This window comes from Pseudorasbora parva, chromosome 14 (genome assembly GCF_024679245.1).
Source record: "Pseudorasbora parva isolate DD20220531a chromosome 14, ASM2467924v1, whole genome shotgun sequence".
In the NCBI taxonomy this organism is placed as follows: domain Eukaryota; kingdom Metazoa; phylum Chordata; class Actinopteri; order Cypriniformes; family Gobionidae; genus Pseudorasbora; species Pseudorasbora parva.
Genome location: NC_090185.1, coordinates 42,923,197 through 42,995,285, shown reverse-complemented (window position 1 = coordinate 42,995,285; position 72,089 = coordinate 42,923,197). Strand labels below are relative to the sequence as shown.

Genomic DNA, 72,089 nt, shown 5'->3' with positions numbered 1-72,089 from the left:
GACGAAAGATGAGCTGAAAGACGAGCTGAAAGACGAAAGACGAGCTGAAAGACGAAAGACGAGCTGAAAGACGAAAGACAAGTTGAAAGATGAAAGACGAGCTGAAAGACGAAAGACGAGCTGAAAGACGAGCTGAAAAACGAGCTGAAAGACAGGCTGAAAGATGAAAGACGAGCTGAAAGATGAAAGGCGAGCTGAAAGTTGAAAGATGAGCTGAAAGATGAAAGACGAGCTGAAAGATGAAAGGCGAGCTGAAAGTTGAAAGATGAGCTGAAAGATGAAATATGAGCTGAAAGATGAATGATGAGCTGAAAGAGGAAAGACGAGCTGAAAGATGAAAGATGAGCTGAAAGACGAAAGACGAGCTAAAAGACAAAATATGAGCTGAAAGACGAAAGATGAGCTGAAAGACGAGCTGAAAGATGAGCTGAAAGACGAAAGACGAGCTGAAAGACGAAAGACGAGCTGAAAGACAAAAGACAAGCTGAAAGATGAAAGTCGAGCTGAAAGACGAAAGACAAGTTGAAAGATGAAAGACGAGCTGAAAGACGAAAGACGAGCTGAAAGACGAGCTGAAAGACGAGCTGAAAGACAAGTTGAAAGATAAAAGACGAGCTGAAAGACGAAAGACGAGCTGAAAGACGAGCTGAAAGACGAGCTGAAAGACGAGCTGAAAGATGAAAGACGAGCTGAAAGAGGAAAGACGAGCTGAAAGACGAAAGACGAGCTGAAAGACAAAAGACAAGCTGAAAGATGAAAGTCGAGCTGAAAGACGAAAGACGAGCTGAAAGACGAAAGACGAGCTGAAAGACGAAAGATGAGCTGAAAGACGAAAGACGAGCTGAAAGACGAAAGACGAGCTGAAAGACGAAAGACGAGCTGAAAGACAAAAGACAAGCTGAAAGATGAAAGTCGAGCTGAAAGACGAAAGACAAGTTGAAAGATGAAAGACGAGCTGAAAGACGAAAGACGAGCTGAAAGACGAGCTGAAAGACGAGCTGAAAGACAAGTTGAAAGATGAAAGACGAGCTGAAAGACGAAAGACGAGCTGAAAGACGAGCTGAAAGATGAAAGACGAGTTGAAAGATGAAAGACGAGCTGAAAGACGAAAGACGAGCTGAAAGACGAGCTGAAAGACGAGCTGAAAGATGAAAGACGAGCTGAAAGATGAAAGGCGAGCTGAAAGTTGAAAGATGAGCTGAAAGATGAAAGATGAGCTGAAAGATGAATGATGAGCTGAAAGATGAAAGACGAGCTGAAAGACGAGCTGAAAGACGAGCTGAAAGACAAGTTGAAAGATGAAAGACGAGCTGAAAGACGAAAGATGAGCTGAAAGACGAGCTGAAAGACGAGCTGAAAGACGAGCTGAAAGATGAAAGACGAGCTGAAAGATAAAAGGCGAGCTGAAAGTTGAAAGATGAGCTGAAAGATGAAAGATGAGCTGAAAGATGAATGGTGAGCTGAAAGATGAAAGACGAGCTGAAAGACGAAAGACGAGCTGAAAGACGAAAAATGAGCTGAAAGACGAGCTGAAACATGAAAGATGAGCTGAAAGACGAGCTGAAAGACGAAAGATGAGCTGAAAGACGAGCTGAAAGACGAAAGATGAGCTGAAAGACGAAAGATGAGCTGAAAGACGAGCTGAAAGACGAAAGATGAGCTGAAAGACGAAAGATGAGCTGAAAGACGAGCTGAAAGACGAAAGATGAGCTAAAAGACGAAAGATGAACTGAAAGACGAAAGATGTGCTGAAAGACGAAAGATGAGCTGAAAGACGAGCTGAAAGATGAAAGACGAGCTGAAAGATGAAAGGCGAGCTGAAAGTTGAAAGATGAGCTGAAAGATGAAAGACGAGCTGAAAGATGAATGATGAGCTGAAAGATGAAAGACGAGCTGAAAGACGAAAGTTGAGCTAAAAGACGAGCTGAAAGAAGAAAGATGAGCTGAAAGACGAGCTGAAAGACGAAAGATGAGCTGAAAGACGAAAGATGAGCTGAAAGACGAGCTGAAAGACGAGCTGAAAGACGAAAGATGAGCTGAAAGACGAAAGATGAGCTGAAAGACGAGCTGAAAGACGAGCTGAAAGAAGACGAGCTGAAAGATGAAAGACGAGCTGAAAGATGAAAGACGAGCTGAAAGATGAAAGGCGAGCTGAAAAGTGAAAGATGAGCTGAAAGATGAAAGATGAGCTGAAAGACGAATGGTGAGCTGAAAGATGAAAGATGAGCTGAAAGACGAATGATGAGCTGAAAGATGAAAGACGAGCTGAAAGATGAAAGGCGAGCTGAAAGATGAATGATGAGCTGAAAGATGAAAGACGAGCTGAAAGATAAATGATGAGCTGAAAGACGAGCTGAAAGACGAGCTGAAAGATGAAAGACGAGCTGAAAGATGAAAGGCGAGCTGAAAGATGAATGATGAGCTGAAAGATGAAAGACGAGCTGAAAGATGAAAGATGAGCTGAAAGATGAGCTGAAAGACGAGCTGAAAGACGAAAGATGAGCTGAAAGACGAGCTGAAAGACGAAAGATGAGCTGAAAGACGAGCTGAAAGACGAAAGATGAGCTGAAAGACGAAAGATGAGCTGAAAGACGAGCTGAAAGATGAAAGATGAGCTGAAAGACGAGCTGAAAGACGAAAGATGAGCTGAAGGACGAAAGATGTGCTGAAAGACGAAAGATGAGCTGAAAGACGAGCTAAAAGACGAGCTGAAAGATGAAAGACGAGCTGAAAGATGAAAGGCGAGCTGAAAGTTGAAAGATGAGCTGAAAGATAAAAGATGAGCTGAAAGATGAATGATGAGCTGAAAGATGAAAGACGAGCTGAAAGACGAAAGACGAGCTGAAAGACGAAAAATGAGCTGAAAGACGAGCTGAAAGATGAAAGATGAGCTGAAAGACGAAAGATGTGCTGAAAGACGAAAGATGAGCTGAAAGACAAAAGATGAGCTGAAAGACGAGCTGAAAGACGAAAGATGAGCTGGAAGACGAGCTGAAAGACGAAAGATGAGCTGAAAGACGAAAGATGTGCTGAAAGACGAAAGATGAGCTGAAAGACGAGCTGAAAGACGAGCTGAAAGATGAAAGACGAGCTGAAAGATGAAAGGCGAGCTGAAAGTTGAAAGATGAGCTGAAAGATGAAAGACGAGCTGAAAGATGAATGATGAGCTGAAAGATGAAAGACGAGCTGAAAGACGAAAGTTGAGCTAAAAGATGAAAGATGAGCTGAAAGACGAGCTGAAAGAAGAAAGATGAGCTGAAAGACGAGCTGAAAGACGAAAGATGAGCTGAAAGACGAAAGATGAGCTGAAAGACGAAAGATGAGCTGAAAGACGAAAGATGAGCTGGAAGACGAGCTGAAAGACGAAAGATGAGCTGAAAGACGAATGGTGAGCTGAAAGATGAAAGATGAGCTGAAAGACGAATGATGAGCTGAAAGATGAAAGACAAGCTGAAAGATGAAAGGCGAGCTGAAAGATGAATGATGAGCTGAAAGATGAAAGACGAGCTGAAAGATGAATGATGAGCTGAAAGACGAGCTGAAAGACGAGCTGAAAGACGAGCTGAAAGACGAGCTGAAAGATGAAAGACGAGCTGAAAGATGAAAGGCGAGCTGAAAGATGAATGATGAGCTGAAAGACGAAAGATGTGCTGAAAGACGAAAGATGAGCTGAAAGACGAAAGATGAGCTGAAAGACGAGCTGAAAGACGAGCTGAAAGAAGACGAGCTGAAAGATGAAAGACGAGCTGAAAGATGAAAGACGAGCTGAAAGATGAAAGGCGAGCTGAAAAGTGAAAGATGAGCTGAAAGATGAAAGATGAGCTGAAAGACGAATGGTGAGCTGAAAGATGAAAGATGAGCTGAAAGACGAATGATGAGCTGAAAGATGAAAGACGAGCTGAAAGATGAAAGGCGAGCTGAAAGATGAATGATGAGCTGAAAGATGAAAGACGAGCTGAAAGATAAATGATGAGCTGAAAGACGAGCTGAAAGACGAGCTGAAAGATGAAAGACGAGCTGAAAGATGAAAGGCGAGCTGAAAGATGAATGATGAGCTGAAAGATGAAAGACGAGCTGAAAGATGAAAGATGAGCTGAAAGATGAGCTGAAACACGAGCTGAAAGACGAAAGATGAGCTGAAAGACGAGCTGAAAGACGAAAGATGAGCTGAAAGACGAGCTGAAAGACGAAAGATGAGCTGAAAGACGAAAGATGAGCTGAAAGACGAGCTGAAAGATGAAAGATGAGCTGAAAGACGAGCTGAAAGACGAAAGATGAGCTGAAGGACGAAAGATGTGCTGAAAGACGAAAGATGAGCTGAAAGACGAGCTAAAAGACGAGCTGAAAGATGAAAGACGAGCTGAAAGATGAAAGGCGAGCTGAAAGTTGAAAGATGAGCTGAAAGATAAAAGATGAGCTGAAAGATGAATGATGAGCTGAAAGATGAAAGACGAGCTGAAAGACGAAAGACGAGCTGAAAGACGAAAAATGAGCTGAAAGACGAGCTGAAAGATGAAAGATGAGCTGAAAGACGAGCTGAAAGACGAAAGATGAGCTGAAAGACAAAAGATGAGCTGAAAGACGAGCTGAAAGACGAAAGATGAGCTGGAAGACGAGCTGAAAGACGAAAGATGAGCTGAAAGACGAAAGATGTGCTGAAAGACGAAAGATGAGCTGAAAGACGAGCTGAAAGACGAGCTGAAAGATGAAAGACGAGCTGAAAGATGAAAGGCGAGCTGAAAGTTGAAAGATGAGCTGAAAGATGAAAGACGAGCTGAAAGATGAATGATGAGCTGAAAGATGAAAGACGAGCTGAAAGACGAAAGTTGAGCTAAAAGATGAAAGATGAGCTGAAAGACGAGCTGAAAGAAGAAAGATGAGCTGAAAGACGAGCTGAAAGACGAAAGATGAGCTGAAAGACGAAAGATGAGCTGAAAGACGAAAGATGAGCTGAAAGACGAAAGATGAGCTGGAAGACGAGCTGAAAGACGAAAGATGAGCTGAAAGACGAATGGTGAGCTGAAAGATGAAAGATGAGCTGAAAGACGAATGATGAGCTGAAAGATGAAAGACAAGCTGAAAGATGAAAGGCGAGCTGAAAGATGAATGATGAGCTGAAAGATGAAAGACGAGCTGAAAGATGAATGATGAGCTGAAAGACGAGCTGAAAGACGAGCTGAAAGACGAGCTGAAAGACGAGCTGAAAGATGAAAGACGAGCTGAAAGATGAAAGGCGAGCTGAAAGATGAATGATGAGCTGAAAGATGAAAGACGAGCTGAAAGATGAAAGATGAGCTGAAAGATGAGCTGAAAGACGAGCTGAAAGACGAAAGATGAGCTGAAAGACGGGCTGAAAGACGAAAGATGAGCTGAAAGATTAGCTGAAAGACGAGCTGAAAGACGAGCTGAAAGACGAAAGATGAGCTGAAAGACGAAAGACAAGCTGAAAGACGAAAGATGAGCTGAAAGACGAAAGACGAGCTGAAAGATGAAAGATGAGCTGAAAGACGAAAGACGAGCTGAAAGACGAATGATGAGCTGAAAGACGAAAGACAAGCTGAAAGACGAAAGATGAGCTGAAAGACGAGCTGAAAGACGAAAGATGAGCTGAAAGACGAGCTGAAAGACGAAAGATGAGCTGAAAGACGAGCTGAAAGACGAAAGATGAGCTGAAAGACGAGCTGAAAGACGAAAGATGAGCTGAAAGACGAGCTGAAAGACGAAAGATGAGCTGAAAGACGAAAGATGACCTGAAAGACGAAAGATGACCTGAAAGACGAAAGATGATGTGAAAGATGACGTGAAAGATGAGCTGAAAGACGAGCTGAAAGATGAGCTGAAAGACGAAAGACGAGCTGAAAGACGAAAGACGAGCTGAAAGGTGAAAGATGAGCTGAAAGTTGAAAGATGAGCTGAAAGATGAATGATGAGCTGAAAGATGAAAGACGAGCTGAAAGACGAAAGACGAGCTGAAAGACGAAAGACGAGCTGAAAGACGAAAGACGAGCTGAAAGATGAAAGACGAGCTGAAAGACGAAAGACAAGTTGAAAGATGAAAGACGAGCTGAAAGACGAGCTGAAAGACAAAAGACGAGCTGAAAGACAAGCTGAAAGATGAGAGACAAGCTGAAAGATGAATGATGAGCTGAAAGACGAGCTGAAAGATGAAAGACGAGCTGAAAGATGAAAGACGAGCTGAAAGATGAAAGGCGAGCTGAAAGATGAATGATGAGCTGAAAGATGAAAGACGAGCTGAAAGACGAAAGTTGAGCTAAAAGATGAAAGATGAGCTGAAAGACGAGCTGAAAGAAGAAAGATGAGCTGAAAGACGAGCTGAAAGACGAAAGATGAGCTGAAAGACGAAAGATGAGCTGAAAGACGAGCTGAAAGATGAAAGACGAGCTGAAAGATGAAAGGCGACCTGAAAGATGAATGATGAGCTGAAAGATGAAAGACGAGCTGAAAGATGAAAGTTGAGCTAAAAGATGAAAGATGAGCTGAAAGACGAGCTGAAAGAAGAAAGATGAGCTGAAAGACGAGCTGAAAGACGAAAGATGAGCTGAAAGACGAAAGATGAGCTGAAAGACGAAAGATGAGCTGAAAGACGAAAGATGAGCTGAAAGACGAGCTGAAAGATGAAAGACGAGCTGAAAGATGAAAGGCGAGCTGAAAAATGAAAGATGAGCTGAAAGATGAAAGATGAGCTGAAAGACGAATGGTGAGCTGAAAGATGAAAGATGAGCTGAAAGACGAATGATGAGCTGAAAGACGAAAGACGAGCTGAAAGACGAAAGACGAGCTGAAAGATGAAAGATGAGCTGAAAGACGAGCTGAAAGACGAAAGATGAGCTGAAAGACGAAAGATGTGCTGAAAGACGAAAGATGAGCTGAAAGACGAGCTAAAAGACGAGCTGAAAGATGAAAGACGAGCTGAAAGATGAAAGGCGAGCTGAAAGTTGAAAGATGAGCTGAAAGATGAAAGACGAGCTGAAAGATGAATGATGAGCTGAAAGATGAAAGGCGAGCTGAAAAGTGAAAGATGAGCTGAAAGATGAAAGATGAGCTGAAAGACGAATGGTGAGCTGAAAGATGAAAGATGAGCTGAAAGACGAATGATGAGCTGAAAGATGAAAGACGAGCTGAAAGATGAAAGGCGAGCTGAAAGATGAATGTTGAGCTCAAAGATGAAAGACGAGCTGAAAGATGAATGATGAGCTGAAAGACGAGCTGAAAGACGAGCTGAAAGACGAGCTGAAAGATGAAAGACGAGCTGAAAGATGAAAGACGAGCTGAAAGACATAAGATGAGCTGAAAGACGAAAGATGAGCTGAAAGACAAAAGATGAGCTGAAAGACAAAAGATGAGCTGAAAGACAAAAGATGAGCTGAAAGACGAGCTGAAAGATGAAAGACGAGCTGAAAGACGAAAGACGAGCTGAAAGATGAAAGACGAGCTAAAAGACGAAAGACAAGTTGAAAGATGAAAGACGAGCTGAAAGACGAAAGACGAGCTGAAAGACGAGCTGAAAGATGAAAGACGAGCTGAAAGATGAAAGGCGAGCTGAAAGTTGAAAGATGAGCTGAAAGATGAAAGATGAGCTGAAAGATGAATGATGAGCTTAAAGAGGAAAGATGAGCTGAAAGACGAGCTGAAAGACAAGCTGAAAGACGAGCTGAAAGATGAAAGACGAGCTGAAAGATGAAAGGCGAGCTGAAAGTTGAAAGATGAGCTGAAAGATGAAAGATGAGCTGAAAGATGAATGATGAGCTGAAAGATGAAAGACGAGCTGAAAGACGAAAGACGAGCTGAAAGACGAAAAATGAGCTGAAAGACGAGCTGAAAGACGAAAGATGAGCTGAAAGACGAGCTGAAAGACGAAAAATTAGCTGAAAGACGAGCTGAAAGACGAAAGATGAGCTGAAAGACGAGCTGAAAGACGAAAGATGAGCTGAAAGACGAAAGATGAGCTGAAAGACGAAAGATGAGCTGAAAGACGAGCTGAAAGATGAAAGATGAGCTGAAAGACGAGCTGAAAGACGAAAGATGAGCTGAAAGACGAAAGATGTGCTGAAAGACGAAAGATGAGCTGAAAGACGAGCTAAAAGACGAGCTGAAAGATGAAAGACGAGCTGAAAGATGAAAGGCGAGCTGAAAGTTGAAAGATGAGCTGAAAGATGAAAGACGAGCTGAAAGATGAATGATGAGCTGAAAGATGAAAGGCGAGCTGAAAAGTGAAAGATGAGCTGAAAGATGAAAGATGAGCTGAAAGACGAATGGTGAGCTGAAAGATGAAAGATGAGCTGAAAGACGAATGATGAGCTGAAAGATGAAAGACGAGCTGAAAGATGAAAGGCGAGCTGAAAGATGAATGATGAGCTCAAAGATGAAAGACGAGCTGAAAGATGAATGATGAGCTGAAAGACGAGCTGAAAGACGAGCTGAAAGACGAGCTGAAAGATGAAAGACGAGCTGAAAGATGAAAGGCGAGCTGAAAGATGAATGATGAGCTGAAAGATGAAAGATGAGCTGAAAGATGAAAGATGAGCTGAAAGATGAGCTGAAAGACGAGCTGAAAGACGAAAGATGAGCTGAAAGACGAGCTGAAAGACGAAAGATGAGCTGAAAGACGAGCTGAAAGACGAAAGATGAGCTGAAAGACGAAAGATGAGCTGAAAGACGAAAGATGAGCTGAAAGACGAAAGATGAGCTGAAAGACGAGCTGAAAGATTAGCTGAAAGATGAGCTGAAAGACAAAAGATGAGCTGAAAGACAAAAGATGACCTGAAAGACGAAAGATGAGCTGAAAGACGAGCTGAAAGATGAGCTGAAAGACGAGCTGAAAGACGAGCTGAAAGACGAAAGACGAGCTGAAAGACGAAAGACGAGCTGAAAGATGAAAGGCGAGCTAAAAGGTGAAAGATGAGCTGAAAGATGAAAGATGAGCTGAAATATGAATGATGAGCTGAAAGATGAAAGACGAGCTGAAAGACGAAAGACGAGCTGAAAGACGAAAGACGAGCTAAAAGACGAAAGACGAGCTGAAAGATGAAAGACGAGCTGAAAAACGAAAGACGAGCTGAAAGACGAGCTGAAAGATGAAAGACGAGCTGAAAGAAGAAAGGCGAGCTGAAAGGTGAAGGATGAGCTGAAAGACGAATGATGAGCTGAAAGACGAATGATGAGCTGAAAGATGAAAGACGAGCTGAAAGACGAGCTGAAAGACGAGCTGAAAGACGAGCTGAAAGACGAGCTGAAAGATGAAAGACGAGCTGAAAGATGAAAGGCGAGCTGAAAGATGAATGATGAGCTAAAAGACGAGCTGAAAGACGAGCTGAAAGACGAAAGACGAGCTGAAAGATGAAAGGCGAGCTGAAAGATGAATGATGAGCTGAAAGATGAAAGACGAGCTGAAAGACGAAAGTTGAGCTAAAAGATGAAAGATGAGCTGAAAGACGAGCTGAAAGATGAAAGATGAGCTGAAAGACGAAAGATGAGCTGAAAGACGAGCTGAAAGATGAAAGACGAGCTGAAAGATGAAAGGCGAGCTGAAAAGTGAAAGATGAGCTGAAAGATGAAAGACGAGCTGAAAGACGAAAGTTGAGCTAAAAGATGAAAGATGAGCTGAAAGATGAAAGATGAGCTGAAAGACGAAAGATGAGCTGAAAGACGAAAGACGAGCTGAAAGATGAAAGACGAGCTGAAAGATGAAAGACGAGCTGAAAGATGAAAGGCGAGCTGAAAAGTGAAAGATGAGCTGAAAGATGAAAGATGAGCTGAAAGACGAAAGATGAGCTGAAAGACGAAAGATGACCTGAAAGACGAAAGATGAGCTGAAAGACGAGCTGAAAGATGAGCTGAAAGACGAGCTGAAAGATGAGCTGAAAGACAAAAGACACGCTGAAAGATGAAAGACGAGCTGAAAGACGAAAGACAAGTTGAAAGATGAAAGACGAGCTGAAAGACGAAAGACGAGCTGAAAGACGAGCTGAAAGACAAAAGACACGCTGAAAGATGAAAGACGAGCTGAAAGACGAAAGACAAGTTGAAAGATGAAAGACGAGCTGAAAGACGAAAGACGAGCTGAAAGACAAGCTGAAAGATGAGCTGAAAGACAAGTTGAAAGATGAAAGACGAGCTGAAAGACGAAAGACGAGCTGAAAGACGAGCTGAAAGATGAAAGACGAGCTGAAAGATGAAAGGCAAGCTGAAAGTTGAAAGATGAGCTGAAAGACGAGCTGAAAGATGAAAGATGAGCTGAAAGATGAAAGACGAGCTGAAAGATGAATGATGAGCTGAAAGATGAAAGATGAAAGACGAGCTGAAAGACGAAAGACGAGCTGAAAGACGAAAGACAAGCTGAAAGACGAAAGTTGAGCTAAAAGATGAAAGATGAGCTGAAAGACGAAAGATGAGCTGAAAGACGAGCTGAAAGACGAAAGATGAGCTGAAAGACGAGCTGAAAGACGAAAGATGAGCTGAAAGACGAGCTGAAAGACGAAAGATGAGCTGAAAGACGAGCTGAAAGACGAAAGATGAGCTGAAAGACGAGCTGAAAGACGAAAGATGAGCTGAAAGACGATAGATGACCTGAAAGACGAAAGATGACCTGAAAGACGAAAGATGACCTGAAAGATGAGCTGAAAGACGAGCTGAAAGATGAGCTGAAAGACGAAAGACGAGCTGAAAGACGAAAGACGAGCTGAAAGGTGAAAGATGAGCTGAAAGTTGAAAGATGAGCTGAAAGATGAAAGACGAGCTGAAAGACGAAAGACGAGCTGAAAGACGAGCTGAAAGACGAAAGACGAGCTGAAAGATGAAAGACGAGCTGAAAGACAAAAGACGAGCTGAAAGACGAGCTGAAAGACGAGCTGAAAGACGAGCTGAAAGATGAAAGAGGAGCTGAAAGATGAAAGGCGAGCTGAAAGGTGAAAGGCGAGCTGAAAGTTGAAAGATGAGCTGAAAGATGAAAGACGAGCTGAAAGATGAACGATGAGCTGAAAGACGAGCTGAAAGACGAGCTGATAGACGAGCTGAAAGATGAAAGACGAGCTGAAAGATGAAAGGCGAGCTAAAAGATGAATGATGAGCTGAAAGATGAAAGACGAGCTGAAAGACGAAAGTTGCACTAAAAGATGAAAGATGAGCTGAAAGACGAGCTGAAAGAAGAAAGATGAGCTGAAAGACGAGCTGAAAGACGAAAGATGAGCTGAAAGACGAAAGATGAGCTGAAAGACGAAAGATGAGCTGAAAGATGAAAGACGAGCTGAAAGATGAAAGGCGAGCTGAAAAGTGAAAGATGAGCTGAAAGATGAAAGATGAGCTGAAAGACGAGCTGAAAGAAGAAAGATGAGCTGAAAGACGAGCTGAAAGACGAAAGATGAGCTGAAAGACGAAAGATGAGCTGAAAGACGAAAGATGAGCTGAAAGACGAAAGACGAGCTGAAAGACGAAAGATGAGCTGAAAGACGAGCTGAAAGACGAAAGATGAGCTGAAAGACGAAAGATGAGCTGAAAGACGAGCTGAAAGACGAGCTGAAAGATGAAAGACGAGCTGAAAGATGAAAGGCGAGCTGAAAAGTGAAAGATGAGCTGAAAGATGAAAGATGAGCTGAAAGATGAATGATGAGCTGAAAAATGAAAGACGAGCTGAAAAATGAAAGACGAGCTGAAAGACGAAAGACGAGCTGAAAGATGAAAGACGAGCTGAAAGACGAAAGATGAGCTGAAAGAGGAGCTGAAAGACGAAAGATGAGCTGAAAGACGAAAGATGAGCTGAAAGACGAGCTGAAAGATTAGCTGAAAGACGAGCTGAAAGAGGAGCTGAAAGACGAAAGATGAGCTGAAAGACGAAAGATGAGCTGAAAGACGAGCTGAAAGATTAGCTGAAAGACGAGCTGAAAGATGAGCTGAAAGACAAAAGACGAGCTGAAAGACAAAAGATGACCTGAAAGACGAAATATGAGCTGAAAGACGAGCTGAAAGATGAGCTGAAAGACGAGCTGAAAGACGAGCTGAAAGACAAAAGACGAGCTGAAAGATGAAAGATGAGCTGAAAGGTGAAAGATGAGCTGAAAGATGAAAGATGAGCTGAAAGATGAATAATGAGCTGAAAGATTAGCTGAAAGACGAGCTGAAAGATGAGCTGAAAGACAAAAGACGAGCTGAAAGACAAAAGATGACCTGAAAGACGAAATATGAGCTGAAAGACGAGCTGAAAGATGAGCTGAAAGACGAGCTGAAAGACGAGCTGAAAGATGAAAGACGAGCTAAAAGATGAAAGGCGAGCTGAAAAGTGAAAGATGAGCTGAAAGATGAAAGATGAGCTGAAAGACGAATGGTGAGCTGAAAGATGAAAGATGAGCTGAAAGACGAATGATGAGCTGAAAGATGAAAGACGAGCTGAAAGATGAAAGGCGAGCTGAAAGATCAATGATGAGCTGAAAGATGAAAGACGAGCTGAAAGATGAATGATGAGCTGAAAGATGAAAGACGAGCTGAAAGATTAGCTGAAAGACGAGCTGAAAGATGAGCTGAAAGACAAAAGATGAGCTGAAAGACAAAAGATGAGCTGAAAGACAAAAGATGAGCTGAAAGACAAAAGATGACCTGAAAGACGAAATATGAGCTGAAAGACGAGCTGAAAGATGAGCTGAAAGACGTAAGACGAGCTGAAAGATGAAAGACGAGCTGAAAGGTGAAAGATGAGCTGAAAGATGAAAGATGAGCTGAAAGATGAATGATGAGCTGAAAAATGAAAGACGAGCTGAAAAATGAAAGACGAGCTGAAAGACGAAAGACGAGCTGAAAGATGAAAGACGAGCTGAAAGACGAAAGATGAGCTGAAAGAGGAGCTGAAAGACGAAAGATGAGCTGAAAGACGAAAGATGAGCTGAAAGACGAGCTGAAAGATTAGCTGAAAGACGAGCTGAAAGATGAGCTGAAAGACAAAAGACGAGCTGAAAGACAAAAGATGACCTGAAAGACGAAATATGAGCTGAAAGACGAGCTGAAAGATGAGCTGAAAGACGAGCTGAAAGACGAGCTGAAAGACAAAAGACGAGCTGAAAGATGAAAGATGAGCTGAAAGGTGAAAGATGAGCTGAAAGATGAAAGATGAGCTGAAAGATGAATAATGAGCTGAAAGATGAAAGACGAGCTGAAAGACGAAAGACGAGCTGAAAGACGAAAGACGAGCTGAAAGACGAAAGACGAGCTGAAAGATGAAAGACAAGCTGAAAGACGAAAGACAAGTTGAAAGACGAGCTGAAAGACGAGCTGAAAGATGAGCTGAAAGATGAAAGACGAGCTGAAAGATGAAAGGTGAAAGATGAGCTGAAAGAAGAAAGACGAGCTGAAAGACAAAAGATGAGCTGAAAGATGAAAGACGAGCTGAAAGACAAAAGACGAGCTGAAAGACGAGCTGAAAGACGAGCTGAAAGACGAAAGATGAGCTGAAAGACGAAAGATGAGCTGAAAGACGAGCTGAAAGACGAGCTGAAAGATGAAAGACGAGCTGAAAGATGAAAGGCGAGCTGAAAAGTGAAAGATGAGCTGAAAGATGAAAGATGAGCTGAAAGACGAATGGTGAGCTGAAAGATGAAAGATGAGCTGAAAGACGAATGATGAGCTGAAAGATGAAAGACGAGCTGAAAGATGAAAGGCGAGCTGAAAGATGAATGATGAGCTGAAAGATGAAAGACGAGCTGAAAGATGAATGATGAGCTGAAAGACGAGCTGAAAGATGAAAGACGAGCTGAAAGATTAGCTGAAAGACGAGCTGAAAGATGACCTGAAAGACAAAAGATGAGCTGAAAGACAAAAGATGACCTGAAAGACAAAAGATGAGCTGAAAGACAAAAGATGACCTGAAAGACGAAATATGAGCTGAAAGACGAGCTGAAAGATGAGCTAAAAGACGTAAGACGAGCTGAAAGATGAAAGACGAGCTGAAAGGTGAAAGATGAGCTGAAAGATGAAAGATGAGCTGAAAGATGAATGATGAGCTGAAAAATGAAAGACGAGCTGAAAAATGAAAGACGAGCTGAAAGACGAAAGACGAGCTGAAAGATGAAAGACGAGCTGAAAGACGAAAGATGAGCTAAAAGAGGAGCTGAAAGACGAAAGATGAGCTGAAAGACGAAAGATGAGCTGAAAGACGAGCTGAAAGATTAGCTGAAAGACGAGCTGAAAGATGAGCTGAAAGACAAAAGACGAGCTGAAAGACAAAAGATGACCTGAAAGACGAAATATGAGCTGAAAGACGAGCTGAAAGATGAGCTGAAAAACGAGCTGAAAGACAAAAGACGAGCTGAAAGATGAAAGATGAGCTGAAAGGTGAAAGATGAGCTGAAAGATGAAAGATGAGCTGAAAGATGAATAATGAGCTGAAAGATGAAAGACGAGCTGAAAGACGAAAGACGAGCTGAAAGACGAAAGACGAGCTGAAAGACGAAAGACGAGCTGAAAGATGAAAGACAAGCTGAAAGACGAAAGACAAGTTGAAAGACGAGCTGAAAGACGAGCTGAAAGATGAAAGGCGAGCTGAAAGGTGAAAGATGAGCTGAAAGAAGAAAGACGAGCTGAAAGACAAAAGATGAGCTGAAAGATGAAAGACGAGCTGAAAGACAAAAGACGAGCTGAAAGACAAAAGACGAGCTGAAAGACGAGCTGAAAGACGAGCTGAAAGATGAGCTGAAAGATGAAAGACGAGCTGAAAGATGAAAGGCGAGCTGAAAGGTGAAAGATGAGCTGAAAGACGAATGATGAGCTGAAAGATGAAAGACGAGCTGAAAGACGAGCTGAAAGATGAAAGACGAGCTGAAAGATGAAAGGCGAGCTGAAAGATGAATGATGAGCTGAAAGATGAAAGACGAGCTGAAAGATGAATGATGAGCTGAAAGACGAGCTGAAAGACGAGCTGAAAGACGAGCTGAAAGATGAAAGAAGAGCTGAAAGATGAAAAGCGAGCTGAAAGATGAATGATGAGCTGAAAGATGAAAGACGAGCTGAAAGACGAAAGACGAGCTGAAAGACGAAAGTTGAGCTAAAAGATGAAAGATGAGCTGAAAGACGAGCTGAAAGATGAAAGATGAGCTGAAAGATGAGCTGAAAGACGAAAGATGAGCTGAAAGACGAGCTGAAAGATGAGCTGAAAGACGAGCTGAAAGACGAAAGACGAGCTGAAAGACGAAAGACGAGCTGAAAGATGAAAGGCGAGCTAAAAGGTGAAAGATGAGCTGAAAGATGAAAGATGAGCTGAAATATGAATGATGAGCTGAAAGATGAAAGACGAGCTGAAAGACGAAAGACGAGCTGAAAGACGAAAGACGAGCTGAAAGATGAAAGACGAGCTGAAAGACGAAAGACGAGCTGAAAGACGAGCTGAAAGATGAAAGACGAGCTGAAAGAAGAAAGGCGAGCTGAAAGGTGAAGGATGAGCTGAAAGACGAATGATGAGCTGAAAGACGAATGATGAGCTGAAAGATGAAAGACGAGCTGAAAGACGAGCTGAAAGACGAGCTGAAAGACGAGCTGAAAGATGAAAGACGAGCTGAAAGATGAAAGGCGAGCTGAAAGATGAATGATGAGCTAAAAGACGAGCTGAAAGACGAGCTGAAAGATGAAAGACGAGCTGAAAGATGAAAGGCGAGCTGAAAGATGAATGATGAGCTGAAAGATGAAAGACGAGCTGAAAGACGAAAGTTGAGCTAAAAGATGAAAGATGAGCTGAAAGACGAGCTGAAAGATGAAAGATGAGCTGAAAGACGAAAGATGAGCTGAAAGACGAAAGATGAGCTGAAAGATGAAAGACGAGCTGAAAGATGAAAGGCGAGCTGAAAAGTGAAAGATGAGCTGAAAGATGAAAGACGAGCTGAAAGACGAAAGTTGAGCTAAAAGATGAAAGATGAGCTGAAAGATGAAAGATGAGCTGAAAGACGAAAGATGAGCTGAAAGACGAGCTGAAAGATAAAAGACGAGCTGAAAGATGAAAGACGAGCTGAAAGATGAAAGGCGAGCTGAAAAGTGAAAGATGAGCTGAAAGATGAAAGATGAGCTGAAAGACGAAAGATGAGCTGAAAGACGAAAGATGACCTGAAAGACGAAAGATGAGCTGAAAGACGAGCTGAAAGATGAGCTGAAAGACGAGCTGAAAGATGAGCTGAAAGACAAAAGACACGCTGAAAGATGAAAGACGAGCTGAAAGACGAAAGACAAGTTGAAAGATGAAAGACGAGCTGAAAGACGAAAGACGAGCTGAAAGACGAGCTGAAAGACAAAAGACACGCTGAAAGATGAAAGACGAGCTGAAAGACGAAAGACAAGTTGAAAGATGAAAGACGAGCTGAAAGACGAAAGACGAGCTGAAAGACAAGCTGAAAGATGAGCTGAAAGACAAGTTGAAAGATGAAAGACGAGCTGAAAGACGAAAGACGAGCTGAAAGACGAGCTGAAAGATGAAAGACGAGCTGAAAGATGAAAGGCGAGCTGAAAGTTGAAAGATGAGCTGAAAGACGAGCTGAAAGATGAAAGATGAGCTGAAAGATGAAAGACGAGCTGAAAGATGAATGATGAGCTGAAAGATGAAAGATGAAAGACGAGCTGAAAGACGAAAGACAAGCTGAAAGACGAAAGTTGAGCTAAAAGATGAAAGATGAGCTGAAAGACGAAAGATGAGCTGAAAGACGAGCTGAAAGACGAAAGATGAGCTGAAAGACGAGCTGAAAGACGAAAGATGAGCTGAAAGACGAGCTGAAAGACGAAAGATGAGCTGAAAGACGAGCTGAAAGACGAAAGATGAGCTGAAAGACGAAAGATGACCTGAAAGACGAAAGATGACCTGAAAGACGAAAGATGACCTGAAAGATGAGCTGAAAGACGAGCTGAAAGATGAGCTGAAAGACGAAAGACGAGCTGAAAGACGAAAGACGAGCTGAAAGGTGAAAGATGAGCTGAAAGTTGAAAGATGAGCTGAAAGATGAATGATGAGCTGAAAGATGAAAGACGAGCTGAAAGACGAAAGACGAGCTGAAAGACGAAAGACGAGCTGAAAGACGAAAGACGAGCTGAAAGATGAAAGACGAGCTGAAAGACGAAAGACAAGTTGAAAGATGAAAGACGAGCTGAAAGACAAAAGACGAGCTGAAAGACGAGCTGAAAGACGAGCTGAAAGACGAGCTGAAAGACGAGCTGAAAGATGAAAGAGGAGCTGAAAGATGAAAGGCGAGCTGAAAGGTGAAAGGCGAGCTGAAAGTTGAAAGATGAGCTGAAAGATGAAAGACGAGCTGAAAGATGAATGATGAGCTGAAAGACGAGCTGAAAGACGAGCTGATAGACGAGCTGAAAGATGAAAGACGAGCTGAAAGATGAAAGGCGAGCTGAAAGATGAATGATGAGCTGAAAGATGAAAGACGAGCTGAAAGACGAAAGTTGAGCTAAAAGATGAAAGATGAGCTGAAAGACGAGCTGAAAGAAGAAAGATGAGCTGAAAGACGAGCTGAAAGACGAAAGATGAGCTGAAAGACGAAAGATGAGCTGAAAGACGAAAGATGAGCTGAAAGACGAGCTGAAAGATGAAAGACGAGCTGAAAGATGAAAGGCGAGCTGAAAGATGAATGATGAGCTGAAAGATGAAAGACGAGCTGAAAGACGAAAGTTGAGCTAAAAGATGAAAGATGAGCTGAAAGACGAGCTGAAAGAAGAAAGATGAGCTGAAAGACGAGCTGAAAGACGAAAGATGAGCTGAAAGACGAAAGATGAGCTGAAAGACGAAAGATGAGCTGAAAGACGAGCTGAAAGATGAAAGATGAGCTGAAAGATGAAAGGCGAGCTGAAAGATGAATGATGAGCTGAAAGATGAAAGACGAGCTGAAAGACGAAAGTTGATCTAAAAGATGAAAGATGAGCTGAAAGACGAGCTGAAAGAAGAAAGATGAGCTGAAAGACGAGCTGAAAGACGAAAGATGAGCTGAAAGACGAAAGATGAGCTGAAAGACGAAAGATGAGCTGAAAGACGAAAGACGAGCTGAAAGACGAGCTGAAAGACGAGCTGAAAGACGAAAGATGAGCTGAAAGACGAAAGATGAGCTGAAAGACGAGCTGAAAGACGAGCTGAAAGATGAAAGACGAGCTGAAAGATGAAAGGCGAGCTGAAAAGTGAAAGATGAGCTGAAAGATGAAAGATGAGCTGAAAGACGAATGGTGAGCTGAAAGATGAAAGATGAGCTGAAAGACGAATGATGAGCTGAAAGATGAAAGACGAGCTGAAAGATGAAAGGCGAGCTGAAAGATGAATGATGAGCTGAAAGATGAAAGATGAGCTGAAAGACGAATGGTGAGCTGAAAGATGAAAGACGAGCTGAAAGATGAATGATGAGCTGAAAGACGAGCTGAAAGATGAAAGACGAGCTGAAAGATTAGCTGAAAGACGAGCTGAAAGATGAGCTGAAAGACAAAAGATGAGCTGAAAGACAAAAGATGACCTGAAAGACAAAAGATGAGCTGAAAGACAAAAGATGACCTGAAAGACGAAATATGAGCTGAAAGACGAGCTGAAAGATGAGCTGAAAGACGTAAGACGAGCTGAAAGATGAAAGACGAGCTGAAAGGTGAAAGATGAGCTGAAAGATGAAAGATGAGCTGAAAGATGAATGATGAGCTGAAAAATGAAAGACGAGCTGAAAAATGAAAGACGAGCTGAAAGACGAAAGACGAGCTGAAAGATGAAAGACGAGCTGAAAGACGAAAGATGAGCTGAAAGAGGAGCTGAAAGACGAAAGATGAGCTGAAAGACGAAAGATGAGCTGAAAGACGAGCTGAAAGATTAGCTGAAAGACGAGCTGAAAGATGAGCTGAAAGACAAAAGACGAGCTGAAAGACAAAAGATGACCTGAAAGACGAAATATGAGCTGAAAGACGAGCTGAAAGATGAGCTGAAAGACGAGCTGAAAGACGAGCTGAAAGACAAAAGACGAGCTGAAAGATGAAAGATGAGCTGAAAGGTGAAAGATGAGCTGAAAGATGAAAGATGAGCTGAAAGATGAATAATGAGCTGAAAGATGAAAGACGAGCTGAAAGACGAAAGACGAGCTGAAAGACGAAAGACGAGCTGAAAGACGAAAGACGAGCTGAAAGATGAAAGACAAGCTGAAAGACGAAAGACAAGTTGAAAGACGAGCTGAAAGACGAGCTGAAAGATGAGCTGAAAGATGAAAGACGAGCTGAAAGATGAAAGGCGAGCTGAAAGGTGAAAGATGAGCTGAAAGAAGAAAGACGAGCTGAAAGACAAAAGATGAGCTGAAAGATGAAAGACGAGCTGAAAGACAAAAGACGAGCTGAAAGACGAGCTGAAAGACGAGCTGAAAGATGAAAGACGAGCTGAAAGATGAAAGGCGAGCTGAAAGGTGAAAGATGAGCTGAAAGGCGAATGATGAGCTGAAAGATGAAAGACGAGCTGAAAGACGAGCTGAAAGATGAAAGACGAGCTGAAAGATGAATGATGAGCTGAAAGACGAGCTGAAAGACGAGCTGAAAGACGAGCTGAAAGATGAAAGAAGAGCTGAAAGAGGAAAAGCGAGCTGAAAGATGAATGACTAGCTGAAAGATGAAAGACGAGCTGAAAGACGAAAGACGAGCTGAAAGACGAAAGTTGAGCTAAAAGATGAAAGATGAGCTGAAAGACGAGCTGAAAGATGAAAGATGAGCTGAAAGATGAGCTGAAAGACGAAAGATGAGCTGAAAGACGAAAGATGAGCTGAAAGACGAAAGATGAGCTGAAAGACGAGCTGAAAGACGAGCTGAAAGATGAAAGACGAGCTGAAAGATGAAAGGCGAGCTGAAAAGTGAAAGATGAGCTGAAAGATGAAAGATGAGCTGAAAGACGAATGATGAGCTGAAAGATGAAAGACGAGCTGAAAGACGAGCTGAAAGATGAAAGACGAGCTGAAAGATGAAAGATGAGCTGAAAGACGAGCTGAAAGATGAAAGATGAGCTGAAAGATGAGCTGAAAGACGAAAGATGAGCTGAAAGACGAAAGATGAGCTGAAAGACGAAAGATGAGCTGAAAGACGAGCTGAAAGACGAGCTGAAAGATGAAAGACGAGCTGAAAGATGAAAGGCGAGCTGAAAAGTGAAAGATGAGCTGAAAGATGAAAGATGAGCTGAAAGACGAATGATGAGCTGAAAGATGAAAGACGAGCTGAAAGACGAGCTGAAAGATGAAAGACGAGCTGAAAGATGAAAGGCGAGCTGAAAGATGAATGATGAGCTGAAAGATGAAAGACGAGCTGAAAGATGAATGATGAGCTGAAAGAAGAGCTGAAAGACGAGCTGAAAGACGAGCTGAAAGACGAGCTGAAAGATGAAAGACGAGCTGAAAGATGAAAGGCGAGCTGAAAGATGAATGATGAGCTGGAAGATGAAAGACGAGCTGAAAGACGAAAGACGAGCTGAAAGACGAAAGACGAGCTGAAAGATGAAAGGTGAGCTGAAAGACGAGCTGAAAGATGAAAGATGAGCTGAAAGACGAGCTGAAAGACGAAAGATGAGCTGAAAGATGAGCTGAAAGATGAGCTGAAAGACGAAAGATGAGCTGAAAGACGAAAGACGAGCTGAAAGATGAAAGGCGAGCTGAAAGGTGAAAGATGAGCTGAAAGACAAAAGACGAGCTGAAAGACGAAAGACGAGCTGAAAGACGAAAGACGAGCTGAAAGATGAAAGACGAGCTGAAAGACGAAAGACGAGCTGAAAGACAAAAGACGAGCTGAAAGACGAGCTGAAAGACGAGCTGAAAGATGAAAGACGAGCTGAAAGATGAAAGGCGAGCTGAAAGGTGAAAGATGAGCTGAAAGATGAAAGACGAGCTGAAAGACGAGCTGAAAGATGAAAGGCGAGCTGAAAGATGAATGATGAGCTGAAAGATGAAAGACGAGCTGAAAGATGAATGATGAGCTGAAAGACGAGCTGAAAGACAAGCTTAAAGATGAAAGACGAGGTGAAAGATGAAAGGCGAGCTGAAAGATGAATGATGAGCTGAAAGATGAAAGACGAGCTGAAAGGTGAAAGATGAGCTGAAAGACGAGCTGAAAGACGAGCTGAAAGACAAAGCTGAAAGATGAAAGACGAGCTGAAAGATGAAAGGCGAGCTGAAAGATGAATGATGAGCTGAAAGATGAAAGACGAGCTGAAAGGTGAAAGATGAGCTGAAAGACGAATGATGAGCTGAAAGATGAAAGACGAGCTGAAAGACGAGCTGAAAGACGAAAGTTGAGCTAAAAGACGAGCTGAAAGATGAAAGATGAGCTGAAAGATGAAAGATGAGCTGAAAGACGAATGATGAGCTGAAAGATGAAAGACGAGCTGAAAGACGAGCTGAAAGACGAGCTGAAAGATGATATACGAGCTGAAAGACGAGCTGAAAGACGAGCTGAAAGACGAGCTGAAAGATGAAAGACAAGCTGAAAGATGAAAGGCGAGCTGAAAGATGAATGATGAGCTGAAAGATGAAAAACGAGCTGAAAGACGAGCTGAAAGACGAGCTGAAAGACGAGCTGAAAGATGAAAGACAAGCTGAAAGATGAAAGGCGAGCTGAAAGATGAATGATGAGCTGAAAGATGAAAAACGAGCTGAAAGATGAATGATGAGCTGAAAGACGAGCTGAAAGACAAGCTTAAAGATGAAAGACGAGCTGAAAGATGAAAGGCGAGCTGAAAGATGAATGATGAGCTGAAAGATGAAAGACGAGCTGAAAGATGAAAGATGAGCTGAGAGACGAATGATGAGCTGAAAGATGAAAGACGAGCTGAAAGACGAGCTGAAAGACGAAAGTTGAGCTAAAAGACGAGCTGAAAGATGAAAGATGAGCTGAAAGACGAAAGATGAGCTGAAAGACGAAAGATGAGCTGAAAGACGAAAGATGAGCTGAAAGACGAAAGATGAGCTGAAAGACGAGCTGAAAGACGAGCTGAAAGATGATATACGAGCTGAAAGACGAGCTGAAAGACAAGCTGAAAGATGAAAGACGAGCTGAAAGATGAAAGGCGAGCTGAAAGATGAATGATGAGCTGAAAGATGAAAGACGAGCTGAAAGGTGAAAGATGAGCTGAAAGACGAATGATGAGCTGAAAGATGAAAGACGAGCTGAAAGACGAGCTGAAAGACGAAAGATGAGCTAAAAGACGAGCTGAAAGACGAAAGTTGAGCTAAAAGACGAGCTGAAAGATGAAAGATGAGCTGAAAGACGAGCTGAAAGACGAAAGATGAGCTGAAAGACGAAAGATGAGCTGAAAGACGAAAGATGAGCTGAAAGACGAGCTGAAAGACGAGCTGAAAGATGAAAGACGAGCTGAAAGATGAAAGGCGAGCTGAAAAGTGAAAGATGAGCTGAAAGATGAGCTGAAAGATTGAAGATGAGCTGAAAGACGAGCTGAAAGACGAAAGATGAGCTGAAAGACGAAAGACGAGCTGAAAGATGAAAGACGAGCTGAAAGATGAATGATGAGCTGAAAGACGAGCTGAAAGACGAGCTGAAAGACGAGCTGAAAGACGAGCTGAAAGATGAAAGACGAGCTGAAAGATGAAAGGCGAGCTGAAAGATGAATGATGAGCTGAAAGATGAAAGACGAGCTGAAAGACGAAAGTTGAGCTAAAAGATGAAAGATGAGCTGAAAGACGAGCTGAAAGAAGAAAGATGAGCTGAAAGACGAGCTGAAAGACGAAAGATGAGCTGAAAGACGAGCTGAAAGACGAAAGATGAGCTGAAAGACGAAAGATGAGCTGAAAGACGAGCTGAAAGACGAGCTGAAAGACGAGCTGAAAGATGAAAGACGAGCTGAAAGATGAAAGGCGAGCTGAAAAGTGAAAGATGAGCTGAAAGATGAAAGATGAGCTGAAAGACGAATGGTGAGCTGAAAGATGAAAGATGAGCTGAAAGACGAATGATGAGCTGAAAGATGAAAGACGAGCTGAAAGATGAAAGGCGAGCTGAAAGATGAATGATGAGCTGAAAGATGAAAGACGAGCTGAAAGATGAATGATGAGCTGAAAGACGAGCTGAAAGATGAAAGACGAGCTGAAAGACGAGCTGAAAGATGAAAGATGAGCTGAAAGATGAGCTGAAAGATGAAAGACGAAAGACGAGCTGAAAGACGAAAGATGAGCTGAAAGACGAAAGATGAGCTGAAAGACGAAAGATGAGCTGAAAGACGAAAGATGAGCTGAAAGACGAGCTGAAAGATTAGCTGAAAGACGAGCTGAAAGATGAGCTGAAAGACAAAAGATGAGCTGAAAGACAAAAGATGACCTGAAAGACAAAAGATGAGCTGAAAGACAAAAGATGACCTGAAAGACGAAATATGAGCTGAAAGACGAGCTGAAAGATGAGCTGAAAGACGTAAGACGAGCTGAAAGACGAGCTGAAAGATTAGCTGAAAGACGAGCTGAAAGATGAGCTGAAAGACAAAAGATGAGCTGAAAGACAAAAGATGACCTGAAAGACGAAATATGAGCTGAAAGACGAGCTGAAAGACGAGCTGAAAGACGAGCTGAAAGACGAAAGATGAGCTGAAAGATGAGCTGAAAGATGAGCTGAAAGACGAAAGATGAGCTGAAAGACGAAAGACGAGCTGAAAGATGAAAGGCGAGCTGAAAGGTGAAAGATGAGCTGAAAGACAAAAGACGAGCTGAAAGACGAAAGACGAGCTGAAAGACGAAAGACGAGCTGAAAGATGAAAGACGAGCTGAAAGACGAAAGACGAGCTGAAAGACAAAAGACGAGCTGAAAGACGAGCTGAAAGACGAGCTGAAAGATGAAAGACGAGCTGAAAGATGAAAGGCGAGCTGAAAGGTGAAAGATGAGCTGAAAGATGAAAGACGAGCTGAAAGACGAGCTGAAAGATGAAAGGCAAGCTGAAAGATGAATGATGAGCTGAAAGATGAAAGACGAGCTGAAAGATGAATGATGAGCTGAAAGACGAGCTGAAAGACAAGCTTAAAGATGAAAGACGAGGTGAAAGATGAAAGGCGAGCTGAAAGATGAATGATGAGCTGAAAGATGAAAGACGAGCTGAAAGGTGAAAGATGAGCTGAAAGACGAGCTGAAAAACGAGCTGAAAGACAAAGCTGAAAGATGAAAGACGAGCTGAAAGATGAAAGGCGAGCTGAAAGATGAATGATGAGCTGAAAGATGAAAGACGAGCTGAAAGGTGAAAGATGAGCTGAAAGACGAATGATGAGCTGAAAGATGAAAGACGAGCTGAAAGACGAGCTGAAAGACGAAAGTTGAGCTAAAAGACGAGCTGAAAGATGAAAGATGAGCTGAAAGATGAAAGATGAGCTGAAAGATGAAAGACGAGCTGAAAGACGAGCTGAAAGACGAGCTGAAAGATGATATACGAGCTGAAAGACGAGCTGAAAGACGAGCTGAAAGACGAGCTGAAAGATGAAAGACAAGCTGAAAGATGAAAGGCGAGCTGAAAGATGAATGATGAGCTGAAAGATGAAAAACGAGCTGAAAGATGAATGATGAGCTGAAAGACGAGCTGAAAGACAAGCTTAAAGATGAAAGACGAGCTGAAAGATGAAAGGCGAGCTGAAAGATGAATGATGAGCTGAAAGATGAAAGACGAGCTGAAAGATGAAAGATGAGCTGAGAGACGAATGATGAGCTGAAAGATGAAAGACGAGCTGAAAGACGAGCTGAAAGACGAAAGTTGAGCTAAAAGACGAGCTGAAAGATGAAAGATGAGCTGAAAGACGAAAGATGAGCTGAAAGACGAAAGATGAGCTGAAAGACGAAAGATGAGCTGAAAGACGAAAGATGAGCTGAAAGACGAGCTGAAAGACGAGCTGAAAGATGATATACGAGCTGAAAGACGAGCTGAAAGATGAAAGACGAGCTGAAAGATGAAAGGCGAGCTGAAAGATGAATGATGAGCTGAAAGATGAAAGACGAGCTGAAAGGTGAAAGATGAGCTGAAAGACGAATGATGAGCTGAAAGATGAAAGACGAGCTGAAAGACGAGCTGAAAGACGAAAGATGAGCTAAAAGACGAGCTGAAAGACGAAAGTTGAGCTAAAAGACGAGCTGAAAGATGAAAGATGAGCTGAAAGACGAGCTGAAAGACGAAAGATGAGCTGAAAGACGAAAGATGAGCTGAAAGACGAAAGATGAGCTGAAAGACGAGCTGAAAGACGAGCTGAAAGATGAAAGACGAGCTGAAAGATGAAAGGCGAGCTGAAAAGTGAAAGATGAGCTGAAAGATGAGCTGAAAGATTGAAGATGAGCTGAAAGACGAGCTGAAAGACGAAAGATGAGCTGAAAGACGAAAGACGAGCTGAAAGATGAAAGACGAGCTGAAAGATGAATGATGAGCTGAAAGACGAGCTGAAAGACGAGCTGAAAGACGAGCTGAAAGACGAGCTGAAAGATGAAAGACGAGCTGAAAGACGAAAGATGAGCTGAAAGACGAAAGATGAGCTGAAAGACGAGCTGAAAGACGAGCTGAAAGACGAGCTGAAAGATGAAAGACGAGCTGAAAGATGAAAGGCGAGCTGAAAAGTGAAAGATGAGCTGAAAGATGAAAGATGAGCTGAAAGACGAATGGTGAGCTGAAAGATGAAAGATGAGCTGAAAGACGAATGATGAGCTGAAAGATGAAAGACGAGCTGAAAGATGAAAGGCGAGCTGAAAGATGAATGATGAGCTGAAAGATGAAAGACGAGCTGAAAGATGAATGATGAGCTGAAAGACGAGCTGAAAGATGAAAGACGAGCTGAAAGACGAGCTGAAAGATGAAAGATGAGCTGAAAGATGAGCTGAAAGATGAAAGACGAAAGACGAGCTGAAAGACGAAAGATGAGCTGAAAGACGAAAGATGAGCTGAAAGACGAAAGATGAGCTGAAAGACGAGCTGAAAGATTAGCTGAAAGACGAGCTGAAAGATGAGCTGAAAGACAAAAGATGAGCTGAAAGACAAAAGATGACCTGAAAGACAAAAGATGAGCTGAAAGACAAAAGATGACCTGAAAGACGAAATATGAGCTGAAAGACGAGCTGAAAGATGAGCTGAAAGACGTAAGACGAGCTGAAAGACGAGCTGAAAGATTAGCTGAAAGACGAGCTGAAAGATGAGCTGAAAGACAAAAGATGAGCTGAAAGACAAAAGATGACCTGAAAGACGAAATATGAGCTGAAAGACGAGCTGAAAGACGAGCTGAAAGACGAAAGATGAGCTGAAAGATGAGCTGAAAGATGAGCTGAAAGACGAAAGATGAGCTGAAAGACGAAAGACGAGCTGAAAGATGAAAGGCGAGCTGAAAGGTGAAAGATGAGCTGAAAGACAAAAGACGAGCTGAAAGACGAAAGACGAGCTGAAAGACGAAAGACGAGCTGAAAGATGAAAGACGAGCTGAAAGACGAAAGACGAGCTGAAAGACAAAAGACGAGCTGAAAGACGAGCTGAAAGACGAGCTGAAAGATGAAAGACGAGCTGAAAGATGAAAGGCGAGCTGAAAGATGAAAGATGAGCTGAAAGATGAAAGACGAGCTGAAAGACGAGCTGAAAGATGAAAGGCAAGCTGAAAGATGAATGATGAGCTGAAAGATGAAAGACGAGCTGAAAGATGAATGATGAGCTGAAAGACGAGCTGAAAGACAAGCTTAAAGATGAAAGACGAGGTGAAAGATGAAAGGCGAGCTGAAAGATGAATGATGAGCTGAAAGATGAAAGACGAGCTGAAAGGTGAAAGATGAGCTGAAAGACGAGCTGAAAAACGAGCTGAAAGACAAAGCTGAAAGATGAAAGACGAGCTGAAAGATGAAAGGCGAGCTGAAAGATGAATGATGAGCTGAAAGATGAAAGACGAGCTGAAAGGTGAAAGATGAGCTGAAAGACGAATGATGAGCTGAAAGATGAAAGACGAGCTGAAAGACGAGCTGAAAGACGAAAGTTGAGCTAAAAGACGAGCTGAAAGATGAAAGATGAGCTGAAAGATGAAAGATGAGCTGAAAGACGAATGATGAGCTGAAAGATGAAAGACGAGCTGAAAGACGAGCTGAAAGACGAGCTGAAAGATGATATACGAGCTGAAAGACGAGCTGAAAGACGAGCTGAAAGACGAGCTGAAAGATGAAAGACAAGCTGAAATATGAAAGGCGAGCTGAAAGATGAATGATGAGCTGAAAGATGAAAAACGAGCTGAAAGATGAATGATGAGCTGAAAGACGAGCTGAAAGACAAGCTTAAAGATGAAAGACGAGCTGAAAGATGAAAGGCGAGCTGAAAGATGAATGATGAGCTGAAAGATGAAAGACGAGCTGAAAGATGAAAGATGAGCTGAGAGACGAATGATGAGCTGAAAGATGAAAGACGAGCTGAAAGACGAGCTGAAAGACGAAAGTTGAGCTAAAAGACGAGCTGAAAGATGAAAGATGAGCTGAAAGACGAAAGATGAGCTGAAAGACGAAAGATGAGCTGAAAGACGAAAGATGAGCTGAAAGACGAAAGATGAGCTGAAAGACGAAAGATGAGCTGAAAGACGAGCTGAAAGACGAGCTGAAAGATGATATACGAGCTGAAAGACGAGCTGAAAGACAAGCTGAAAGATGAAAGACGAGCTGAAAGATGAAAGGCGAGCTGAAAGATGAATGATGAGCTGAAAGATGAAAGACGAGCTGAAAGGTGAAAGATGAGCTGAAAGACGAATGATGAGCTGAAAGATGAAAGACGAGCTGAAAGACGAGCTGAAAGACGAAAGTTGAGCTAAAAGACGAGCTGAAAGACGAAAGTTCAGCTAAAAGACGAGCTGAAAGATGAAAGATGAGCTGAAAGACGAGCTGAAAGACGAAAGATGAGCTGAAAGACGAAAGATGAGCTGAAAGACGGAAGATGAGCTGAAAGACGAGCTGAAAGACGAGCTGAAAGATGAAAGACGAGCTGAAAGATGAAAGGCGAGCTGAAAAGTGAAAGATGAGCTGAAAGATGAGCTGAAAGATTGAAGATGAGCTGAAAGACGAGCTGAAAGACGAAAGATGAGCTGAAAGACGAAAGACGAGCTGAAAGATGAAAGACGAGCTGAAAGATGAAAGGCGAGCTGAAAGATGAATGATGAGCTGAAAGATGAAAGACGAGCTGAAAGACGAAAGTTGAGCTAAAAGATGAAAGATGAGCTGAAAGACGAGCTGAAAGAAGAAAGATGAGCTGAAAGACGAGCTGAAAGACGAAAGATGAGCTGAAAGACGAGCTGAAAGACGAAAGATGAGCTGAAAGACGAAAGATGAGCTGAAAGACGAGCTGAAAGACGAGCTGAAAGACGAGCTGAAAGACGAGCTGAAAGACGAGCTGAAAGATGAAAGACGAGCTGAAAGATGAAAGGCGAGCTGAAAAGTGAAAGATGAGCTGAAAGATGAAAGATGAGCTGAAAGACGAATGGTGAGCTGAAAGATGAAAGATGAGCTGAAAGACGAATGATGAGCTGAAAGATGAAAGACGAGCTGAAAGATGAAAGGCGAGCTGAAAGATGAATGATGAGCTGAAAGATGAAAGACGAGCTGAAAGATGAATGATGAGCTGAAAGACGAGCTGAAAGATGAAAGACGAGCTGAAAGACGAGCTGAAAGATGAAAGATGAGCTGAAAGATGAGCTGAAAGATGAAAGACGAAAGACGAGCTGAAAGACGAAAGATGAGCTGAAAGACGAAAGATGAGCTGAAAGACGAAAGATGAGCTGAAAGACGAAAGATGAGCTGAAAGACGAGCTGAAAGATTAGCTGAAAGACGAGCTGAAAGATGAGCTGAAAGACAAAAGATGAGCTGAAAGACAAAAGATGACCTGAAAGACAAAAGATGAGCTGAAAGACAAAAGATGACCTGAAAGACGAAATATGAGCTGAAAGACGAGCTGAAAGATGAGCTGAAAGACGTAAGACGAGCTGAAAGACGAGCTGAAAGATTAGCTGAAAGACGAGCTGAAAGATGAGCTGAAAGACAAAAGATGAGCTGAAAGACAAAAGATGACCTGAAAGACGAAATATGAGCTGAAAGACGAGCTGAAAGACGAGCTGAAAGACGAGCTGAAAGACAAAAGACGAGCTGAAAGATGAAAGATGAGCTGAAAGGTGAAAGATGAGCTGAAAGATGAAAGATGAGCTGAAAGATGAATGATGAGCTGAAAGATGAAAGACGAGCTGAAAGACGAAAGACGAGCTGAAAGACGAAAGACGAGCTGAAAGATGAAAGACAAGCTGAAAGACGAAAGACAAGTTGAAAGACGAAAGATGAGCTGAAAGACGAAAGATGAGCTGAAAGACGAAAGATGAGCTGAAAGACGAAAGATGAGCTGAAAGACGAGCTGAAAGACGAGCTGAAAGATTAAAGACGAGCTGAAAGATGAAAGGCGAGCTGAAAAGTGAAAGATGAGCTGAAAGATGAAAGATGAGCTGAAAGACGAATGATGAGCTGAAAGATGAAAGACGAGCTGAAAGACGAGCTGAAAGATGAAAGATGAGCTGAAAGATGAAAGGCGAGCTGAAAGATGAATGATGAGCTGAAAGATGAAAGACTAGCTGAAAGATGAATGATGAGCTGAAAGAAGAGCTGAAAGACGAGCTGAAAGACGAGCTGAAAGACGAGCTGAAAGACGAGCTGAAAGATGAAAGACGAGCTGAAAGATGAAAGGCGAGCTGAAAGATGAATGATGAGCTGGAAGATGAAAGACGAGCTGAAAGACGAAAGACGAGCTGAAAGACGAAAGTTGAGCTAAAAGATGAAAGATGAGCTGAAAGATGAGCTGAAAGATGAAAGATGAGCTGAAAGACGAGCTGAAAGACGAAAGATGAGCTGAAAGATGAGCTGAAAGATGAGCTGAAAGACGAGCTGAAAGACGAAAGATGAGCTGAAAGACGAAAGACGAGCTGAAAGATGAAAGGCGAGCTGAAAGGTGAAAGATGAGCTGAAAGACAAAAGACGAGCTGAAAGACGAAAGACGAGCTGAAAGACGAAAGACGAGCTGAAAGATGAAAGACGAGCTGAAAGACGAAAGACGAGCTGAAAGACAAAAGACGAGCTGAAAGACGAGCTGAAAGACGAGCTGAAAGACGAGCTGAAAGACGAGCTGAAAGACAAAAGACGAGCTGAAAGACGAGCTGAAAGACGAGCTGAAAGATGAAAGACGAGCTGAAAGATGAAAGGCGAGCTGAAAGGTGAAAGATGAGCTGAAAGATGAAAGACGAGCTGAAAGACGAGCTGAAAGATGAAAGACAAGCTGAAAGATGAAAGGCGAGCTAAAAGATGAATGATGAGCTGAAAGATGAAAGACGAGCTGAAAGATGAATGATGAGCTGAAAGACGAGCTGAAAGACAAGCTTAAAGATGAAAGACGAGCTGAAAGATGAAAGGCGAGCTGAAAGATGAATGATGAGCTGAAAGATGAAAGACGAGCTGAAAGGTGAAAGATGAGCTGAAAGACGAGCTGAAAGACGAGCTGAAAGACAAAGCTGAAAGATGAAAGACGAGCTGAAAGATGAAAGGCGAGCTGAAAGATGAATGATGAGCTGAAAGATGAAAGACGAGCTGAAAGGTGAAAGATGAGCTGAAAGACGAATGATGAGCTGAAAGATGAAAGACGAGCTGAAAGACGAGCTGAAAGACGAAAGTTGAGCTAAAAGACGAGCTGAAAGATGAAAGATGAGCTGAAAGATGAAAGGCGAGCTGAAAGATGAATGATGAGCTGAAAGATGAAAGACGAGCTGAAAGATGAATGATGAACTGAAAGACGAGCTGAAAGACGAGCTGAAAGACGAGCTGAAAGACAAGCTGAAAGATGAAAGACGAGCTGAAAGATGAAAGGCGAGCTGAAAGATGAATGATGAGCTGAAAGATGAAAGACGAGCTGAAAGGTGAAAGATGAGCTGAAAGACGAATGATGAGCTGAAAGATGAAAGACGAGCTGAAAGACGAGCTGAAAGACGAAAGTTGAGCTAAAAGACGAGCTGAAAGATGAAAGATGAGCTGAAAGACGAGCTGAAAGACGAAAGATGAGCTGAAAGGCGAAAGATGAGCTGAAAGACGAAAGATGAGCTGAAAGACGAGCTGAAAGACGAGCTGAAAGATGAAAGACGAGCTGAAAGATGAAAGGCGAGCTGAAAAGTGAAAGATGAGCTGAAAGATGAAAGATGAGCTGAAAGATGAATGATGAGCTGAAAGATGAACGACAAGCTGAAAGACGAGCTGAAAGACGAGCTGAAAGATGAAATACGAGCTGAAAGACGAGCTGAAAGACGAGCTGAAAGACAAGCTGAAAGATGAAAGACGAGCTGAAAGATGAAAGGCGAGCTGAAAGATGAATGATGAGCTGAAAGATGAAAGACGAGCTGAAAGGTGAAAGATGAGCTGAAAGACGAATGATGAGCTGAAAGATGAAAGACGAGCTGAAAGACGAGCTGAAAGACGAAAGTTGAGCTAAAAGACGAGCTGAAAGATGAAAGATGAGCTGAAAGACGAGCTGAAAGACGAAAGATGAGCTGAAAGACGAAAGATGAGCTGAAAGACGAAAGATGAGCTGAAAGACGAGCTGAAAGACGAGCTGAAAGATGAAAGACGAGCTGAAAGATGAAAGGCGAGCTGAAAAGTGAAAGATGAGCTGAAAGATGAAAGATGAGCTGAAAGACGAATGATGAGCTGAAAGATGAAAGACGAGCTGAAAGACGAGCTGAAAGACGAGCTGAAAGATGATATACGAGCTGAAAGATGAAAGGCGAGCTGAAAGATGAATTATGAGCTGAAAGATGAAAGACGAGCTGAAAGATGAATGATGAGCTGAAAGACGAGCTGAAAGACGAGCTGAAAGACGAAAGACGAGCTGAAAGATGAAAGGCGAGCTGAAAGATGAATGATGAGCTGAAAGATGAAAGACGAGCTGAAAGACGAAAGACGAGCTGAAAGATGTCGTCTTTTGAAAGATGAAAGACGAGCTGAAAGACGAAAGACGAGCTGAAAGATCTCGTCTTTTGAAAGATGAAAGACGAGCTGAAAGACGAAAGACGAGCTGAAAGACGAAAGACGAGCTGAAAGACGAAAGACGAGCTGAAAGATCTTGTCTTTTGAAAGATGAAAGACGAGCTGAAAGACGAAAGACGAGCTGAAAGACGAAAGACGAGCTGAAAGACGAAAGTTGAGCTAAAAGATGAAAGATGAGCTGAAAGACGAGCTGAAAGATGAAAGATGAGCTGAAAGACGAAAGATGAGCTGAAAGACGAAAGTTGAGCTGAAAGACGAATGATGAGCTGAAAGACGAAAGATGAGCTGAAAGACGAGCTGAAAGACGAAAGATGAGCTGAAAGACGAAAGATGAGCTGAAAGACGAGCTGAAAGATGAGCTGAAAGACGAAAGATGAGCTGAAAGACGAAAGATGAGCTGAAAGACGAGCTGAAAGATGAGCTGAAAGACGAAAGACAAGCTGAAAGACGAAAGATGAGCTGAAAGACGAAAGACGAGCTGAAAGACATAAGATGAGCTGAAAGACGAAAGATGAGCTGAAAGACAAAAGATGAGCTGAAAGACGAAAGATGAGCTGAAAGACGAAAGACGAGCTGAAAGACATAAGATGAGCTGAAAGACGAAAGATGAGCTGAAAGACAAAAGATGGGCTGAAAGACAAAAGATGAGCTGAAAGACGAGCTGAAAGATGAGCTGAAAGACAAAAGACGAGCTGAAAGACGAGCTGAAAGACGAGCTGAAAGATGAGCTGAAAGACAAAAGACAAGCTGAAAGACGAGCTGAAAGATGAAAGACGAGCTGAAAGACGAAAGACGAGCTGAAAGACGAGCTGAAAGACGAGCTGAAAGATGAAAGATGAGCTGAAAGATGAAAGATGAGCTGAAAGATGAAAGACGAGCTGAAAGATGAAAGATGAGCTGAAAGATGAAAGATGAGCTGAAAGATGAAAGATGAGCTGAAAGATGAAAGACGAGCTGAAAGATGAAAGACGAGCTGAAAGACGAAAGACGAGCTGAAAGATGAGCTGAAAGATGAAAGACGAGCTGAAAGATGAAAGACGAGCTGAAAGACGAGCTGAAAGACGAAAGACGAGCTGAAAGATGAAAGACGAGCTGAAAGACGAAAGATGAGCTGAAAGATGAGCTGAAAGACGAAAGATGAGCTGAAAGTCGAAGGACGAGTTGAAAGACGAGCTGAAAGACGAAAGACGAGCTGAAAGATGAAAGACGAGCTGAAAGACGAAAGATGAGCTGAAAGATGAGCTGAAAGACGAAAGATGAGCTAAAAGTCGAAGGACGAGTTGAAAGATGAGCTGAAAGATGAAAGACGAGAATCCTAAATGAGCGTGGATGGAGTGGGCTGATGAGACCAGGCTAAGATTCTCCCCAGGTGATGCCGTTTACCCTGGACTCAAACTATTTTACATAGTTTACTGTAAAGTGGTTACACTATACATAAGTGTGTTGGAAAATATTTGAGAATATTGTTGTTGTTTTTTTCAACTAAGAACACAAATACACAGTAACGCATATTTTTCTTACAAAAACAACATAGATTTAAAGTTGCACTTACAGTGAGCTATACACAAAACAACAGAATAAGCTAAAAGAATTTAGTTTTAGAAGTGCAAAGTGAATGTAAAGCAGGAATTGTGCTTGTAGTTGAGCAGAATCGGTTCAGGGGGATGCTGCATGAGTTATGAACATAATAAAACTGAAAACATTAAATGTGCAAACAACATGCAGTGTATATATTCTTTCAGAGTGCTGAATGTATTTGTAGCTGCTGCTTAAGCAAGGCCTCCCCCAACTCTCTCTCTCTCTCACACACACACACACACTCTCTCTCACACACACACACACACACACACACACACACACACACACACACACACACACACACACACACACACACACACACACACACACACACACACACACACACACACACACAGACAGTCAGTTGAAATGCTAATGAGCTGGGCCACTGTTACTTAAGTCCTGTTAGACACAGAAGCACTTAGTAAATCTAGCTGTACTGTATACTGGTTATGTTGCAAATATATTTCACAAATGAGAAGTCAAACTATCGATGAGTTATTTGAACATTTTGTTTCAAGCATATGTCGATTGGTACTAATAATAGAAATAATGAAATCAAACAATTGTTAAAGGGGGGGTGAAATGCTGTTTCATGCATACTGATCTTTTTACACTGTTAAAGACTTGGAATCCCATAATAAACATAGACAAAGTTTCAAACACTAATGTTGGGCGTTTGATGGAAGTATTTCTTTGTCAAAAATACTACTTCCGGTTAGTCATAAGTTTCGGCAAGTTTTTTGCGATCATGCGTCCCCTTTGACGTTAATGGGGGCGGAATTTCCTTGTATGGGCCTTACGAACAATTCTACCTGAAGAGCGTGAGAGAGAGAGAGAGGGAGAGAGCGAAAGTAACAGGCTACGCCCATCAAAGCGCTGGCTTGTAGGCTGCGCTGCACAGGTGATGTGCACAATTAACAATGACATCAAAAAGTGCGTTTTTGGTTGCCAGACCAAGACAGTCCTGCACAGATTCCCTAAAAACCCCGCGTTAAGGCAACAGTGGATGGAATTTGCTTTTCCGGATCGAAGGATGGAGCAGTCCAAACGATAAAGGTCCCAACATTAGAACCGCAGGCGGTGAGTTAGACTGCTTCAAATGTCTGTGTTTTTGCCTATGCTCATCAAGTAGCCCAAACATGATCACGTATAGTTACTATATATATTACTATATATAGAAATTGATCAATGGAGCATGCGATGTGTAGTGCGTGTACATTTGTTTAGCTGGCCACTATATGTGTAACTTTATGTTTGTGTATTGTAAAAGCACTCCAAACAACAATACACAAAGAGTGGGGAAATATGTTGAACTAAATAAGCACGCTTCTTCATTCAAATGCGCTACTATTCCGTGTCTTTCTATGTAAACACTAACGTTAGCCTGCCGTGCAAAACCAGTCCGCTTACTAACGTTACAATTGTCTACACAAACCACGCGTAAACACACACACACACACACGTGCACAACTGCACTTCCCACATGTACACCTTCAAAGACAAAAATACGACGATATAATTCAAGTATAAATATGTAAATAACACAAGCCGCTAAGCATATTATATAGTTAGTGTATAACTTGTACCACATAGAGACGTCCTGCTCTAGTCGTTTTTGCTGCTGCTCCTGTTCAACTGCAGCCTCTGGGTCTGATTCCGGATCATAGATGTATGGCTGTATCTGATTAAAAGCCATATTTTTATTTTGAATAAAGTTTTTTTCCCGCTGTTAGGGATGACACAGCTTTACGACGCACTCGACTCAACACAATAACAGCAGCGCGCACACGCCATTATTTAGCTCCGCTCACACGACACGCCCCCACCCGCTCAGCTTTTTTCGGAAAGACTCGGAACAGCGCATCTTTCTTATATAATTATAAAAAAAATAAAGACTTTTCGGAGATATGCAGGATGCAATGCTACTCTATAGGTACTCAAGATTGACATGACACTGACTGAACCTGAGTGTTTCACCCCCCCTTTAAAGGAAATTTGTATTTTATAGGGGTGTAACGATTCGTTTAACAACGATTCGATTCGTATCACTATTTGAGGTTGGCGATACAATTTAAGGACGATATTGGTTCATTTAGAACGATACGATCCGAAGCGATTCAGTGACTTAAAATGATTCAGTGACTTAAAACGATTCAGTGACTTAAAACGATTCAGTGACTTTTTAGCCCAAAATTTATTTTGTTTTATTTCAGCCGAATCGAATCGTTGTTAAAACGAATCGTTACACCTCTAGTATTTTATTATCAAAATGATTAAAAGGTTACACTACAACAAAACCAAGTAAAAAGAACTATATACAATATAAAAAAGCAGAAATAACAAATGAAGAAAGCTAGAAATCATTATTTTTATTTGCTGTGTGAGTTTTTTCTTCTTTTTTTGCACATTTCAGTGTTTTATTTGGTAGCAACACACATACACGTCTGATGTGTTTTACCGTTTTAGTGTTATTCTGCAATCTGTGATTCTCTAAGAAACTTAGATTAAAAATAACCATCACACACACACAGAAAATGACAGAAAACAAGCAAACAGCAGAAGCCCTCTGGCTCCACATGTCTTTGGTAACACTTTACAATAATGATCCACACATTAGCTAGCATGAGTAATCCGAATACAGTACTACAGTGCAGGTTATGTTGGCACTACTGTGTGGACGCTTATCATAGACATTTAAAATATTCAGACAGAGATGGAGTGAGTGAGCGAACACAAGAAACAAACGTGTGGATGAAGATGGGAAGAGTCTTCAGGAAAGCGTGTTAACCGCTCGAGTATGCAGACCACTACCCTGTCACCCCAGTGATTTGTACTCGAGACTCGGACTTGGTCTCGAGACCATATTTCACTCAATATTTTGAGTCCCATTCAAAATATGAATGATTATTACTCAATGTTAATTTTGAGTGTGATGTGTGATTTTCTAAATCGCAACTGCACATGACTAACGCAAAGGTTGCAGGACTCAGGTCAGGAAGGATGTCGTGGAGCGAGCCTCTCGCTCTTAACTCTGTGTGGAAATATTTGCTACATCATCCGTTATTCAGTTTGCATATAAGAGGCACAAAGAGTTCATATGTAGTAAGATTAAAACAACGAAAACATTCTGCAATGTGTAAATTCTGTGGTACCTTTACCGCAGCAAAGGGAACAACGGCCAATTTTCATCGACATGTGGAGGGAAAGCACAAAGATTAAGAACTAATCATTTCTGTGCCTATAAGCATACAATCTCAGCCTTTTGACAGCTAATGCTTAGTAGTTTGTTCTTTGTAGAAGTCTGCAAGTGACTTTTTACGCCCGCGCTCATGCTTCTATTTTACTGTGTCCACCTGGCGTCCTGTAGTGATCAGAAAGTCACATTGCTGCTACATTATTCATCTCAACTGTTATTTTTAATATATTTACTGTTTACAAAGGAGGACAAAAGTGTCAAAGAGAAATCCAAACCTTGTTTAATGAATAATAAAATGAGCATCTCCACCAGAAATGTCTAAGGTGGCCTGCCCTCTCTTCCTCCGGCACACTTCTCACACAGACATATGATCGGTCGAATGAAGATCTATGTAAATATGTCTATGATTGCACCGGCTTTCTCTGGTCTCGGACTCGACTCAAGACTGGAGTGAGCTGGTCTCGACTACACCCAGCTCAGTCCTGCTCACCCACTCTGCATCCTGATGGAAAAATATTGAACTGTTATGTGTTCATTCATTTGTTCATTAACAGCTAATTCTGTGTAAGATGTTGCATTACATATAGCGGTTACTGCGAATACTTATTTCTCTGAAGAAGTATGAGATGGATGTGTGTAGCTTACATCAGTCTTAAGGTTGGGTCTGTATGGATCACTTTGGTCTTTCTTTGTTTCAGCCACTACTGCTGAGGTCCTGAGGAATGTTTATGGCCATCACAAAAACAATACTGTACACAGTTTACATCCCACCCAACACAAAGTGGCACATACAGTGAGCTATATGCAAAGCAGATTATTGATTAGCAGATTATTGGTTGCTTTCTCAAATATTACATGGCTGTATTTTTAGTGCTAGCAGTCAAAAATAAAACTTGGAGAAATATTAAAATACTGTTGGTCATCTCATGTTTTTTTTTGTTCCTACTGAGAATCATCCATTAAAGAGCATAAGCTACATATTTTATTTGCAGGGTATCCGGTTGAATAACATTCATAGCATAATACTCGCTACTCTTGAGTACTTTAAAAGGGCTACTTTTTACTCCTACTTTGAGTAGGACAGGTTCAGGACAGGTTCTTTTACTCTACTAGCACTACATTTTTTGACAAGTAACTGTATTTTTACTTGGGTATGCTTTTCCAGTACTCTTTCCACCATTGGGCTCAACAAAGAGGGCAGATTTGATGCTGACTAAGGGTAACATATGTGACCCTGTCTGTGACAGTCTCCTCCTAAAGTCATTTTTTTTGTGATTCACTGTTTTCTACATGAAATCATCCTACATAATGTAAGGAACATTCTGTTAAAATATAACCTTGATATCTCTAATATTAACTGAGTATGGCTATGTTAAAGATTTGCTGAATTTCGGGCTCAGAAAATCATGTTTTTGAGAAATTCCAATGTAAACACAAGCTTATTTTAAAAACTACAACACATTTGATGCATAATTATATGAGATGAATATGAGAGCCATATACCACATGAGAGCCATATACCATATGATATGAATATGAGAGCCATATACCACATTAAAGCTGAGATTCTCCCATTTTCAGTGATATATGACACATTTATGGGAAAATTCTTAAAGTTTTGTAAAACAGGCCTATTTATTATGATGCGTATGTCCAAAAAGCACAAAAACATTCAAACCAATTGGGGGTACAAGTAGCCTGGATGCCAGCCGAACTTAGCCCTGCCCACAACATTTTTAGGTCGGGTAATTCGGTCTGGCCTTGCTCCATAGAGGAGTAATTATCCCCGAACAGAAACTGTTCAGACCAATGACATCATCAGGGCGGGCTTTAGCCGATGACAGATTTTTCGAATCCTAAACGGAGAGCTTGTTTGTATCTGCATTCACTATTTCTCTCAGTAATGATGATCATGTTGGGTAAGTACTCTGTGTATCATTAAATTATTTTATTTTTTTACAACACCGGCAAAGATCGTTTATTCCAGCGCGCGTGCAGACAGGGTTGCCAAGTTTTTACAACAAAACCCGCCAACTACTAGTCCTAAACAATAGCTTATAGGGGGGTTCTCCGGGGGGGAAATGGCATTTGGGGGATAACGTGTGTTATTTTGGCAAGGTTGCTGCTAAAATTCGCACTCATGTGTCTATATATCCCATAATAGTCGCTTCAATCCACGGTAGAGGTTAGATCGGACTCAAAAAAATCAAGCCCGACCCTACCCGAGCCCGTGCACGTTGTGTCCAAGCCCGGCCCGGCCCGACACATTAACTGTAATTATGAGCCCTAGCGGTGAGCTCATGATAAAACTACATTTAGTTTTCAGTTTTCTCCACAGCGACTGTACAGCCGAATAACATTTTGTTGCAATATTTTCATGTTTAACACTTTGAAGCTGCTTTGAAACAATCATCATTGTAAAAGCACTATAGGCTATAAATAAAGTTGACTGGACTCCGCTAAATAATCCGCAGGCGCGCGCTCATGATCCGCTCACCGCTAAACTGATGTTTGCTCAAATCCAGCTCAGACATTTATCTGGAGCTCACTTTGTTGTAGCCATTAAACAATGTGTTTTTTCCTTCATATTTATGTTTAAATATTATAATATTATTTTTACATTTCATCTGATTATGATGAGTGAAAAGATGCGAGTGGGTCAGAAATGATTTTGGTGGTTATATTTAGTTTAATATTAAGTTTTGTTTTGTAGAAAGCATTTATTTCGTTTTGTTTAAATTGTATCTTAATTTTAAAAAAGGTTTCTTAGGCCAATTGCCTGGATTTAATAAATAAAAAGCAAATAGCAGACTATAATCGCGAGGTGAAGTCGTGGGAGTGATCGCTTTCATTCCTCATGAACTGGAGCGCGCGTCTCATAAATAAACCCAAACTCAGCAGCTACTCGCCTCACAGACATGACAAATATGCGTATAGAAAGCTTGAAATGTCCACTTTTAAACGAAACGATTCGAAGATATTTAATTAAGCAGAGTGCAGTGTTGACGCGAGCAGCTCTTGACTCAGAGCGTTTCTGTTTATAATGCTGCGCTCCATCACTGCTCGAGCTGTGAGTTTAACACACATCTTTACACTAATCCTCACTAGTGCAACTTTGTAGCCTACACATTTGTTTCTTAGTTGTTGTATTAGTTCTTACTTTGCTAAATATACATATAATTTCTGATTATAGCATAGCTTTCTGCCCACCCAATTAGACTAGTAAAGTAGGCTAATGATTAAAAAAACAAACGCTTGATCACGGGCCCGGCCCTACCCGACCCGAGGATAGTGCAGGGAAATCTCAGCCCGACCCGCGGGTCGGTTCGGGTCAGGTTCAGGCTCGGGCTCGGGTAGAGAATCTAAACTCTAACCCACGGACATAGAAAACAACCCGCGGGGAAAAAAACGCAGACTTGGCAACACAGGAGAAGGGTATTCCTGCACAACCGGAGGCTGCAGTTTCAGGACCCCAGTTCTAGGACCCTCGTTTTTTTGTGACAGCACCACCTACCGAATTGAATTACCAAAACACTAATTTAAGATGGACGATGGACACTGATCAGACTGTAAGTACCGATATTCAATCTAGTTTTATTTTATAACGTTTAAACGAAAAACAAAATGTACTAAATTGAGCTGCTAACTATGAATTAAGAATAAATTCACACGAATTAAGAATTTGTGTGCTAGTTTTATTAGTTACTATGATGTTCTTGATCGTGGCGTGGCCATGATTTATTAAATCCTTTTTGATTTTTAATGACTATAATACATCTAGCCAGCACATTATTAAAGATGACAAATGCATATTGGTGTAAGGGTGTGTACGATTACCTGTAGCTTACTGTATTAGTGGGGAAACTGCCTGAATACTCATTGTTTTACCATAGTTAAGAATAAAATATTATTACATAACTGCTCTGACTGCCTGGTTGCACTACAATATCAGCCTGTCTATGATGCATAATGTTTGACAAGTTCAGCCATTTATACTTTGGCTACGTTCTTATAGTCTGTACTTTTGCTGCGAAGGATTAAAAAGATTAAAATGAATCCTTTAATTAAAATAATAATAATAATAATTCTGTATGAATCTTGCACAATTTTTTTTTTTTAATTATCCTTGGAGCTGGACTGAAAAGACTGGGCATAATATTGCAGTGATTAATAAATGCATATTTAGCTACTTCAAACAAATATTAATATTTTCCATTCTGCATATCATGTAGATATCATAATATAACCGAGATGGCAATGGCTTTTGACATGTAGCCTATGTTACCTTTTTTTTTTGCTTTTAGGGATTGCCACGCCATCACTGTGGAAATGACTGCAGGATTGTCATGTTAATTTTAGAGTCTCAGTGTTTTTTTTATATATATATTTTTTTATATAAGTATATGCTTATATAGTATCTGTCAATGTCACACATCTTACAGATGGACATGGCTTTCATTAGAAAGTGGTGGTGTCTTCTTCTGATGGAGCGCTTCCAAATAGAAGGGTATTATAACAATATATATTTGTATTTTCAACACTTGCTGGTTTTTATCAATTGTGCAGTATTTTATTGAATGTATGTTATCATCTACAGTTCATTTTGGGTCATGGCTCATTTATCAAAATTACCATGTTCACCAGATTAGTATAATGACTGTCAGTCGTCATCCATTTAGCTAAGTAAGGTATATAGGAAATGTTTACAAGTTGCCTCACACTGTATGCAGCTTCAACTGTATAGCACCATGGTCTCAATTGGTGGGTATTGCTCTTATATACTTACAAATTTGGAGTTTGGAATTAGACATGAGTAACATTAATATTCTGTTTGGCTTTCTCACTCTACAACTCCAACAGTGCACAAGTGTTAAATCATATATATATATTTAGTGACTGCATACTGATTCCATCTTTATTTTACCTGATAATGAACTAATTAGTTAAAGTTAAGGAGGTTAATCAATATACAGTATAATTCAAGAAATTAAGATTTTTAAGGTACTCAACTTTTTTTTAAAGATTGATATACATTTTAAAATTTTATTTTGTGTAAATTAATGTGTTTAAATTTAAAATTGTGACTCAAAGCAGGTATTACACACTTTGTAATTAACCTCTGATGCATTTTGAATTAAAAAAAAAATCACATAAAATATACTCCTGAGATTAAATATCTTGATACTATGTAGGCTACTAACTAAACCACCTGGGTAGTAGAACTGAGGTCCTGAAACTGCAGAACACCGCTATATCATCCAGTTCTGTAGGTGGCGCTGTCACAAAAAACGAGGGTCCTAGAATTGCCCCAGCTAACACAGTTACGTTGTGAAGACGTAACCGGACCGGACCATATTCGTCGTAGGGACGTACCAAATAACGTTCCAGTGACGTAACTTTGTGATTCCCATAATCGTCGTGGCGACGTTATAGTGGGACGTTGCTGGAACGTGACGAGCACGTCCCAACGACCAAACTGGCACGTTGTGAGAACGTAACCTTAAAGGACCATATTCGTCGTAGCGACGTACCTAATAACGTTCCAGTGACGTAACTTTGTGATTCCCATAATCGTCGTGGCGACGTTATACTGGTACGTTGCTATAACGTGATGATCACGTCTCAACGACCAAACTGGCATGTTGTGAGGACGTAACCTCAATGGACCATATTAGTTGCAGAGACATACCAGGTAACGTTCCAGCGACGTAACTTTGTGATTCCTGTATTCGTCGTGGCGACGTTATTATGATATGTCGCTGGAACGTGGCAGGTACGTCCTAATGACCAAAATACCACGTCCACCTTTATTTGAATAATCTCACCTTTAGTCCGGGAAATGAAGATGTGCTTGGTCCATAACCTTGAAATCCACATAGAACTGATACACTCAAACATTTAATTATCTGCTGTAAAACCTTAATAATACATTTGTTTTGTTTTTAGTTAATATATTTAGGGATTATGTACGATAATAAAAAAAACGATACAAACCCCTATTAAATTGTAATAGAAAATGGCTCAAAACCACACTGCATTAATTTAATAATCAGCATTTATTCAGTGTTACTTTGTACAAATATTAAGTCAACATTTGAACAGTGTAAAGTGTTAACAAATTATGAGTACAGAAATGTAACACGTCCATTCATTAATCAAACAAACAACATAAGAAATGTAACCAATTATTAAAATATTTTATTGTCTTATTAGGGAGTAGTTAAGTATTTTCTCACTTATACTTATCAATACTCATATTGGTACTACTCTCAATAATTTAGCACAAAAAAGACATGGAAAAAAAGATTGATCAGTTTCTTTATTATTACTTTTATTTGCAGAAATGTCCTGCATGTCCTGTGAGGCACCTGCTACAAATGTCTGGTGGTGATGTGCTTTATTGCTTCACTACCTGTAGCTAAACCTGAACAATGTGACAATTACAAAAGATATGTAGTCCTTGAGCTATAGTCCTACGTTCATAAAGAGATATGTAAAAAACACTACATAGAGTCCAAGCATCTTTTCTGTATTATTGGGCCAAAATATACATCAACAGGTTTTTTTTTGTTCAAGAAAATGAGCATGATGACTTTCTCAGGAAGAATCTGAGACCCCTCATTCCTGACTGTGTCCCAGCTGTGGAAAAAGCTTCAGACAGTGTTGATGAGGCCGAGGGAGATGGAGAGCTGTGAGAGAAGAGGAAGAGGGTCTTTCTTACCCCACCAGTGGAGGGCAGGGTCTTCTGAGGATAGGATAGGAGGATGGCCTCTATATATTCACTTTGGATCTTTGTAAACTGGAAGCTGAAAAAATGGAAGCCATACTATTGTAGGTGTATTGCTTTTTGTTAAAAAGGTATAATTGTTTTTTTTTTTTTTTACTTACGTGTTCTTCCTCCTCTTCATCCTCTTCCTTATCCCGAGCTACACTGTCACATCTTCATCATTTTCTGGCAGCTGAAACAGAGGAGAACCTTATTAATGTTGCTAATCTATGTTTTTTATGCTTTTGAAAGAGTCATTTTTACTCAACAGTCACCAAGGCTGCATTTATTTGATCAAAAATACAGTACAAACTGTAATATATATTTAAAGTGATAATTCACCCAAAAATGTCAATTCTGTCATTAATTCCTCACCTTATGTTGTTCCAAACCTGTAAGACCTTTGTTCATCTTCAGACACAAATGAAAATATTTTTGATGAAATCCAAAAGCTTTCTGACCCCTCCATAGACTGCAACACAAGGCCCAGAAAGGTAGTAAAAACATTGTTAAAATAGTCCATGTGACTCCAGTGGTTCAACCTTAATGTTACGAAGCAACAAGAATACTTTTTGTGTGCAAAAATAACTTAATTCCACAATTTTGATCTAGCTTGTGCCAGTCTCCTTAAAGGGGGGGTGAAATGCTGTTTCATGCATACTGATCTTTTTACACTGTTAAAGACTTGGAATCCCATACTAAACATAGACAAAGTTTCAAAAGTTAAGGTGGACGTTTGATGGGAGTATTTCTTTGTCAAAAATACTACTTCCGGTTAGTCATAAGTTTCGGCAAGTTTTTTGAGATCATGCGTCCCCATTGACGTTAGTGGGGGCGGAATTTCCTTGTATGGGCCTTACGGACAATTCTACCGGAAGCGCGTGAGAGAGAGCGAGGGAGAGAGCGAAAGCAACAGGCTATGCCCATCAAAACGCTGGCTTGTAGGATGCTGGACAGGTGACAATTACACATAGCACATAACAATGTCACCAAAAAAGTGGGTTTTTGGTTGCCAGACCAAGACAGTCCTGCACAGATTCGCCAAAAACCCCGCGTTAAGGCAACAGTGGATGTAATTTGCTTTTCCGGATCAGCAACTGAGTTGCGCGAATGTTTATATCTGTTCGCTGCATTTCGGTGCCGACTGTTTCATAAACAAGGCCCAGCTCGACGCCGCATTTTCCCAATCGCCTAATGCTGAAGGATGGAGCAGTCCCAACGATAAAGGTCCCAACGTTAGAAGGGTGAGTGAGACTGCTTCAAATGTCTGTGTTTTTTTAGTCCGCTTACTGTCTACACAAACCACGCGTAAACACACAAACACACGTGCACAACTGCACTTCCCACATGTACACCTTCAAAGACAAAAATACGACGATATAATTCAAGTATAAATATGTAAATAACACAAGCCGCTAAGCATATTATATAGTTAGTGTATAACTTGTAACTTACCACATACAGACGTCCTGCTCTAGTCGTTTTTGCTGCTGCTCCTGTTCAACTGCAGCCTCTGGGTCTGATTCCGGATCATAGATGTATGGCTGTATCTGATTAAAAGCCATATTTTTATTTTGAATAAAGTTTTTTTCCCGCTGTTAGGGATGACGGACTCGACTCAACACACAGCGCGCTGCTGCACACGTCATTATTTAGCTCCGCTCACACGACACGCCCCCACCCGCTCGGCTTTTTTCGGAAAGACTCGGAACAGCGCATCTTTCTTATATAATTATTAAAAAAATAAAGACTTTTCGGAGATATGCAGGATGCAATGCTACTCTATAGGTACTCAAGATTGACATGACACTGACTGAAACTGAGTGTTTCACCCCCCCTTTAAAATGTCCTGGCTAATCCAAGCTTCATAATGGCAGTGAATGCTTCATTTTTGAAGTCCATAAAAGTGCATCTATCCATCATATAATTGCGCCACACAGCTCCGGGGGTTAATAAAGGCCATCTGAAGCAAAGTGGCATGTTTGTGTGAGAAAAATATCCATATTTAAAACTTTATAGACTAAAATAACTAGCTTCCAGTGGTCAGCAATGCGCGAGACAAAGGGTCACTCTTTTTAGCACAAGTCGACTCGCGTAGCCTACCGCTTATCGCCAAGCAAACCAAGCAATATTCACTGCCATTATAAAGCTTGGAAGAGCCAGGACATTTCTTTATATAACTCTGATTGTGTTCGTCTGAAAGAATAATGTCATATAACTTACACATAGGATGGCTTGCAGGTGAGTAAATCCTCACCATTTAAGAGATGTTGTCCGACAGGAGATCTGCTCCAACTCTGCTAACTTTAGATCTGCTAACTGAGATCTGCTCCAACTCTGCTAAAACCTGAGGCTGCAGGGCATCAGCATGGAAGCATCAACAATTTATCAGAGCCAAATATATAAATTATACAATGCCAGGTTTATTAAAAGGAAAGAAGCTACAGCAAAGGTTAAATGCAGAAAAGAGAAAGAATAGGTTAAAATTTTGTTAAAAATGGACAAGGTTAATCAATCACCTTTTTCAGTTCACCTGTGTTTTCTACTTCTCTTTCAGCAGCTTCCTTCAGAAATGTTGGAAACTTGCTGGGAGCTTCACCTCTGTTGTAGAGGGGTTATTTTGTCCCTTCTGAAAATCACAGAACATTTTATTATATTGTAACCAGTTTTGACTTGTTACTTTAGCTGTCTTATATGTAAATCGTCTTCCTGACACTAGGGGGAGTATGGTGCCATTTGGGTGTATATTAGCGGGGTAATGATAGAAGAAGATAGGGTTGTTTTGGGGCTAACAGCATGGTTGGTGTCGACGTGCCACTTTTGGAGTCCTGACTGGGAATCTAGTTTGATTTTCTGCTCAGTCTATGTAAGCTGTTGGTTTTCCTTTTTCATATGGTTGTTTATTACCTATGGTTCTTTAATGTGTAAATGTCTTGATTATCTGTTATGCTTGCTTGTTTGTAGAAGGACTTTTTTGTTATAGTGGAATAATCAAGGAGGAATATTTTGCATTGGAAAGGAGCGAGTTACCCTCAGGATAGCACATCCTTATCTTCCTTGGGGTCATGCAAGTCAAGACAACCAGACGAATCAGCAAGGACTTGATTCATTACGGACAGTACTGGTAACAAGTTGTACAATTGTGTATAACTGACCAGTGTTTTGACATATGTGTCTTTTATTTCCCTCTGGGTACAATGTGAGAAGTGGGGTTTGTGTCATGGGGGAGTGTGGAAGCATCTTTTGTATTCTGATTATTGCATGTGTTCTTTATTGTGTCATTTTTCAAATTATATTATCATTGAGCATCTCTTACTTGTCCTGAGTATTTTGACATACTGAGCTTAGCCAGTGGATCCCTCCCTAATATAAAATTTGTGACAAAGTGTTTTGGTTCATAATCGAGACCTAATGTTACATAGTGGTGCCCGAACAGGGACCTGTAGGCTTTTATAAACTTTTGTGCTCAGTGTATGTTTCAGATACTTTAGTATGGAAAGTGAGGCTGCTCTGGGAGAGGATGGTGCTGGTCCAGCATCTGATTTCTCATCCGAGACATTTACTACCCGAAGAGACCCATGCGGTGAGATGATCCACACATTTAGCAGCTTGTACATTGATTCCGGAGAAGAGGAGGAAAGGATCTTGGACGATATACAAGAGACAGTTCCACCTCCACCACCCCTTGAAATTGATACTGAGCACTCGGCTACACCCGTAACAAAAGTAACGGCAGTAGAGGAGCTGTCAGAACGACTAACTACACTAGAAGGTTGCTGGGAAGAGAGCAAACGGAGGATGAGTGAGTGGATTTCGCAAGAGGCGTTGGACATCAAGGTGCGAATCCTGATGGAAAAAGTTAACTACCGTTTTGATCGGGAGAGGGATAGGATGAAGGAGCAGCTGGAACTAGCAATAAGGGACTTGGGGAAATCCATGATAGATTGTTTGAAACGGAGGGATGCCCAAATTGAGCAAAAATTCAAAGGTATCCATGCTCGTGTTTCTAACTCCATCCAAACTAGCCCCAGTTGCTCTACTCCATATTCAGCCTCTCAAAATCAAGCGTATAATGTACAGAATATACCATCAATGTATTCTGAAAGTCATACCTCCTTACAGTATAATCCCCCAGTAAAGCTTGAGTTCCCTAGCTTTTGTGACGCACAGAAAGAGGATCCAGTAGACTTCATTGAGCGATGTGAAGAATACTTTGCAGTTCGCCCTCTCAGTGATGCTGAAATTATGGCTGCTCTCACTGCTGTGCTGAAAGGTACCGCCAAAGATTGGTGGCTGGCAGAACGACAACATGTAAGAAGTTGGAAGCAGTTTCGAGAAACCTTTTTGCAGTCTTTCTTAAGCGAAGATTATGAAGATGTAGCTATTAGACGATTGCAAGAGAGAAAACAAGGTGGGAAGGAATGCATACGGGATTTTGCTTACCAGTATAGAGCACTGTGTATGAAATGGAAAAGTGAGATGAGTGAAAGAGATGTTGTCCAGGCCATCGTAAGAAACTGTAACCCTCGGCTAGCTAGTCTGTTAAGAGGGACAGTGAAGGATGTCAGTGATTTGGTAAGGATTGGCACACAGATCGAAAGGGATTTTGAAGAGTCTAAGAGATATTGGAGTCAAGTTAATACGGCTGACCAAAGGAAGAAAGTCCAGTCAGCTCATTGTCTCCAAGTAGGACCTTTACATTCCAATGCGGGCATAACCCAGTCTTTGCATAACCCACCCCTAATGGGAGTTAGGACTGTTACCATTCCCATTATTTTACAAGATCGATATTGTTTAGCAATGGTTGACACAGGTAGTACACTCTCTCTCATTCAAAAGTCGACCTGGGAACGAATCAGCAAGAGCGAGACCTATCAACCCAGTGGTGGTCAAGCATTTCTTCTTGCCAATGGACAACAGCAGACGGCAATTGGAAGAGTGACTTGGACATGTGAGGTCCAGGGACAGAAAATGGAGCTATCTTTGTACATAATGAATGATGCAGATTTGACCGTTCCAATCATTCTAGGGATGGATTTCCTGATGGATTCTGGATTGATTTTAGACTTTCAGAGGTCACAATACATCATACCTGCTCGAGAAGGAAGCACTGAAGAAACTTTTCCTTTTATGCCTTATGGTTCCAAAGCAACTGTACATTTTTATATAGCATTGCCCATCCCTTCTACATCTAATGAGATCCATGTGTCCATTCAGAAACTGGTTCAACAGGCTAATGCTAGTTTTCAGTTTAAAATCCAACTGGAGAAGTTAATGTTGCAATGGCCTACCGTGTGTACTCATGAAATAGGACATTCCAACTTGGTTAAACACCAAATTCTCACAACCGATGAAGTTCCGGTAAGGAAACGACCATATAAAGTATCTGTAGACAAACAGCAGTTCATTGAATCCGAAATCAAGACTCTGCTAGACAAGAAGATTGTCAGGCCATCAGCATCTCCATGGGCGGCACCGGTTGTAGTAGTGCCAAAGAAGGATGGTAGTTTAAGACTGTGTGTTGACTATCGAGGTTTGAATGCTAAAACTTACCTCGATGCTTATCCCATGCCACAAATCCAAGATATCCTGGAATCATTACATGGTGCCACCATATTCAGTACACTTGACCTGAAAAGTGGATATTGGCAGGTAGGGATGGAACTTGACAGCATAAGGAAAACTGCTTTCGTCACGTCGTCAGGACTATATGAATTTTCTCGTCTTCCATTTGGGCTCAAAAATGCCGCTGCAACATTTCAGAGACTAATGGAACAGGCTCTGAGAGAACTGAAGGGAAAATGTTGCTTCATCTATATTGATGACGTTGTGGTGTTCTCCAAGAGTGAAGAAGAACATATCCACCATTTACATCAAGTTTTCCAGTGTTTCCATAAAGCTGGTCTGACTCTCAACTTGAACAAGTGTAACTTCATGCAACAGACTCTCACCTTTTTGGGTCATATTGTGTCAAGCAGTGGAATAAAAACAGATCCAGCAAAAGTGGAAGCCGTTGCTGCTTTTCCAACACCTCAGTCACTCAAAGACGTACAGCGATTCCTTGGACTTGCAGGGTGGTATCACCGTTATATCCCGCATTTCTCTGAAAAAGCTGTCCCTCTCCATGCACTGAAACAAAAGAAATCTATTTGGTTATGGTCAGAGCAGTGTCAACATGCATTCAACACAATAAAGCAAGACTTAACCCAAGCACCTGTGTTGACACCACCAGATTTCAGTAAAACGTTTACAGTGCAAACAGACGCCAGTGAAGTTGGGCTAGGTGCGGTGCTCACTCAGGAAACAACGGGGGAGGAAAAGGTTGTTGCCTATGCCTCACGTTTGCTAAGGGGCGCAGAGAAGGCATACTCTGTCTCCGAAAAGGAATGTTTGGCCGTCATTTGGGCTGTGGAAAAGTGGAGGCCGTATTTGGAGGGACGTTCATTTACTATTATAACTGACCATGCGGCACTGACATGGGTGTTTCAGCACCCAAAGCCATCATCACACCTTACCCGTTGGACATTGAGATTACAAGGGTTTCACTTCACAATAAAGTATCGTAAAGGTCAATGCAATGTAGTGCCTGACATCTTGTCTAGAGTGCATAAAAACCCTACTCTGCAGGAATTTGTTGCGGTAATACAAGCCCCTGATGCATTACCAAGTAACTTGCAAGTGGATCTGGCCCAAATTGCTACGGATCAACACAAAGACCCAGAGTTACAAGAACTGATTAAAGAAGCACAGTCCAAGGTAGCTGCTGATCCTACCCGCATACATAGTATGCGCTAAAGTAACAAGTCAAAACTGGTTACAATATGTTAACACGTTTTTTTTCACGCTCCCTGTTAATGTTTTTAATGTAAGTGACTTCGTCGATTAAACTTTCGTACGTTAACGTTAGTTCAATTAATTAGCCACCTTCAATGACCCATTCAATTCCCAGAAGAAGAAAAAAAACTTTATAAAACTATCAAAACCTCTCATTTACACATGTGATTCAAAGCCTAAACAAGAGATTAACTTTATAGAGTTAACGTTAGCCTCGTTAACTTAACTTACTGTTCGGAAAACGGTTGATGTGATACGGACTTTTTTCCAAAGACTCTACATTTCTATAAAGTAAATATTCAACAGAACAGAAGCGTGTCAATAACACATAAGAAATGTCAGGAAAATGTCAGTAACAGTTGTGTGTATTATTTGTGTAACTTTAAAGACAACTCACCTGAACGTATAGTGAAAACAACAACGAGAGGGAGTTTTGCGGCTTGTCAGTTGTGTTGCTGCACCGTTTCCATGGCAACTCCGCGCCGCTCCAGTGTTTGACACATCAACATCAAGAATAATAAATAATGAATTTAGAACTCATTTTGAAGTTCTATGACCCGCTCAGATGCAAAATGCCACTCCTGGCACCGCACGTGATAGTGGGACAATTGTGGCATTTTTTTTGTTAGATTTTTTATTGTTTTTGCCAATACGATTTGCAAACATGGTGGATTCATTTAAAAAAATATTTGATGAATTAAGTAAATGTCCCATATAAATCAAAATGGCATACATTTGATAATACTTGTAAATTAATAATGCAATTTGGAAAGTTATGAAGACCAGTGGGCCACGTCGCTACAACATTCTCTGTGGGATAAACACGCGACGTCTTTGAGGACGTGCCCACAACGTTTCTGGAACGTTAGCCGAGATTCTAAAACAATAGAACTTTACCACGACGTCCTTACAACGTTCTCTGTGGGATAAACTAGCGACGTCTTTTGAGAACGTTCCCACAACGTTTCTGCAACTTTAGTCAAGATTAAAAAAAAAATTGAACTTTACCACAACGTCCTTACAACGTTCTCTGAGGGATAAACTAGCGACGTCTTTTGAGGACGTTCCCACAACGTTTCTGCAACTTTAGTCAAGATTTAAAAAAAAATGGAACTTTACCACAACGTCCTTACAACGTTCTCTGAGGGATAAACTAGCGACGTCTTTTGAGGACGTGCCCACAACGTTTCTGGAACGTTAGCCAAAAATTTTAAAAATGGAACTTTACCACAACGTCCTCACAACGTTGTCATAAAGTAATGTCACGCTGACCAAATGACGACTAACTGACGACGTTGTCACAACGTACTGTGTTTGCTGGGTACATACTTTAGGGTGTCACATTTGCACGAGTAAATATGTTTTGTCCTTACTGTGGATTAAAATACGACTTTCTTCCGAATTTCTGCAATTCGTGTGGCAAAAACCTTGAGGTTTAAAAAGAGACACGACAGAAAACACCCCTCCCAAAAAACGTGACAGGTAAGTTAAGTTATGGCTATGACTAACGTTATACAACATAGCTAGCGTTAACGTTAGCTAGTGGCTGAATTTGAATCGGCCCCCTATACCCCCTATGGGACAGACATTTGTAGTGGTTCCGAAACCATAGCGGACATTATTGAGTGCACTCATTCAATCCCACATTACACCGCCATAACGAGTGTAAATTACAGCTGATGTACACACAACAGCTGTCTGACTTAACACACTCGTTCTCATTCACTCCTTCAAGTGTACTGTATTAGTGGGCTAAAGTAGGGGATAGAGATTGAGGGTTTAGGACATGGGCTGAATCCGAAATTGCTCACATCATTTGTACCGTTACACTCGTTATTGCGGTGCGGTGCAATGAGATTGAATGAGAACACTAAATAATGTCCACTATAGTTTCGGAACCACTACAAATAGCTGTCCCCTCAAATATAGTGCCCTATTTGAGGGTGCAGGGGTTTCGGATTCAGCCTTGGACTTATAAATTACCAAGAAATATAATGAATAATGTGTGAACAGCGTTGATTTTTAGTCTCTTGCATAGGTACAGCTGTAGACTCAACACCTGCGCCCAATGTGTCTGCAGAGTGGTCACTTAAAACCACAACGTGGGAAAACACTCCCCTTATTCACGGACCCTCAAATAACAGCGAAGGATCTCCTAATAATGGCTGAAAAAAAATTAAAAGACTTTAATAAAGACATGGAGGATGGACCCTACATCCTTATGTACCCAGATGGCTCTGAAGTCTTTAATGTGCCAGGGACACAAAAGCCCTTTACACTGAAAGACTACAAATCAGAAATAGGAAAGCCATATGCAAGGATAAACATGTTTATTTGCAGAAAGAAAGACTTTATAGGTTAGTTAACGAAAATTCATGCTTTGCTTATTTTAAATATAGTTACTTACCATGGTTTGTTCCATGTCTTGCAGAACAGGTTCTCAGTTCAGAATCTGACTCAGAAGTTTTCATAAGAACCCGTAAAACTGATGAATCTTCCCTGGCCGACACACTGGTAAGTTTATTAGGTCGAATTGATATTTGATAATTGTTGAAAACATACACAAAAATAAATTAATAATTTTTTGTAACAAAGCAGATAGAGCAACCAGAGTAGGGGAAAAAATACTATGGTAGTCAATGTTTGTTCTCTTTACCTGTTTTGTTACAAACATTCTTCCAAATATCTTATTTTGTGTTCAGCAGAAAAAAGAAACTCATACAGGTTTAGAACAACATGAGGGTAAGTAAATGATGATAATATTCATTTTTGGATGAACTATCCCTTTAAGGTGAATTTCAGAATTTTTTACTTAGTTCTCCTGCTCAATCATCTATACAATGGCAGCGGATTGTAGATAACATTTATGCCTTAAAAAGCACATTAAGTATTCCATGCAAGTTTGGGGTGGGAGGCAAGAAATTAAAGGGAATATTCAGCAATAGTCCCAAAAAAATGTTTTGCTCACAGTCATGTTGTTCCAAACCCATCAGACCTTCATTTATCTTCGAACAGAAATGAAGTTGTTTCGGATGAAATCCGAGAACTCTGACCCCTTACAGCAATGTAATGAACACTTTTAAAGCCCAGAGAGGAAGTAAAGACATTGTTAAAATAGTCCATGTGACTACAGTGGTTCAACCTTAATGTAATGAAGCGACAAGAATATCTTTGTGCAAAAAGAAATTTTTTTTTTTTAATTGTTATAATTGCAGTTTCAATTATAAATACAGTGCATCTCCTGTGTCATCACATGCATGTTTCATAGTGTTCACGTGAACAGACTTGGCTGCTGTAGAACTCGAAAGTGCTGCACTATTTACAACAGAAAATGCATAGGAGACTGATACAGGCTAGAACTAAAGTATTCTTATCTCTTCATCACATCAAGGCTGAATGGACTATTTTCACATGGACTGTTTTAACAATGTCTTTACTTCCTTTCTGGCCCTTCAAAGTGTAAATTAAATAGCTGTCTATGGAGGGGTCAGAGAGCGAGATTTCATCAGAAATATCTTAATTTTTTTATGAAGTAGAAGGTCTTACAGGTTTGGACAATTCTTTTTTTGGGTGAACTATCCCAAATATAAAAAGTAATTCGGCATTTCTATCTTTGTTCAAAATGTATCTATCAATTTATTGTTTGTCTTTGTAGAACATCAGACTGAAGTGCCACTTGAGGATGTGTTAATGTTTTCAACTGGCCTGACATCACTTCCACCTGCTGGAATGGCACCACAGCCATGCATTGTGTTTCTTGAAGATTCACCGTTTCCAATGGCAAACACATGCACAAACACACTAAAGTTACCACTCAAGTTAGACACATACAGTCATTTTCAGACTCAGATGGATTTCGGAATTCAGAATTCCCCAGGTTTTGGATGCTTTTAAAGGAACAGTTCACTCAAAAATGTAATTAAAGGTCACCCAAAAAAGAAAATTCTCTCATTAATTCCTCTCCCTCGTGTGGTTGGCCAGCCGCCAGACCTCCGCTCATCTTCACACACAGATGAAGATATTAGTGTTGAAATCCGATGGCTCAGAAAGGCCTTCATTGACACCAATGTCATTTCCTCTCTCAAGACCCATAAAGGCACTAAAGACGTCGTTACAAAGCCCATCTCACTACAGCGGCTCTACAATCATTGATGAAGAGAGCCACAATAGAGTTAGTGAGCAAAAAAAACTCAATAATGACTTATATAATGATGGGCCGATTTCAAAACTAAATTTAGAAACGTTGTGAATCAGCGTATTGATTCATGATTCAGATCGCGTGTCAAACTGCTGAAATCACGTGACATTGGTGATATGAATCGATTCACTGATTCATAACGGTTTGAATCTTTGTTTTGAAATCGGCCCATCACTGTATTGAGATGGGTTTTGTAACGACGTCTTCAGTGCCTTTATGGGTCTTGAGAGAGGAAATGACATTGGCGTCAATGAAGGCCTTTCTGAGCCATCGGATTTCAAGACTAATATCTTCATCTGTGTGTGAAGATGAGCGGAGGTCTGGCGGCTGGCCAACCACAGGAGGGAGAGGAATTAATGAGAGAATTTTCTTTTTTGGGTGAACTAACCCTTTAATTTATCACCCTCATGTCATTCCAAAGCTGCAAGACTTTCGTTCATCTTCAGAACACAAATGAAGATGTTTTTTTGATGAAATCTGATCAAGTTATTTTTTTGGAACCCTAAATTGAAGTCTTACGGTTTTGGAATGACATAAGGGTGAGGCTTTTTTTTTGTTTGTTGGTAAACTAACCCTATAAGTAAACTGATCAATTTACATGTTACATATTCTCAATGTAACATTCTGTTTTTTTAAATTGTAATTATACAGTCATGTTTAGTCATTCATTCTCATATTGTCATTCACATGTTCAGAGACCTGCTGTTTCCTGCATTTTGAAATAAAGTTGTAATGCTTCCTCCCAATTATCTGGCCACTGTAGCTGATTGTGTTCCATTACACATTCAACATATTCCTGGATCTTTTTATCACCACACAATTGCGTTGTCAGCCTTGACTCAGGAAAAGCACTTAACTCAACTTCTTCAACTGCAAAGCCACAGTCCCTTGATCCATACCTGAAAGAAGTTAACTATTGTAGGTTTATTGCTTTTTGTTAAAAAGGTATATATATATATATATATTTTTTTTTTTTACTTACATGTTCTTCCTCCTCTTCATCCTCTTCCTTATTCCGAGCTACACTGTCACATCTTCATCATTTTCTGGCAGCTGAAACAGAGGAGAACCTTATTAATGTTGCTAATCTATGTTTTTTATGCTTTTGAAAGAGTCTCTTTAACTCAACAGTCACCAAGGCTGCATTTATTTGATCAAAAATACAGTACAAACTGTAATATATATTTAAAGTGATAATTCACCCAAAAATGTCAATTCTGTCATTAATTCCTCACCTTATGTTGTTCCAAACCTGTAAGACCTTTGTTCATCTTCAGACACAAATGAAAATATTTTTGATGAAATCCAAAAGCTTTCTGACCCCTCCATAGACTGCAACACAAGGCCCAGAAAGGTAGTAAAAACATTGTTAAAATAGTCCATGTGACTCCAGTGGTTCAACCTTAATGTTACGAAGCAACAAGAATACTTTTTGTGTGCAAAAATAACTTAATTCCACAATTTTGATCTAGCTTGTGCCAGTCTCCTTAACATTGTAATTATTGATGTCTTTACTTCCTTTCTGGACCTCGAAAGTGTTAATTAAATTGCTGTCTGAAGATGAATGAAGGTCTTACAGGTTTGTAACAACATGAGGGAGAGGAATTGATGACAGGATTTAAAGGTTTGGTTGAACTAACCCTTTAAATTGAAAACAGCTATTTTACATTGTATTATTATTATTATTATTAATTTAATATTCCTGTGATCAAAGCTGAATTTTCAACATCAATACACCAGTCTTCAGTGTTACATGATCCTTCAGAAATCATTCTCATATGATGATTTGCTGCTCACAAAAACATTTATGATTATTAGCAGTGTTGACAACAGTTGTGCTGTTTCATATTTTTGTGTAAACCATGGTGCATTTTTCAGGATTCCTTGATGAATAAAATCCTCATATTAGAATGATTTCTGAAGGATCATGTGACACTGAAGACTGGAGTAATGATGCTGAAAATTAAGCTTTGATCACAAGAATAAACTACATTTTATAATATATTCAAATAGAACCCAATTATTTAGAATTTTAATATTATTTCAAAATATTAGATTTTACAGATTTTTTTTAATCAAGTAAATGCTATCTTGGTGAGCATTAGAGACCTTTTTCAAAGAATTGTACCAAAACCAAACTTTTGAACATTATTGTATGTTTGAGGTTTTACTTACTAGTCACATGGTGATAATGCCAGGGTTAGTTCATCCCAAAATGAAAAATATCCCATGATTTACTCACCCCAAAGCCATCCCTAGGTTCTTCAGGCGAACACAATCAGAGTTATATTTTAAAATGTCCTGGCTAATCCAAGCTTCATAATGGCAGTGAATGCTTCATTTTTGAAGTCCATAAAAGTGCATCTATCCATCATATAATTGCGCCACACAGCTCCGGGGGTTAATAAAGGCCATCTGAAGCAAAGTGGCATGTTTGTGTGAGAAAAATATCCATATTTAAAACTTTATAGACTAAAATAACTAGCTTCCAGTGGTCAGCAATGCACGAGTCGACTTGCGCTAAAAAGAATAACCCTTGACGCATGCGTATTGACGAACGCAGAAGTACAGAAATTAGAGCAAAACAAAACATAGCATGGGGGGGGGTCACCCTTTTTAGCGCAAGTCGACTCGCGTAGCCTACCGCTTATCACCAAGCAATATTCACTGCCATTATAAAGCTTGGAAGAGCCAGGACATTTCTTTATATAACTCTGATTGTGTTCAAAGGAAAGAAGCTACAGCAAAGGTTAACTGCAGAAAAGAGAAAGAATAGGTTAAAATATTGTTAAAAATGGACAAGGTTAATCAATCACCTTTTTCAGTTCACCTGTGTTTTCTACTTCTCTTTCAGCAGCTTCCTTCAGAAACGTTGGAAACTTGCTGGGAGCTTCACCTCTGTTGTAGAGGGGTTATTTTGTCCCTTCTGAAAATCACAGAACATTTTATTATATGTTAACACGTTTTTTTTCGCGCTCCCTGTTAATGTTTTTAATGTAAGTGACTTCGTCGATTAAACTTTCGTACGTTAACGTTAGTTCAATTAATTAGCCACCTTCAATGACCCATTCAATTCCCAGAAGAAGAAAAAAACTTTATAAAACTATCAAAACCTCTCATTTACACATGTGATTCAAAGCCTAAACAACTTTATAGAGTTAACGTTAGCCTCGTTAACCCTTTCGCACGTACGTTCTTAAAAATAAGACTGGCAGCCTGGCGTGAGTTTTTTTATTGCGACCGTTATTATGCAATGACATGCGTTCTAATTTCCATGGTAACACACATCAACCTTGACACGTGAGTTTTTGCAGTGACGCAGTCACAATGGCGCTCGTGGTGGATGACCGCGTGCAGGTGAGCGCTCTATGAATGTTTTGCTTTATTTTTTTAATTCAAAACCTTTCACATTATTTGTTAGCGTGTACACACTATGGTTGACATGTTTATGTTGCTATTTTTTCCCCACTGCTTTGAATTTCGCTTGCACACGGCATTTTGCATCTCCCTCACAACATCCGCGTGTCAAATGGTGAGTATATTTTAGTTTTTTTCCTCCTATTTTGGAGCACATATAATTATTTACAAACATGCAATAAATATGAATAAAGATATTTAAAAAATTCTCTTGTAAAACGAACAGTACTCAAAAATGTGGACGTTCAAATGTCATGTTTGTCATTTTGCACATTGCAAATATGCTCCGTGCATTCGGTAAAGTTATTAGGGTTCAGTTGGCTTGATACGTAACATGAATATATTATTTGTTTTAGTGTTTATATTGTTACTGAGTTTCATATTTCACTAGCAAAGCAGAGAAAAGCTATATGGTCACGCCTCACTGACTATTAGCTTGCATATAGTTTAAGTTACATGATGTCAAATGCATACATGATGACCTTTTCTCTGCTTTGCTAGTCAGAATGTGTTGTATAAGTTTAGCATAATTAAAACGTATGTCTTTTGTTAAAAAGAAATTGCAAAATGTACACATTTCATTCATGTTTTATTAAATCTCCTCAATTTAAGCTAAATGTTTTTTTGTTTAGACTATTATACATATATACACTTTCTAATAAAATTACAAAACAAATTATAAATATAATTGCAATGAACAACAATCAAAATAGTATTATAAACAAAACAATAAATATACTGTTCTCCAGCAGCCCTCTCATCAGGTTCGTCTTGAATTGCAGGGAAGTGATTTCCTTTCCTACTCACAGTAGAACAAATCCATAGGGCGTAAGGAAGAGGATAGAATAGTATGTGACAGTGTGATCTGTTTATTATTGTACATTTGTTTATAGAGGGTATGCATGTGACCTCACCGTCAGCTGGCATGTAAACACCTTATATCTTATACCTTAATCGCAATATTGCCTCTCTGACCAAAGTGCATGTGCGCGGACATATACGGATGCTGTGCGTTGTTCACACAACTTCATGAATGAACTCTGTGACATTATTCTGAAGTTTTCTCTTCTCCAAATCACTAAACACTGTCAACACAACCCGCTGTGCAGTCTCTGCTCCTTATCTTCATCCAGATGGAGAGAACGTGACGACAACGTAGGCCAACCCGGCATTGCGATGTTCATCAGGGTGCTGAATAATATCTTGTACAGCCATAAAGATGTATTTTGAATTGCTAGCAGATTTAAACAATGGCCAGTAACATGCATGATGTATGCCTATATGAGTGTGGTATAACTTATTAGCAAATAATAAAAACTATTAGAAGAGAGATTTAAAAAAAACCTGTTATAATTTAATTAATTCTTTATTTAGTTATAATTGAATTAAAATATTTTAGTTATAATTAAATTAATTTATGGACTGACACAATCTGTTCAGTAAACCACTGTTTAAAAAAAAAAAAAAAAAAAAAACTATTTTATATTTAGTTTTCTCTCCCCTGCTGTACCGAACCGTGACTTCAGAACCGAGGTGCATACCAAACCGTCAGTTATGTTTACCATTACACCCTTAGTATATTGTATTTATTTAAAGCATTCACAGGCAAATTTGATTTATGTATTTTACTGGTTTCAAAATCAGGCATGTAAAAATGCCAGGAAATGTTCTTGTCAATATCCATGGATCACTGGATCTTTGGTAAGTTTTAAGCACCACTATATCAAGTCTAAGCTTTAGTTTAAACTGAAACTTGTTTACTCGTTGTTTACACCGGTTCCCCTATTAAATCCAGTCACGCAGCAGCTCTTTTGCCACTCACTCAGGAAAGTGACATCCATGCATACCCTTTATAACACTTTTGTTTACATTAATTGAAAATGTGATCAATTTTTTTTATCTTGTTTATATTCTTTGATTTATAGAAATATCTTACCAGTAATTTGCCGGTAGACAATGTGGCTGTTCAGTAAAACTGTGTCAAGTAGGTGAAAGAAGATATTTTTGTACCACTTGGTAGACTTTCTGGTGCATTCAAGAAAACCAGTCATCATGTCCGCTTTGTCAACTGCTCCCATCTTTTTGTTGTACACCAGCACACAGACTGGCTTCATCTTGGCTTGCCCAGTGATGTGATCCAGCTTCCCTGTGGCTGCCATACCAGTTGGGTGGACAGTGGTAAGGACATGGACGTCTCTCTTATCATGCTATTTGACTGCCAACTGTGATCCATTTTCCTTGAGTTCCACATTACCCTTTGTCATTCTACAGGCGAATGTTGGCATCCCTTTGCGGTTTGCACACACAGTCCCACAAGCTCCAGTGCCAAGAGACAAGGTTCTGGAAAAGTGTGGGACTACTGTACCAGTTATCCACATAAAGGACATGACCCTTTCTGAGGTAAGGTCCTAGTAGTGTCATTACAACAGACCCAGAAATCCCAAGTCCTTGGTGGTGTTTTATGGCACTGGTAGATCTGGAGTAAATGATCATGTCCTGCACATAACCAGTGAGCACATCACACAAAACAAAAAACTTGACCCCAAATCTGTGCCGTTTAGATGGAATGAACTGACGAAATGCCAGCCTGCCTTTCCACTTCATCAGAGATTCATCAACACACAGATCCCGGTATGGCACAAAAATGCGATGAAAGGAGGAGGTGAGAGCAGTAAAAATATTTCTGATTTTTTTCAGAGGGTCATTTAAAACTGCTGTTGCATTGTTTGAACAGTGAAGACAGCAGAGGAGCAGAAGGAATCGGTCCTGTGAAAACAAAGACCCGAAAAATGGTGTCAAGAGCATGGGGTCTGTGCTCCAGTAATCCCGAGCTTGAAGGTTCGGGGGAAGGTCTTCATCACTGTCACTCTCTGCCTCACTGTCAAAATTCTCCTCATCAGAATTAAAAAAAACTCCTCTATTTCCTCACTTGTCAGTTGTCTTCTTTTGAAAAAATTGTCTTGCTTTTTCTCTGAAGTAGTTAAAAACTGGTAAATTGTATTAAAATTGTGTCTGCAGTGGGTACCAACGTGAGCGTGAGGTAACAGTGACATAACTTGTCAGCAGGAAAAAATGCTTGCAATGCATGTTTTACATTTAAATTTATGCATTTGGCAGACGCTTTTATCCAAAGCGACTTACATTGCATTTTAAGGTACACATTTTACATTTTTGTCAGTTTTTGCTTTCCCTGGGAATCGAACCCATGACCTTGGCGTTGCTAGCACTATGCTCTACTGTTTGAGCTACAGGAAAGGTTTTATTTTATTATTTTTCATTAAAATATTTTCAAACTTGTAAAAACTGCTGTTCACTCTATCATCTCTTTTGGTTCGGAGGATTTGAACGGCTACAGGATGTCCTGTTAGAACATGAAGTCTCACACCAGTCTGGACTTCAAGATGCTTTATTGAACAAATGTTGGTGTATGTGGTCGTGTGTGTGTTTAATCAGCTGCACGCACGCACACACAATCCACACAGCCGTTGTTAATGACACTTCTGACTAACTTTAAATGTTCATAAACTATATACCAGCCCATCTCTGCTTCCTCACTCATTGCTTTCTTGTTGACAACTCCGTGGAAAGTTTTGGAGCGGTCCAAATCACGGACAGAGGTGGGGGAGTTTGGAAGAGTCCATTTGTGAAGGGTGGCCTTTTTTACAGCCGCCCCCAAATTCGCAATGTGAATTTGCACAATTAAAAGGCCTTATCAAGTATTGGAATATCACTCAGGCAAGGGAGGTAGGCTGATGATTTTGATCGCTGGCCTCAAGTAAGTTCTATCCTTCACTTTGATTTCAGCTGATCTGACCCGATTATCTTTTCCTGGGTAAACCTGTGTAATCCTTCCGACCGGCCAAAGTGCGCGAGGTAGCTGTTGGTCCACAATCATAACGGTTTCACCTACTCGTAGATTTTCCTTCTCTGACATCCATTTCTGTCTGGTTTGAAGACTAGGTAGGTAGTTACATATGAATTGCCTCCAAAAGTGGTCAGCTAACAGCTGACTATGCCTCCATCTCCGTTTGCTAAGGATTTCCGAATCCTGGTATGTCACTTGAGGAAGTGAGGCATCCCGCCGCCCCATCAACAGGATGTTGGGTGTAACTGGATCTGGGTCGGCGATGTCGGAAGATGTGTAGCCAATTGGTTTGGCATTAAGTATACCCTCTATTTCAATGAGAACAGTCCGCAATACTTCTTCAGTGACTGTCTGTGCTCCGAGGGTCACTTGTAGGGCTGTTTTCAGGGATCGAATTTCGCGCTCCCAGCATCCACCGAAATGTGGTGCACAGGGTGGATTTAAAGTGAACTCAATTTGCTGGCTTGCAAGTTGAGCCTGGAGCTCAGGCTGAAGAGCTGCAAAGGCCTCCCTAAGTTCCTTTTCCCCACCTTTGAAATTCGTACCTTGATCTGAAAGGATTTCAGAGGGTTTTCCTCGCCGTGCAATGAAGCGACGAAGGGCCATCAGGAATGAATCACTGTCCATACTTGAGAGGAGATCAATATGCACTGCACGTGAGGTCATACACTTGAAAATGATCCCCCAGCGTTTTTCATTTCTTCTCCCCACCTTTATGAGATAGGGACCAAAGCAATCTATCCCAGTAGAATAGAAAACTGGCTGGTGAATTCTCAACCTGGCTGGTGGGAGGTCTGCCATTCTGGGGGGATGCGGGTTGGCCCGCCATTTCTGGCAATCACTGCATTGGCGTTGATGATGTTTGACTGCTGCTCGTCCTCTTAATACCCAGTATTTCCTCCTGAGTTCTGAAAACACCCTCTCCGGTCCAGGGTGGTGCAGGCGATAATCATAGTCTTTGATGATCAACTTGGTGAGTGGGTGATGTGGGTCAAGGACGATGGGGTGGATGTTATCCTCTTCTAGCGGACTGATCTGTCTGAGACGACCACCAACTCGAATGAGATTGGTGCCATTATCTAGTTCAGGGGCTAGACACAGCAGTCGACTACTGCTTGGCAATGGTTTATCAGCTTTCAAGTGCGACATCTCATCTGGGAATGATTCCTCCTGGATCTGACGGAGGGCTGTGAGCTCAGCTTCTTTATAGTCCTCTGCAGTAGCAATTGAGGAAGAGCTCTCATTCGATGGTGGTATGAGGGCCTTTAGGTAGTCAGTGAAGGTGGAAAATTTATGAGGATCTGGTAATGACTGAGCAGAAGTTACCATTCCACAGAAGTTTGACCTTTTCAGTTCACTGTCTTGGGTTACGTGGGCAAATGGCGGCATTTCTGGCCAGCTGGCTGGTGTCTGACTGAGGAATGCTGGACCTTGATTCCATCGGCTGTCTTTGGTGAGATCAGAGGGAGATCTTCCTCTTGTAATGGCATCCGCTGGGTTGTCGCTTGACTGTACATAACGCCAGGTATCAGATTCAGTTAAGTCCTGGATCTCTGCCACTCTGGTCCCCACAAAAACCTTAAAGCGACAAGACTCTGATAAAAGCCAGGTCAGTATTGTAGTGGAGTCTGACCATAGTGTGATGTCGTTGAGTGGTAAGGTTAGCTCTGTTTTCAGGACTTTAGCCAGCTGTGCCCCTGTGAGTGCTGCACACAGCTCAAGACGTGGAATGCTTTGTTGTTTCTTGGGGGAAACACGGGACCTAGCGGTTACAAAGGCCACCTCCACTTTACCTTGAGGATTCTCTGTTCTTAAGTACGCCACAGAGCCATAGGCCTTCTCTGAGGCATCACAAAAGATGTGAAGCTGCCTGTTACTAGTGGAACAGTCCAGTTCTTCGCTACAATAACATCTGGGCAAAGTGATGTGCTGCAGGTCTTCCAACTCGCTCTCCCACTGTTTCCAAGAGTCTAATAGGTTCTCTGGTAGTCGTGGGTCATCCCACTCTCTTTTTTTGTCCCACAACCTTTGCACTATTACCTTAGCTCGAGTAGTGAAGGGAACAATGTAGCCAAGGGGATCATATTGGCTAGCAAGTATTTGGTAGATACTTCGCATGGTGGGCACTTGACAGTCAGGTTTGCGTCGTTTGTAGGAGAGTGTGTCTGATTGACAATTCCAATGCAGGCCAAGCGTTGATTCCTGGACATCTTGGTGGCCTTCACAGAGCCAGAGGATGCTGTTCTGAGACTGAATATCGAATGGCAGATGGCTGATAACCGAAGGGTCATTACTGGCCCACTGTCGTAGCTCAAAGCCACCAGATGCCAGGAGGCTGTAAAGTTTGTCAACTAGATTCTTGGCCGTTTTAGGGGAATCAAAGCTCTGAAGGCAATTGTCAACATAGAATGACTTCTCTACAGAAACCCGTGTGTCCTCTCCAGGCTGACTGTGATCTAGAACATGTTTCTGTAAAGCAAACGAAGCACAACATGGACTGCAAGTGGTCCCGAACGGCAGCACCTGCCATTCATAGACATCAGGGAGCCTATCTCTTTGCATATCTCTCCAGACGTATCTCAGCAGTGGTTTATCCTTTGGCAAAAGGCGCACCTGATGGAACATGCCACGGATGTCACTGCTGATGGCAATAGCGTGTTCCCGGAAACGCAGAAGGACTGCCAGAAGTGATGGACCAAGTGTTGGACCAGGTAATAGGAGCTCATTCAGATTGTGCCCTTGGTATGAGAATGAACAGTTAAAGACTACCCTGTTCTTCCCATTATGCTGCACTATGTGGTGTGGAATGTACCAGGCCTCTTTTGTTCTGTCCACCTGCTCCTGTCTAAGTTTGACAACATACCCAGCCTGCACTAGCTTGGCCAGCTCCTCTTGGTATGCTGCAGCCAGATCAGGGTCCCTTTCAAGACGTTTCTCAGTTCCCCTCAGCTGTGGTAAGACCGCTTCCTTACGTGCATAGAGACGAGGCATGTTCTTAACACGAAGCAGAGGAGTCGCGTATCGCTGGACACCATCAATATTTACTCTTACAGTGTTTTCTTGCAGAAGCTGAATGGACTCTTTGTCTTGGCGTGACCTGGTGATCACCTTTTCACTCTGATAGGGCAGAACGTCCATTTGCCACAGTCTCTCCACGTTTGCATAGAGGTCATTGATGGGCCGCAGCGTGGTGAAGAAACATTGATCAGGGGCAAGACGACTGCTCAATTCTTGAGCTGGACCCTGCAGGGTCCATCCCAGACGTGTTCTCACTGCTGCCGGACCACCAGGGGGCCCCAGTCTGACTGGCTGTATAGATGTGATAAGATGGGGGCAATCAGAGCCAATGAGAAGCACAGGATGTACCTTGTCCAGCTGTTGTAGTGGTAACCCGGCAAGATGCTTGAACTTCCTTTGCAGGGCACTGACTGGGTGAGTATGTTCGGCTAGACCAAGTGCTTTGGCTGTGAATGCATTTCGGATCTTGTAGGCTTTACTGGGTTTAACAGTTGGGGACACGGTAAAGGTCACAGCCGCCCCGTGAATAACCTGAGTATCTTGTCTCACTGTGCGAAGCACAAGGTCTTCGGGCTCCCCCACAAGTCCCAATTTCTCCACTGCATCCTGCAAGATGATGGTACGCTCTGATCCATCGTCCAACACCGCATAAGCCTCTATTGCCCTGTTACCATTCCTGATCAGAACCTTAGTAACTTTGAGCAGCACTTTACTGCCGGATGTTGGGCGGTCAACATACAAAACTGCACTAGAAGGAACTGTACTCTGCTGAGGTGGCTTGACTTGATCATTGACGTCATGCAGTACCAGAAGGTGCTTCTTGTTGCAGGTTGGGCAGAGAGTCTTTAGTGTGCAGTTAGCTGCTTGATGTCCACGACCACAGCGCCAACATCTGTTCTTTGTCTTTATCCAGTCTATCTTCATGTCTTTGCTGAGAAGCTTAAAGTTGTCACAGCCATTCAAATAATGCTTGTTGTTGTCACAGTATGGACAAAAAGCCTGTACCTTCTCTGTTCGGAATGAAGCTGGTTTCGATACGGCTGAAGACGGCGACATGGACGGTGACTTTTCAGTCCCAAGGAGAATAGTAGTTGGTCTGCGCGGCTGCTTAGGCTCTCTTCTCACCTCTTTGATGCGTGTTGAGAAATCCTGCTTTGGGTGACAAGCATACTGGCTACTGTCTTCCTGAACCTGAAGCTCATATTCCAGCCATTCAGCGAAGTCTAGCAGTGTTGGAATAGCAACTTGCAGAGGGTGGGTGTACCGTTTGAAACCAGATCTGAGGTCATGTGGCAGTTTACTTAGGAGTCGAGACACATGTGATCCACATTCTAGCTCTACACTACCTTTGGGACCCAGCTGTTGCAACATACTGACAAGCGAGCGCACCTGCAGACCAAACATCCTGAAGGCTCTGACATCTCCACTGCGTATATTAGGTCCATCCATCAATTCAGCAATTCGTTGCAGAGCTAGTTGGTGAGGTTGACCATACATTTTATTCAGAGCTCTCATAGTGTTTGTGAATGGAAACCTTGAATTACTATAAGAGTCCGCTACCAGGAGGGCCTCTTCCAGTTTCAGATGGTCTGTGAGGATTTGGAACTTGAAGTGTTCTGTGGCGTCGTCAGGCAGGATGTTCTCTAATGCAATTCTCAACCTTGAAAACTCCCTAGGGTCAGGAGAAGTCAGGAAAGGAATAGTAGGAGCTGGACCTCTGTAGGTTCTCTCATGGATAGATGAGGTAAGTTGATGCTCTGGAGGGTATTCAGCATGAGCTGGCCTCCTCTGGTCCTGTGATGGGACCATAAACTCAGGCCTCTGACGTGGCAGAGAATATGGTTGAAAGTCTGGATACTTGAACTGCGGCGAGTCAGAATACTGTGTTGTAAAGGCTCTCTCATGTGAAGAAGAGGAAATGTTCATGTTTCTCAGGTCGCCAATCAGCTCTGTGGTTTCCGCTTGCACAGCTAGGCCTGATTGTCTCTTAGCGGCAGACAGCAGCCTCGAGCGCGGAGCTGGTATCGGATGGGGAGTCTGGAGGCGAGCTGCTGGAGGGTGAGAGCGTGGTGATGGCATTTGTGAAGTGACTGATTCAGGTGGAGCTCTCCGCTCAGATTTCAGGTTTTGAAGCTCATGGAAAAGTGCAACATTTTGTTGACGCATCTCTTCGACTGCAGAGATGATCTCAGGGAGCTGGCTAGCTTGTTGTTGCAAGGCAGTGTTCTTCCGCTTCATCTCCTCTAACATGGCAGTAAGCTCTGGTAGCTGTATCACTTGTCGTTGCAATGCAGCATTCTCCTCTCTCAGTCTTTCAGAAGTGCTGTCCCACTGATCATTGAGTATCCATTCTGACCGCTCTGATGCTTGGCTGACTGGTGAAGTGGATCTGGAATGACCTGTAGTACTTGGCGGTTTATCATCATGTACACCCTGGTAGCTAGGCGACTGTGGTTGTGGTCGACGAGGCCCAGGTCCACTAAGCTCGTAGTCTTCAAAGTAAACAGGAGGGTTAACTCTTCTTCTTGGTCGCACAACAGGGGGTTTTCTTTCTGGGTGAGACATAGCTGCAACAGTCCACTCCTCCGGCTCGAAGGACCATGTAAAAACTGCTGTTCACTCTATCATCTCTTTTGGTTCGGAGGATTTGAACGGCTACAGGATGTCCTGTTAGAACATGAAGTCTCACACCAGTCTGGACTTCAAGATGCTTTATTGAACAAATGTTGGTGTATGTGGTCGTGTGTGTGTTTAATCAGCTGCACGCACGCACACACAATCCACACAGCCGTTGTTAATGACACTTCTGACTAACTTTAAATGTTCATAAACTATATACCAGCCCATCTCTGCTTCCTCACTCATTGCTTTCTTGTTGACAACTCCGTGGAAAGTTTTGGAGCGGTCCAAATCACGGACAGAGGTGGGGGAGTTTGGAAGAGTCCATTTGTGAAGGGTGGCCTTTTTTACAAAACTTGTTAACTAAATTTAAATGGATGCAAGTTAACTCCTTATGGTTTATGTACTTATTAAAAATATATAAGTTAGAATAGATGTTCTGTAATTTATCACTAGCTGTGGGTGTGGCGCCGTCATGTGTTTACAACAGTACCAGGGAGGCAGTCAGCTGGATTTGCGACACAAGATCACCCACTTCTCCTGATTATATGTGACATTACATGAGGGAACAGCCCTAGACTGATCGTACACATGAAATGGTAGTAAATGATTGTGTTAGTTGATATGTAATGTTATAGCGGGCTAACGTTATGGGCATTTGTGCCGCGATTATGTGTTTACAACAGTGCCAGGGAGGCTAAGCTAGCTGGATTTATAACACAAGATCACCCACTTCTCCTGATATATGTGACATTACGTAAGGGAACAGCCTAGACTGATCGTTCACGTCAAAGGGTAGAAAATGATTGTTATTTGATCGGTAATATTATCACGGGCCATTTATAACACTGATATCTTGCTGTTATATATAGTAGTATGCAGTTACAAACTATATTTAGTGTTTGCTGATATTTTTGTGGTTGTGTAATATAATTTGAAGTGTATGAAACCTAAAATAAACATTAAAAGACACCGAGCGAAGTCAGTCTTTCATTCACTCAGTCTTTGGCTCAGCGCCAGTCAGCGCGCTAAAACAGATTTTAAATTTTGAATTCGGCAGTTGGTCACTGAGCGTTCTAATCGCACCGGTATGATCGTACGCACCAGGGACCAGCACAGAATGATCATACGGGTTTGATCGTACGTGTCAAAGGGTTAACTTAACTTACAGTTCGGAAAACGGTTGATGTGATACGGACTTTTTTCCAAAGACTCTACATTTCTATAAAGTAAATATTCAACAGAACAGAAGCGTGTCAATAACACATAAGAAATGTCAGGAAAATGTCAGTAACAGTTGTGTGTATTATTTGTGTAACTTTAAAGACAACTCACCTGAACGTATAGTGAAAACAACAACGAGAGGGAGTTTTGCGGCTTGTCAGTTGTGTTGCTGCAATGTTTCCATGGCAACTCCGCGCCGCTCCATTGACACATCATCAACACACCACGTCAAAGTCACGCAGCTCAAAAATAATAAAAATCAAGAATAATAAATAATGAATTTAGAACTCATTTTGATGTTCTATGACCCGCTCAGATGCAAAATGCCACTCCTGGCACCTCACGTGATAGTGGGACAATTTTTTTTTTTTTTTTTTTGTTAGATTTTTTATTGTTTTTGCCAATACGATTTGCAAACATGGATTCATTTAAAAATATTTGATGAATGTAAATGTCCCATATAAATCAAAATGGCATACATTTGATAATACTTGTAAATTAATAATGCAATTTGGAAAGTTATGAAGACCAGTGGGCCACGTCGCTACAACGTTCTCAGTGGGATAAACACGCGACGTCTTTTGAGGACGTGCCCACAACGTTTCTGCAACTTTAGCCAAGATTTAAAAAAAAAGGAACTTTACCACGACGTCCTCACAACGTTTTCTGTGGGATAAACACGCGACGTCTTTTGAGGACGTGCCCATAACGTTTCTGCAACTTTAGCCAAGATTTAAAAAAAAGGAACTTTACCACGACGTCCTTACAACGTTCTCTGTGGGATAAACTAGCGACGTCTTTTGAGGACGTGCCCATGACGTTTCTGGAACGTTAGCCAAAATTTTTAAAAATGGAACTTTACCACGACGTCCTCACAACATTGTCATAAAGTAATGTCACGCTGACCAAATGACGACTAACTGACGACGTTGTCACAACGTACTGTGTTTGCTGGGGCGGTCCTGAAACTGGGGTCCTGAAACTGCAGCCTCCGGTTGTGCAGGAATATACTACTGCAACACAGTGCAGTTGAACTCTGTCTGTTGACATTTGATAATGCGTTGCTTCGTTGCTCTGATTGGTTGTAGGTCTATCCAATTGAGGTCTTTCCTGGTTCAGTTGAAACACGCCCCATAATCACAGCCCAATGGAGCAGTTTCAGACTCATATTCTGACTCGAATTGAGTATGACCACGTCAGGCTAGGGTACAAGAGCTTGATTGTAGCAACAATTACCAAGTCAATTAATTGAAATTATTTGTATAACTTTATATAATAAAAAAAAATATCCATGGAAAAAGTAATTAATATATAAAACAATTAATACATTACATTTCAGTAGAAAATCTCTAACTTAAATTATATTACTGGAGTAAAAATAAAGAGAAGGATAGTTCACCCAAAAATGGCTATTTTCTGTTCCTGCTCGCGTTTAAGTGTTGCCATGTCAAATAGCCTAGATAACTTAATTCAATAATCCAGTGTTTCCCTTTTTTCAGTCATGGCGCCCTTTGAAAATGTTCTAGATTTTATGGCACCCCCTCACATACGTTACGCTAGGGGTGTAACGGTACCGATTGCTCACGGTTCGGTTTTAGGTTTTAGGTTCACAGTTTCAGGTTTATGGTTTCTGTATGGTTCGGTATTTGCTATGTTCATGGAAAAAAGGACTACTGTCAAATAAAGATAAAGAAAAGAACAAATAACTTAAATCCAAGCAGCAGTACAAATAATTACTATTGAGCAAAGATAATAAAATAATGCTTTTTTTTCTTTTTTAGGTAAATAAATTGAATAAAGTAATCAAATGATAAATGACTGCATATTTAACTGTTTAAATTAAATATTAATCCTTATTTATCTTACAAAAGCTATTCAATCAAGAGCAGTGAGTGATTCCTTATCTTCTTTGGCATTAAACAGTCAGCAGTAAAGGCTATTGCCCCTTTAAGACCCAGAGGTGTCGATTTCTCGACTGTATGTTCACTTAAGGCATATTCAGACTATGTCTGCTTGGATACTCATCAAGATGGACATGTTGACATCGGCTTCTTCTTGTGTGAGTTTGTCCGTTCAATCACAAGACTTGAAAGAGAACTCAATAGTTGCGCGCGTTGAGACGTGCATGTGCACAAACGTGCACGACGTGCACATACGTAAATGGTCCAAGCGGACCAAATGCATACGTCCGCCAAACGTCCGTCAGCGAACTTTACAAAGCGACCAAATGCGGACGTCCGCCGAACGTCAGTCAGTGAACGTTACAAAGTGGACCAAATGCGGACGTCCTCCGAACGTCCGTCAGCAAACGTTACAACTCTGACCTACTGCGGACCTAAACGGACGTTCGCAACGTCTGGGGGACGTCCCCTGTTTGCTGGGTTTAGCCCTGCATGTTGAGTCTTTTATTTTAACGGGGGCCGGGGAAATTGTGAAACTTGGACTGTTAAAGATGCAGTGTGTTTGAGATGGAAAGGAAGGCCAATTGTTGGGGTCCTCATCGTCATATTTGAATGACAAATAAAGCTTTTTCCCCGTACGTTACAGATGTATCACGTGTGCATAGAGCTATTAATGCAGAACGTTCCCTAATGTAATTTCTTCGCTTCAATACAATGTCAATCTGCCTCAGCCTGAACTTTAGAAAAACTCTGCAACTGAACGTGATGTGATTTTGCCAAATTAGACCGCTTAGATAAATATTTTTGTGCTTAGGGCACCCAAATGGCTAGCGCCGGCCCTGAGGAATAGACTGCAGCATTTGGACACACCGCCCCGTCTTCAGTGCTTAATGTGTGTATTCTTGTTTAAGGTTCTGTAGGTGACATGTTCTTTTAACTGCTGATGTTTTAATTTCTCCTCTTACTCATTCCATTTCTCCTTTCTTTTTCATAGTCTCTGTAAGTTCATCGAAGAAAAAAAAGTTTTGTTCTTGTTGACATTGTTTTATTTATTGTTCATTTTTATGCCGTGCTTTGATGCATATAGTTTTTTCTTGTTCCTGGAATGAAATGTCCCTCAGCCTAAACTGAAAAACTTTCTGAACAAGACATATTAAATGAAAATGGGCCAACTTTAAACCACTTAATGTGCAATCTACACAAATTAGGGGCCATTTACACGATTTAGGGGCCATTGTCAAACTAAAATTTGGCCATCATGGTTGTGATCATTGGGCCATCAATGGTTGTGATCATTGGGCCATCATGGTTGTGATCATTGGGCCATCAATGGTTGTGATCATTGGGCCATCATGGTTGTGATCATTGGGCCATCAATGGTTGCAGGGCAATAAAATATCTTATCAGCCTTGTAAAACTTTTCCAAATAATGTGAGGATGAAAACTATGCATTTATACA

The 72,089-nt window shown here is 41.3% G+C and overlaps 3 long non-coding RNA genes across 12 annotated transcripts; 2 read left to right on the top strand and 1 right to left on the bottom strand.

Moving 5' to 3' along the window:
- Positions 1–43,059: 43,059 nt before the first annotated feature.
- Positions 43,060–50,887, bottom strand: LOC137040647 (uncharacterized). 3 transcript variants are annotated; one of them, XR_010897952.1, is made up of 5 exons: positions 50,786–50,887; positions 50,620–50,672; positions 46,074–46,183; positions 43,677–43,747; positions 43,060–43,594 (listed from the first exon to the last, which is right to left on the bottom strand). It is a non-coding gene; the product is annotated as an uncharacterized lncRNA (long non-coding RNA). The 3 variants fall into 3 exon arrangements; XR_010897951.1 differs by adding an exon at positions 43,930–44,026 and having other exon boundaries at positions 50,620–50,875; XR_010897950.1 differs by having other exon boundaries at positions 50,620–50,875.
- Positions 46,306–46,864, top strand: LOC137040649 (uncharacterized). Its single transcript, XR_010897954.1, has 2 exons — positions 46,306–46,420; positions 46,519–46,864. It is a non-coding gene; the product is annotated as an uncharacterized lncRNA (long non-coding RNA).
- Positions 50,888–57,762: 6,875 nt separating the features above from the next.
- On the top strand, positions 57,763–60,927 carry LOC137040646 (uncharacterized). Of its 8 annotated transcripts, none has more exons than XR_010897949.1 (6): positions 57,763–57,943; positions 58,134–58,300; positions 59,929–59,987; positions 60,100–60,181; positions 60,275–60,403; positions 60,565–60,927. It is a non-coding gene; the product is annotated as an uncharacterized lncRNA (long non-coding RNA). The 8 variants fall into 8 exon arrangements; XR_010897946.1 differs by having other exon boundaries at positions 58,134–58,851; XR_010897943.1 differs by having other exon boundaries at positions 58,134–59,987; positions 60,565–60,634; positions 60,738–60,927.
- The last annotated feature ends 11,162 nt before the right edge of the window (positions 60,928–72,089 follow it).